The 72,089-nt window shown below is 47.3% G+C and overlaps 1 long non-coding RNA gene across 1 annotated transcript; it reads left to right on the top strand.

The window, feature by feature from the left end:
- The first annotated feature begins 9,034 nt into the window (after window positions 1-9,034).
- LOC138503426 (uncharacterized) lies at window positions 9,035-41,612 on the top strand. Its single transcript, XR_011279635.1, has 2 exons — window positions 9,035-9,542; window positions 34,594-41,612. It is a non-coding gene; the product is annotated as an uncharacterized lncRNA (long non-coding RNA).
- The last annotated feature ends 30,477 nt before the right edge of the window (window positions 41,613-72,089 follow it).

Below are 72,089 nucleotides of genomic sequence, written 5' to 3' on the forward strand. Positions count from 1 at the left end.
GTATCCTGGAGGGACCCAATCACCCGGCCATAATTGTCAGAGAGCAATTCTCTGAGGTCACGTGACACCTCAAACCCCAGGTACCAGACCCCGGAAGACACCCACTGGAGGCCAAACTCCTCAGTGAACTATCCGGTCCCGTCTGTGAGAGCAAAGATCAAGGATTTACTGTGGTTGATCCTTAGGCCAGACAATTCCCCAAATCTGATCGCCTCCGCCATCACCAGGCCGGGATTAAGTTCCGGGTCACTCAGGAATAGGGCCACTTCATCTGCATAGAGAGAGCTTTGCTATGCTGCCCAATTGCAATCCCCACTGGATGTGAAGCTTCTGCAGAATGGCAGCCAGTGGTTCCATTGCAATGGCAAAGAGGAGTGGGGACAGTGGGCAGCACTGCCTCATCCCCCGACCCATGACAATGCTATCGGATCGCTGCTGCCCCACCACTATCCTCACTGAAGGATCGGCATAAAGAGGGAAACCAACACTAGCTATCGGCCACCGAGACCGAGCTTTCGTCAAACCGCAAATACAAAGGGCCATTTTCGGTGTCCTGAAAAATTGCGGCTGCCCATGGCACTGGTTCCAGAGCCGCCAAAATGTTATTATGGACGTTAATTAGAGAAATTGGTCCAGAGGATGCACACGATAGGATGCGTCTTCCCCTTCTTGTGTATCACAATAATATCTGCCTCCCTCAGGGAGGGGGTGAGCATCCCCAAGAACATGGACTCGTTGTATACTCGGAGCAAGATGGGGGCTACGGTGGAGGCATACACCTTATAAAACTCCCCCACCCGGACATGGGGACCACGGGAGCTCCTTAATCACCACCAGGTTCTCCTCCAGGGAAAGTTCATGATTAAGTGCTTTGCAGAGCGGGGGTCCAACCTATACAGCTCCACTCTGTCCAGGTAGCACTGGAGGTCCTTCGCATTCTTGGAGTGCCTGGACCCATAGAGGCTCTGGTAAAAGGCACAGGATTCCACTACAATATCCACCTAAGCGCATGGCTGAGCCCTGTGGGGCCCTGACGCAGTCCAACTGCGGGGGTACCCTATCTGCTGAAAACAGCCGGGCCAGCAGGGCCCCAGCCTTCTGACCTTGCCCATATTGCAGAACCACATGACCTCGATTCAGAAGTTGTATCTTGTGGTCCGCCTCTTCCCGAAACACATCCAGCTCCCGCCACAGCTCAGTCCACCGAGGATTCATATTCGCGCTCCAAACGCTTTAGCCATGTCTCACTTGCCTCCAATTCCCTCCTAATCTGCCGGAGGATCCCATTTTCCTTGCCCATGCAGATCCCCTTATAACACTTGAAGGTCTCCCATAGCAATCCAGTCGTGAAGACTGAACACTCACTGTGTAGAAAAAATGCCCCAATTTCATCACACGCTTCCTGTGAGAACACTGCATCTTAAGACGCAGCCGGCTTAAAGTGCCAAGTATAAGCCACCCCACCTCCCCCACCCAGTAAGCATTCCAGGATCACTGGTGAGTGGTCAGACAGAGTCTGGGGGAGGAAATGACAGTCTCCCAGATCAAAACCCCCATCGAGGGACACCAGCAGATAGTCTAGTCTGGAGCTGGACCCATGAGGCGGGGGTTGAGATGAGTTTCTTGAACAAAGACCACCTCCACATTATGCCTGCAAAAATACTGCATCACCGTCCTAACCTTACATGGCTGATTCCCCCCCCTGATGTTCCATGTAGCTACCTTAAGGGTCACCCCAGCAAGACAAGACTAGCCATTGGACATGCCTCCTACGCCCAACCAGACTGCACCAGCCTCCTAATGTAGGCAGCAGACCATCTTGCAGGCCCCAGACCCCAAACAAATAAACAACAAAATCCCGTCTTCAACACCGCACCCATCCCAATAACGCCCCCCCACAACCTCCTCGGGCAACCCCTGACCTGCCCAAAAAATACCCCCCACATCCAACTGCCCCACCCCCAACCAAAGTGGGATGAACGCCTCTCCCCTTCGCCTATGACCCCCTTCACAATCCCTCACCCACTCTCTCCACCCCCAGCACACATATACCCCCTAAAACAAATCACAACCAGTAGCTGTGCTGTGCTCGGGGTGCTCGTGCCAGCCCAGGGTGGGCCAGTTCTGCTCCAAACAATCAATCAGCCACCTAAGTGGGGACACCTGGCTGACCATTCAAGAGGATCACTGTGTGTGTGCCTCAGCAAAATCTCAGGCCAGTTCTCCAGGCCGGGGCATCTTGATTCTCAGGGGTCCTCCTGAACCTCCCTGCCATGGTTCCTGGCACCATTATGGGGATGCTGATGGTTCATCCGATGTGCTCTGGCTATGCCATCAAGAAAGGATCTAGCGGACTGCGTCTTCCCTTTATGTTGAATCCTCAGCTTCGCCGGGTACAGCATGGAATACTGGTCCCGGACTCACACCCGTAAAGGATCTCCTGGATCCTTGTACCGCTGTTGAGAAGTCAGGGAACACATGGCATTTGTCCTTGTCGAGTTGCAGGTCTCCGTTCTGTCTCGCCAATTGCAGGATGGTATCCCAATATCTATAATTTAACCAACAGACAATAATTGGGCACAACGCGGCTCCCAGCATCGGACAAGAAAACGCTATGCGGTGCAGCCTCTCAACCACAAACAGCAGGTAGAGTTCTGCATCACCGAAGACTGCTCTATGCAGGGATTCAACAAACTTCTCCATCTTGGTCTGACCCTGGTGCTCTCGGATCACGTCCAATCAAATATTGGTTTTGCAGGTCCGCCCCTCCAAATCTTCGTTTTTAGCACTGATTGCCTTAATCTGCCCCGCCAAGTCCGAGACCCTGGACGTGAGAGACTCTGCTCCATCTTAAACTCAAGACACCCTTTTCTACACCTCATCAAGAAGGTCCCCATGCTTGTCTAATCTGTGTTGAAGCATGACCACCTTGGAAGAGAGTGTATCCAGCTTGACGTCCAGCCCACCAATCACCGCCTTGAGGTCCAAGAGAATAACTTTGATGTTCACCTCCGGCTCTCTGACCACCACCTGTGGGGCGGTCCCCTCCAGCTCCAGTGCCCCAGGTTGAGCCATTGCTGCATGGGGCGTTCTGGATGCAGAGCTACCTTCAAAGTTGAGCTTTTTCTGGAGTTTGTACCCTTTGCCCATCATGGTTTGTGCTATGCCCACAACAGAGAACCAGGTGTTGGTCAGTGGGTACCCCCAACAACTCCAGTTCACAATATAACCACTCGGGCCCCCTCGCGGGCTACTGCCTCAGCTCTCAATTGTCCTCCACTGCCAACTAGGCACTCCGGTGCTCCCCACGTCAGCCAGGCCCCCTAAGTCTTTAGAGAGGGGTTGCCCAGATTGTCTCTTCTTCTGGTCGCCCTCTCCAAATTAGGGGAACGGATGGACCACCCCTCACAACCTCAGCCCCGCCAGTGCCTCCCCTATCAAACCGGACAGCCCTCTATATTAGTCCTGGATAGTCCAGATCATCACCTCGAGTGGAGTTCAGGCTGGAAACAGCTGATAGATCCCCTACTGTCTGCAGCCCGATCAGGCTCTTGCACCACACATTTTCAGGGGGAAGGGGGCCACTCTCCACTGCACCCTTACCTCACAATAGGAGAAGTTGTGAGCATGCCCCAGCCACTCGCATCTTCCGGGTCCGCACAGCCACGTGGGTTGGGGAGGCCCTGAGCTCTACCAAGAGCCACAGCCAGGCTGGCACTGCGGTGAGCGGACCAGTTAATCTGCAAGTTCTGCTGCCCCCTCAAGCTCTGACCAAGATTTGTGCTGCAGCGGGCGCCCACTGCTCTCTGCTCCCCACCCGTCGGGTCTAGCCCAGCATAAGGGAGACTTGCACAATATAGTGTCAATGGGGGGCGGGCTCCCAACTGCCACCACCTCCCGTGGCCAGTGGCCGGCTCCTCCAGATGCCACCAACTCAGGATTTGGCCGATTCCAGGCCAGGAGACCCTTCCACTCTCTGTCTCCTCGGGGGCCGCTGGATCCTCCCCGAACCTCTCCTCTGGTCAACTTGCTGAGGCAATCACCTCCCTGATCTTACGACTGTCCGACTGCTCGTCCTCAGCCTGCCTCCACAATCTTCAGGTGCTGGTACAACTCAGCTCGGATCGGCCGCCCACACTGGTCCTCCGCTCCTCCGTCCCTCCTGGCCTCACCAGTTTGCTCTGTACAGCACCAGCACACTATAGGCACACGTTTAAAAGCTCACGGCAAGCCCAGATGCATGTAGTTTCAGGATTAATGAGAGTTGACGAGCGAAGCTCAAAGGGAGTCCGCCATTCCTGGTCAACTCATTAGCGCCCTCGATTGATGTAGATTTCTAACCTGGAGGGGGTGGGTGCCAATGAAGACAGTATAGTCATCTATGAAGCAGGATTCAGTGATCCCTAGGAAGTCAAAGTCATAATCCTCTGGAAAGTAATCGATATTTGATGAATGGTTATTTGCAGGGCAAGGGTGGATGGTTATCATGACTGGCAACAGACCGTCAAGGGGGTGGGGAGGTAGCAGAAATAACAGGAGTGGTGAGAATAATTGTGTGCGCTGAAATACTACCTCCAGTAGTCAGAGGATGGGATAAAGGGAAGGGAGGTAGGAATCAAAGTCAAGGAGACATTTGTGACTCCCCTTGATCATAATGGTTTCGTTTTCTGGAGATATTAATCCAAAACCATGAGGTGACAGCCTTCAGCAAAGGTCTTATACCCTCCAGCAGTGTAAAAGGCAAGCCCTTCTTCTCCCTTGTCTCTAGGTGATCGTTGGTCTCACGGGTGTAGTAAGTGGAATATATATGCCCCTTATCTGGGTTACAACTGTCACTTTCTTTATCCAGCGGGTCTTCTTTATTTATATGATGAACTTGCTGTGCTGTTCCACTGGGGTCTGGAATGTAGCTCCCAACTAGCTTTCTCCTTCTTTCACTATGTCTCTTATCATTTCTCCCAGTTTTTACGCTAGTGGCTGGCCAACAGTCTCTGAGTTCAAAGCCAAAGGTATGTTGATGTATTCTGCACTTTAACCCTAGCCTCCTGCCAGCTATGACCCCATTGGTCCAGTGTTTCCCCTTTTTGTAACTGACTCTAAAAGGGCATTTTTGGGAAAATCCACAATGCTTAACCTTCCTTCCTAGGCTACAGTAGCACTCCTTCTCCATTTGCCCTTCTCGGCACAATCGGCTTGAACTGAAGGAAGGCTGTCCAATCTCTCTGTTCAATTCCCACACTGTGAGGTTGGGCCCTTATTGCATGGTCAGTTTCTCTGCTAACGTCTTTGTGTGTGAGTGGTCCATCCTAGACAGCTCCATCTTCCCATCAATTCTCCATGTTTCCCTATGTGTTGCCTCTTTCCGCAATCAAGAACCATTGCCGAGGTGTCAGTAGGTCCCAAGATGGTCGCCGGTTGATCCTGCGCTGGCTCCCTAAGGTCTCTGTGTGCTATCTCAAACTTCAGGGGACTCTATATTAGCATTTCCCATCTCATGGAGGGAGACCCACTGGTATCTCCTTTCCTCTCTGTCTCTAAAAGTGGGTTCTTGGACGCCCACATTCTGAGGTCACCACACTCATAAATACTCCTCATGTGCAGAACCTGCTTTTCCGCAGACATTGTTTTTTAGACCTTGCCCGAAAGTCAGTACAGATGTTAACCTTGACTTTGACTTGACATCTTTTTTCAGAAGGTCCAAAAGGAGTAGTCTTCCCCCGGCTCTAGTGCCTACACTCTGTGTTCCCGGGCATTCACCCCAGTGGGTTTGCCACTCCCTTTCCTCCACAGATCTTGAGCAGCACTCAGGTGTGTTAACATCCATGGTCCTCCAGTAAAGGATTAGGGAGGTTCAGGGTTTTCCCCAGGTACCATCTCCAGGGATTGGTTGCATCACAGGGCAGGTGGCTTCCTCTGGCAGCCAGAGCTCCACCATCTTTTCTCATGGAGCTCAAACAAGTGATGTTGTCATAGAAGTCAAGCAGCCTGCTCTGTGCTACAACAGTGGGAGTTCTAGCGCTGAGAGGGCATTGGCGATTGTGCAATTTAGACACTGCAAAGAAGCCCTATCTTTTGAAAGGCTCCCGACTGGAAAAGTGCAAATTGACAAGTCTGGTTCATTTGAAACTCGTTGGGCCTGGGTAGAATTGATCCCATATCAGGTTCACTTGACTTAAGGCTAACACCGGCCAAACCTATTACCCTTCCAAAGGCACAGGCTTCACAACAAATCTTAACATGTATGATATGATATGATATGATATGATATGATATCCAGAGGTTTCTAAGTGTGGACCCGGGGATCGTAACTGTGTTGCTCCATGTCGTTTTGCTTCCAAGGCGAGCATGTTGCCCCTGAGCTATCCTCCCGAGAGAGCATGTATCCTGGTTTACCTATACCTGAGTGGGCAAACATCACAGCACTGCCTTCATCTTGGGCTTTGCTTCACATGCTCCATGAATTGGAACCCGTCCTAATTTATTTGTCTCTATAACATATTTCAATGATATATGACTATATTTTTCAACAAACTCTTTGCACACATCTGAAACCAACTTAACTTTAGGAACAGGTCGTGGAGTCTGACTGGGGACGACGGTGCGCGCTATGGGTTAATGAGGTTATTACGCAGGTCGGAGTGAGTGGGCTGTCTGCACGCTCAGAGAATGCCCCCTCCTCCCTGAGGAGTGCGGAAGGCCAGGCCGGAAGCCAAGCCTTGGCGAAACTGTGCTGTGGTCGGGCTCCATTATGACACTTCCTGTCAACAGCGGAGTGAGGAGAAGGGAAACCAGACCCTGCCAACCGTCCTCGCTCATCCTACCTCCCCTCTGACCCGGGTCCTCTGCAGAAAGCGTGGTAGACATTTGAGAAACAAAACCTTAAACATGGGGTATACACCGCATGCCAGGGGAGGCATGGATGTATACGGGAGGGCAGAACGTACATGGGATATCAGGAGACTGAAGATCTTGTTTAGCTATAGAGCCAATTATGTAGTTGTGTTCAAATGGATTTGCTGAATATACTGTACAGTAAGCTGTACAGCCATTACTAGGACTGTATCAGCACACCAATATTCGGGATGCAGCTTGAAGGATTCCCTCTCCGCCACTAGGTGCAGTGAGGTGGCCTTACCGTGGCATGAAGCGCTATATAGAAAACAACCATTGTGTATTTTACATCTACGGCCAGAGTTAACACATTTACTTCATTAATTCTGGCCATCCCACCCCCTTGCCTTTTGTAACCAACATCATTCTCCTCTCAAACAACCTACCCATGGATTAGGCTGCCTTCTGAGTGGGTCTGACAGCCCCAGAATTACTATTCGGGAATGTACCTGTGATGCCATGAATAGACACGGCAGCATTTAAAGCCTACATATCTGCCAGGATTGCCCGAGCACGCGCTCGAGCCCCTCAAGCTCCGAAGGTACTATGTGATTACATGAAAAACAATTCAACGAATACGATTTTGTCCAATTTTCTTTTTCTTAAATTCAATTTGGCTGCAAATATATGCGGGGGAGACTCCCCAAAGCCCCCCACCCCCGGTTCCCCCTATATTAATTATCATGATTAACCCCCCCACATATATTTCTGGCCAAATTCAATTCAATACATATTTTCGAAATCGTATTCGACGAATACTTCGACAATGTAACCTCCCTATAGCGCTCCGAACACTACTGGAGCTCTATCTCATAATATTCCAAAACGGCTATGCCATCCCTGTGCATATGTTAGCTATACACACACACGTTCTTCTATGTTGCCTCTCCCTAGAAGATCATCGTTATAAAATGGACAACCATGCATTGATACTAACGCAAGTATTGAACCCTGCCTAGTTCCTTTGCTCCGTCTACAAACTCCATTCCTCCTTCCCTCCCTCCTTCCCTCCCTCCTAGTTCATTCTTCTGCTATTATTCCCAGTAGACTATGGTCTGGTTACCCCAGGCAGAGGCACAACACACCTCAGACAAGGATTTGATACTTCGAAACGACTATGTTGGTGATCCTTCGCAGTACAAAAGCATAGTAACATAACCGACTTGAAGGGGAGGGAGAAGACGATGACGTCAGTTACCTTATACACCAACGATCAGTTTGAAGGATGTGGTGTTTATAGATTCTCAGTATGGGGACCGGCCTTAGCAGAGACGCAAAAGACCAGAATATTGAGCATGCCAGACACCCTTAGGGCAGTGAGGCGATGGTGAGTTTGTGATCAAAGCAGATCAGATATAGCAAAATGTGTTGTGTGTTGCATTCATCTCTACAATAACAATACAGCCCTACAGAAATCCTTGTTTTACTGTGTGCTACACTTGTGCACCCAGAAGCTTCCCATCCCGCCATGCGGAACAAAGGTGTGCGACGATCCTCCCAGCAATGAATGTAGACCCTTGACAGTGGTATATGTGACATCATTCCAGTAATCGATGCAGGTCTCTCCCAGTGGTGCATTGAGAGTCACCACTGATGGTTTAGATTGTAGGTCTATCCAGTGATGGGCATGGGGGGCCCCCAATGATGACTGTGTGATCACCAGTGATAGCTGTGGGACCCCTGGTAATGGATGTGGAAGCCCCCAGATGGTTGTGGCGCCCTTGTTGATGACGGTGGTACCCCGAGTGATGGCTTAGGACACTAATGAGACCCATGAGACCCCCAGTGATGCATGTGGAATCCTTGTGACGGCTGTGGGGTCCTACTGTGATGGCTGCAGGCTCCTTGGCTGATAGAGCGGGTCACCAGCGATGACTGTGGGATCCCGATGATGGCTGCGGGCCCCCTCCGCAGCGGTGGCTGCAGGTCTCTTAGTGCACAACGCGTGCTTCACTCCATGTACTTTTGTGAATAAGGCTTGAGTCAATGCCACTTAACCGAGGCCTGTTTTGGGAAGTGCAAAAGCCGTTATGGCGAAGCTCCTGACAAGGAGAACCCTTCGAAGCATCAACTCAGCGAAGTGAATAAAGGAAGTCTGCCCGACTTCCCTCTTTGATTTACAAGTATCTTGAGGTGCAGAATTATGCTCGTATTGCCTCTTTCTGCCTCCGGTAAGAGAAGGGCTGAGCTGCTGCCCTGGTCTCTGGTGCAAAGAGTGCTGGGCCTTGGAGGGAGCAGTGTGTCATGGCACGGGAGCTGCTACATCCTGGAGGGACCACTCGGCCATGGCATGATCACTCCTGGGTTCTGCCAAAAGGGGTGCTGTACGATGGTACGAAAACCACAGACGCCTAGTACCCAGACTGCTGGTCCCTGGCATGCTGACTTCTGGGCCATGACACAATTACTGATCAGAGGGGCTGATGGGCCCTGGTACAAGGATTGAGTGTCCCTGGGATGAAGACTGAGTGGCCCTGGTATGAGGACTGAGTGGCCCTGGTATGAGGACTTCTGGTATATCAGCTCCTGGGTAGGGGACTAAAACAGGAGGCATTGCAACCACTGCTGTGAACACTATTCTTGTATCAAAGATGCAGATTCCGAAGATGGGGGAGGCACATGACCCATGTTGGGGTGGACAGCTACAAAAGGTGAGTGACAACCATGGCTGGAGTGGGGACCACGGCACAGATAAAGGTACTGAGGCTGCTTGACTGCCATGGCAGACACACATGCAATGCAACATTTTGGGCCAATCACCCTGGAGAATTTGCAAAAGAAAGATTGAGAATGTTATTTTTCTAACCAGTGACTTGCAAGGCAATGAGGGATATTTCTGGTGGGAGAAAGGAAAACGTGTTGGAAAAAAGCAACATTGTAGGCCAAAAGCCTTTCCTAAATATAGTCATGTTGTCCGGTACTGCCGGGGGCGCGAAGTCCCGAGCAGTACCGTACCAAGGGAGTGGCACTGCAATGGCAAGCGTGTGTACTCCTGCGGCAGGTGATAGAAACTAAAGAAAGGGGACTGCAATTGTAGGCTCCTGGCCCATTGCTGGGGGAAGATGGATACCCAGAACAGGTGGCTGGCATGGCACCTGCGTGAACCACTGCTCGGGTGGGGGAGATAGACGGGAGAGAGGGATTCCAATGGTAGCCTCATGGACAGAATTGAAGCCTGAGGGATGGGCGTGGACCAGCTTTTTGTTTTCTGAGGGGGTTAGAGGGATCCATCTGTCGAGCTCCATACAGCTGGGATGGGGGGCGTATCCCTCTGCACGGTGCATGAGTCAAGACCAGAGAAGAATGCCCCGAGCGCCATGGTACCGGAAACATCATCATTGATAGGTGCCAAATGCTGTAATGGGCCACATCTTCTTATGGGCAGCACCCTAAGGACACATGGCGCACCCATCCTCACCAGTGTCCATCTTGATAAAACTCACTCCTGGGTGTGAGACCACCTGCAGATTTGGGAATTCTTCATGTCAGTTACGCCTTTGTTCATGTCAGTTACTCCTTTGTCTGGCTTTTTACAACAGTACACCTCTCAGTTCATTCACCTGGGAGCTGGGCGATGTTTCCCCATTGGCGCCAACATTCCCCAGTCTTCTAATGTTCGGCAACATTGTCCTGCTGCCAAAATGAGTTCTAGTTACGGATATCCCATCCGATTAGATTGAAATTTCAGGTTGATTCCATTTTTTGGCAGGCAAGGAGCATGGATTGATCACTCTCCCTGCTTATGCTGTAATCCTGGGAAGCTCATGGAAGCGGCTTAAGGAAACATCTAGATGCCACCTTTGTCTGTGAACCTGACTTTACACTGGCAGAGTATGTTTGAATGGATGGCTAAAAGGTCTCGCCCCGAGTGGGCGTGATGCATGCAATCATGCCCTCATCATGAGAGTAAGCAGTGTACCTTTGAATGGATTGTCACAGCTCTCTATCCAGGTAGGAGTCATGTGTGTTTAAACGGAAGGATGAACTGCCCTCACCATGTCTGGGAGTGGTGCATGTTTATATGATTATCCTCACAATGGCTGGAGGGGATGTATGTTTTAAACAGATGGTTCATTAACCTCACTATGGGTGGAGGCAGTGTATGTATTAATAGATGGTGTATTATCCTCACTACAGGTGGAGAAGTTGTATGTTTGAATAGATGAGTGATTACCCTCCCTACACATGGAGACATTGTATGTTTGAATATATGAGTAATTACCCTCCCTGTGGATTGAGGCAGTGTATGTTTCAATAGATGAGTGATTACCCTCCCTATGGATGGAGGCAGTATATGTTTGAATAGGTGGTGTATTATCCTCACAACAGGTGGAGGCATTGTATGTTTGAATGGATGAGCGATTAACCTCCCTATGGATGGAGGCGGTGTATGTTTGAATAGATGAGTGATGACCCTCTCTGTGGATGGAGGCAGTGTATGTTTCAATAGTTGAGTGATTTACCTCCCTGTGGATGGAGGCAGTGTGTGTTTGAATAGATGAGTGATTACCCTCCCTATGGATGGAGACAGGGTATGTTTGAATATATGAGTAATTACCCTCCCTATGGGTGGAGACAGTGTGTGTTTGAATAGAGGAGTGGTTACCCTCACTATGGAAGGAGGCAGTGTATGTTTGAATAGATGAGTGATTACCCTCCCTATGGGTGGAGGCAGTGTATGTTTGAATAGATGAGTGATTACCCTGCCTGTGGATGGAGATAGTGTATTTTTCAATAGATGAGAGAATTACCCTCCCTGTGGAAAGAGGCAGTGTAGGCTTCAATAGATGAGTTATTACCCTCCCCATGGATTGAGGCAGTGTATGTTTCAATAGATGAGTGATTACCCTCCCTACGGATGGAGGTAGTGTATGTCTCAATAGATGAGTGATTGCCCTCCCTATGGATGGAGGTAGCATATGTTTCAATAGATGAGTGATTACCCTACCTAGGGATGGAGGCAGTGTATGTCTCAATAGATGAGTGATTACCCCACCTAGGGATGGAGGCAGTGTATGTTTCAATAGATGAGTGATTATCCTCTCTATGGGGGGAGGCAGTGCATGTTTCCATAGATGGTTTATTATCCTCACTACGGGTGGAGGCATTGTATGTTTGAATAGATGAGTGTTGGCCCTCTCTATGGATGGAGGCATTGTATGTTTGAATAGATGAGTGTTGACCCTCTCTATGTATGGAGGCATTGTATGTTTGAATAGATGAGTGATTGCCCTCCCTATGGATGAAGGCAGTACATGGTTGAATAGATGGAAGATTTCCCTCACTATGAGTGCAGGTATTGTATGTTTGTAATGTTGGGTGATTACCCTCACTATGGGTGGAGGCAGGGTATGTTTGAATAGAGGAATGATTATCCTCACTATGATTAGAGACATTGGGCCTCATTATGACCCTGCCGGTCCAGAAAGAACGGTGGCGGTAAAACCACCACCACCGTTGTTTCCAGACCGGCTGATTCAGAGTCCTGCAGGCGGGAGGTGTCACTTCTGTCAGGTCTGACCTGGCGGTATTAACACCACCCGCCTGCAGGCGGACAGGGAAACACCGGCTCTGTCATGGACAGAACCGGTGTTTCCATGGTCCCCATCACCATGGAGTCCTATGGGACTCAATGGGAATGAGGATTTACAGAATTCCACCTCTGGAATTACCAGGTCACCGGGGTTGTAATGCCCCGGTGATTCCGGCAATCACAGAGGTGGAATGGTATTACAGGTCCGGCGGCAGCTTGCCGGTTTTTCCGGCACGGCTACCGCCGGACTTGTAATGAGGCCCATTGTGTGTTTGAACAGATGGATGATTACCCACACTATGTGTGGAGGTGACATATGTTTGAATAGATTGGTGAGTGAGAGTGTGTATGATATGATTTAAGCCGGTCAAGTGGCACAGCGAGTAGAGCGCCCGCTTTGACACCCGTGCAGAGCCTGTTAACGCAGGTTCGAATCCCGGCGGGGCCAAACTCAGCCTTTCATCCTTCCGAAGTCGATAAATGAGCACCACACACCGTGGGTAATAATAAGCAGCGCTCAGATACCTGCGGGTTTGTAGCGCTATATAAAAGCCTAATTATTATTATTATTATTATTATTTAAGGAATGGGTGAAATGCTATCACCATGGCTTTTTGTATATGGAGGATTGCCCTCACTATGAGTGGAGGCAGGGTATGTTTGATTAGATGGATGACTTACCCTCACTATGGGTGGGGGCAGTGCATGGTTGACTAGACGGATGATTACCCTTACGCCTGGTGGAGGCAGGTTGTGTTTAATAGACAGATGACTTACCGCCATTGGAGGCGTGTCTGCTTGAATAGATGGATACTATACCCATACCGTAGGTAGGAGTGATGTATGTCTGAAAGGCTGAGTCATAAACCTCGGTTCGGGATGCAATGGAATATGTTATAGTACGTGGATGATCCCCCTGAACATGGGTGAGGGCGGTGTGTGTTTGAATGGAGGAGTCATAGCCCTCATTTCAGGTAGATGACAGACCTTGCTCCAGGTGGGAGTGGTGTATGTTTGTTTCAATGGGTGGATGACAGACCTTGCTCCAGGTGGGAGTGGTGTATGTTTGTTTCAATGGGTGGAGGACAGACCTTGCTCCAGGTGGGAATGGTGTGTTTTTGTTTAAATGTGTAGATGACAGACCTTGCTTCAGGCGGGAATGGTGTGTGTTTGGTTGAATGTGTAGATGACAGACCTTGCTTCAGGCGGGAATGGTGTATGTTTGTTTGAATGGGTGGATGACAGACCTTGCTCCAGGCGGGAATGGTGTATGCTTGTTTGAATGGGTGGATGACAGACCTTGCTCCAGGCGGGAATGGTGTATGTTTGTTTGAATGGGTGGATGACAGACCTTGCTCCAGGCGGGAATGGTGTATGATTGTTTGAATGGGTGGATGACAGACCTTGCTCCAGGTGGGAATGGTGTATGATTGAATGGATGGAGGACTGCAGGTAGCTGTAGTATGTATGTTTAAACAGGTGGATAACAGACCTTGCTCCAGGCGGGAATGGTGTATGTTTGTTTGAATGGGTGGATGACAGACCTTGCTCCAGGCGGGAATGGTGTATGTTTGTTTGAATGGGTGGATGACAGACCTTGCTCCAGGCGGGAATGGTGTATGCTTGTTTAAACAAGTGGATAACAGACCTTGATCCAGGCGGGAATGGTGTATGTTTGTTGAATGTGTAGATGACAGACCTTGCTCCAGGCAGGAATGGTGTGTGTTTGTTTAAACAAGTGGATAACAGACCTTCATCCAGGTGGGATTGGTGTATGTGATTACCCTCGCTCTGGGTGACAGTCGTCTATGTTTGAATGTGTGCATGACAGACCTTGCTCGAGGTAGCTGCAGTGTGTATGTCTGCATGGTTGGAGATTATTTCCCTCGCTCTAGCCTAGCGTGGTGTATGTTTGAATGAGTGGTTGACAGACCTTGCTCCAGGCGGGAATGGCGTATGTTTGTTTGAATGTGTAGATGACAGATCTTGCTCCAGGCGGGAATGGTGTATGTTTGTTTGAATGGGTGGATGACAGACCTTGCTCCAGGCGGGAATGGTGTATGTTTGTTAAATTGGGTAGATGACAGACCTTGCTCCAGGCGGGAATGGTGTATGTTTATTTGAATGTGTAGATGACAGATCTTGCTCCAGGCGGGAATGGTGTATGTTTGTTTAAACAGGTGGATAACAGACCTTGCTCCAGGTGGGAATGGCGTATGGTTGTTTGAATGGGTGGATGACAGACCTTGCTCCAGGCGGGAATGGTGTATGTTTGTTTGAATGGGTGGAGGACTGCAGGTAGCTGTGGTGTGCATGTTTAAACAAGTGGATAACAGACCTTGCTCCAGGCGGGAATGGTGTATGTTTGTTTGAATGTGTAGATGACAGACCTTGCTCCAGGCAGGAATGGTGTGTGTTTGTTTAAACAAGTGGATAACAGACCTTGATCCAGGTAGGATTGGTGTATGTGATTACCCTCCCTCTGGGTGACAGTCGTCTATGTTTGAATGTGTGCATGACAGACCTTGCTCAAAGTAGCTGCAGTGTGTATGTCTGCATGGTTGGAGATTATTTCCCTCGCTCTAGCCTAGCGTGGTGTATGTTTGAATGAGTGGTTGACAGACCTTGCTCGAGGTAGCTGCGGTGTGTATGTCTGCATGGTTGGAGATTATTTCCCTCGCTCTAGCCTAGCGTGGTGTATGTTTGAATGAGTGCTTGACAGACCGTGCTCCGGGTGAGAGTGGCACATTTTTGGCTGGAGCGATGATTATCTTTGCTCTGGGTGGAAGTGGTGTATGTGGCAGAACTTATCCAGGGCCAGAGCAGAATGCCTTGATCATTGATTCCAAAAGGAAAATGATATGCTCTGGTTTCCCCGCGTCTCAATTACAGGCCTAACATATGATCCCCATTGCAGGCGGCCCAGCTCCCCATGTGTGATCGAATTCTCCATCTTGCTGCACAATTTAATTCCAGGAGAAATGGCTCTCTCTAAATATAACAGCAGACTCCATGAAGACCTCCTGCGCCACTAGCACAGAGTTCTGAACCATGTGCCCGTGGTTCCCCCTCAGCATTGGTGCAAATAGTGTAGAAAACTGCCTGCATATAAGACGTGTTATCCTCGGCACATCAGGGTAATCATGAATACCACTGAATCAACTATTGATCTGCCAATAGTCCTAATTCTAAAATCTGCATCTGATTGCTGTATCACTCAGAGCTCATGTTGTGAGAGACTGGCTCAAAATTAGTTCTAGACTGTCCACCTGATGGCTTTATCGCCCAGAGCTTATTATGTGAAAAAAGGGATTAGATATGGTTCTAGACTATGCGCCCGATGGCTGTATAATTCCCAGCTTGGGATGTGAACGAAGGGCTTAGTATTAGTTCTTCTAGAATGTGCATCTGATGGATGTATCACTGGTGTGAGAGAGGTATGGTGTTAGAGAAGGGCTTATAATTGGTTCCAGACTGTGCACCTGCTGGCTGTGTCACTCAGAGTTCAGGGTATGAGAGAAGGGCTTAGAATTGGTTCTACACAGTGCACCTAGTGGCTGTGTCACTCAGAGTTCATGGTATGAGAGAAGGGCTAAGAATTGGTTCTAGACTGCACATCCAGTGGTTGTGTCGCTCAGAGTTTATGGTATGTGAGAACGGCTTAGAATTGGTTCTAGACTCGGCACCTGATGGCTGTGTCACTGAGAGTTCATGGTATGTGAGAACAGCTTAGAATTGGTTCTAGACTGTGCATCTGATGGCTGTGTCACTCAGAGTTCATGGTATGTGAGAAGGGCTTAGAATTGGTTCTAGACTGTGCACCTGATGGCTGTGTCACTCAGAGTTCATGGTATGAGAGAAGGGCTGAGAATTGGTTCTAAACTGTGCACCTGATGGCTGTATAATTCACAGCTCATGATGTGAACGAAGGGCTTAGCATTAGTTCTTCTAGACTGTGCATCTGATGGATGTATCACTGGTGTGAGAGAGGTGTGGTGTTAGAGAAGGGCTTAGAATTGGTTCAAGACTGTGCACCTGCTGGCTGTGTCACTCAGAGTTCATGGTCTGAGAGAAGGGCTTAGAATTGTTTCTAGACTGCGCATCTAGTGGCTGTGTCACTCAGAGTGTATGGTATGAGAGAAGGGCTCAGAATTGGTTCTAAACTGTGCAGCTGGTAGCTGTGTCACTCAGAGTTCATGGTATGTGAGAACGGCTTAGAATTGGTTCTAGACTTTGCACCTGACGGCTGTGTCCCTCAGAGTTCACGGCGTGACAGAAGGGCTTAGAATTGGTTCTGGACAGTGCACCTGTAGGCTGTGTCACTCAGAGTTCATGGTATGTGAAAAGGGTTTAGAATTGGTTCTAGACTGTGCACCTGATGGCTGTGTCCCTCAGAGTTCACAGTGTGAGAGAAGGACTTAGAATTGGTCTGGACTGCACACCAAATGGCTGTGTCATTCAGAGTTCATGGTATGTGAGAAGGGCTTAGAATTGGTTCTAGACTGTGCACCTGATGGCTGTGTCCCTCAGAGTTCACAGTTTGAGAGAACGGCTTAGAATTGGTTCTAGACTCTGCACCTGATGGCTGTGTCAGTCAGAGTTCACGGTATGTGAGAATGGCTTAGAATTGGTTCTAGACTGTGCACCTGACAGCTGTGTCCCTCAGAGTTCACGGTGTGACAGAAGAGCTTAGAATTGGTTCTGGACAGTGCACCTGATGGCTGTGTCACTCAGAGTTCATGGTATGTGAGAAGGGCTTAGAATTGGTTCTAGACTGTGCACCTGATGGCTGTGTCCCTCAGAGTTCACAGTGTGAGCGAAGGGCTTAGAAATGGTTCTGGACTGCACACCTAATGGCTGTGTCATTCAGAGTTCATGGTATGTTATAAGGGCTTAGATTTAGTTCTGGACTGTGCATCTAATGGCTGTGTCACTCAGAGTTTGTGGTATGAACGAAGGGCTTAGTATTAGTTCATCTAGACTGTGCATCTGACGGATGTATCACTCTTGTGAGAGAGGCGTGGTGTTAGAGAAGGGCTTAGAATTGGTTCCAGACTGTGCACCTGCTGGCTGTGTCAGGGTTCATGGTATGTGAGAAGGGCTTAGAATTGGTTCTAGACTGTGCACCTGATGGGTGTATCAATCAGAGCTCATGGTGTGAGGGAAGTGCTTATAATTCGTTCTAGACTGTCCCCCTGATGGCCGTATCAGTCACAGCTGTGGTGTGAGAGAATGGCTTAAAATGTGTTCCGGACTGTCCAATCAGGTGGACAGCTTTATCACTCAGAGCTCATGGTGTATGGGAATGGCCTAGAATTGGTTCTGGTTTGTGCGCCTGATGCCCGTATCACCCAGTGCTCATGATGTGAGAAAGGGGATTAGAGTTGGTTCTGGACTATGCGCCTGATGGCTGTTATCATTCCACGCTCACTGTGTGAAAGAGGGGTTTAGTATTGGTTCTAATCTGTGCATTCTGGTGGATGTATCACCTAGCCCTCCTGCTGTGAAAGAAGTGTGGTGTGAGAGAAGTGCTTCGAATTGGTTCCAGATTTTTCACTTGATGTCTGGATCTCTCAGAGATCATGGTGCAAGAGAAGGGCTTAGAATTAGTTCCAGACTATGAAACTGATGCTCTGTCCCTCAGAGCTCACAGTGTGAGAGAAGGGGCTAGAACTGGGTCCAGGTTTGCACCTGACGGCTGGATCTCTCAGAGGTCACGATGTGAGAGAAGGGCTTAGAATTCGTTCTATACCGTGTATCTGATGGAGGTATAAGTCTGAGCTCATGCTGTAAGAGTCTCATGGGCTCATGGGTGCATCACTCAGAGCTCATGGTGTGAGAGAAAGGCTTAGCATTAGTTCTATACCATGCATCTGATGGATGTATCAGTCTTAGCTCATGGTGGGAGGGAAGTGCTTAAATTCGGGTCCAGGTTTTGCACCTGACAGCTGGATCTCTCAGAGCTCATGGTGTAAGAGAAGGGCTTAGTATTAGATCTATACCATGCATCTGATGGATGTATCAGTCTGAGCTCTTGGTGGGAGGGAAGAGCTTAGAATTGGGTCCAGGGCCTGCACCTGACAGCTGGATCACTCAGAGCTCATGGCGTGAGAGAAAGGCTTAGCATTAGTTCTATACCATGCATCTGATGGATGTATCAGTCTGAACGCATGGTGTGAGTGGAAAGCTTAGAATTCGTTCGGGAGGAAGTGGGTGCAAGTGGTCTATGGTGGCTGAGGAGAGACACTGCTTGATATTTGTGGGTGTTCCAATTTGTTCTAACTCTGTTTCTCTAGCGCTCCCCTTTGAATGCTGGATTAGTGGGTACACCTTTAAGGGCACTGAGAGCTGGCACGGACATGCTGGGAGAGGCAGTGCTTTTCTTCAAAAGCCCTTTCCAGTGCGGTCTGTGGTGGTCCGAAGGGGTCCGTGGTGGTCCCAGGGGGTAAGATGGCCCGGAATCCATCTATAAGTAAGTGCTACTTAGTGTTGACATTAATATCTGATAGGCTTGTTATTCTTTTAGCGCAAGACCCTCCTCCCACCTTCTCATTTGAGCATGTCCCTCCCACAGTCCTCTTATAGTCTCAGGAGTATTAGCAATGTGACTCCGAGTATGACTATACATCTGAGCCAAACCTCTCCTGTGTGTGGCTCACTGCCCCCAATTCCTTTGGCTGTTATTGCATTGGAAACGCCCTCAGAGACAATGTAACAGCCAGAAATTCTGATTAAGGCCCTTGATAATCAAACTACACAGAGTGATTCTTTGATGAACACAGTTGGGTTCACAGCATCTCAGGCTACTCTTGTGCAATTTACAGAAATCCTGGATCAGACTCCGGCTGAGGATCTGGCAGACTCTATTATTCTGGACGAATCTTTTTGAGACTATGTGGTAATCTGAGTCAAGTACCCCATGGCCAGGACTTGAATGAACCAGTTATTCTAGCTCCCATACAACATATTCCTCACTCGGCCACCAAGCCACTGCATTTTCCTGATGATTACCTTACTTACTGAAAAGTGCAACTCTGCAGGGAATCCAACATTCTTCAAAACTTGGATCTACTAGATCCTGCTTCTATTTCAGCGTTGTACTTGGTGCTTGCATCTATTTTACAACTCTATGATGATATGAAGGACATTGTCCAAGACAATGCAATAAAACTAGTGATGATACAAGGGAAAATGAGGCGTTTTAGGAATCTCCACCCACAACTGGTTAAAAATAATATTAGCAGAGATTGTCTCACCCTTGGAAAAATTCAACTATGATGAGGTGGTATAGACTGATAGTCCCACACTGCTCTTGAACTTCAACGAAATACTTAGACGCTCTCCTGACCTTTTTGGATCAGTCATTCCTCTGTCTCCAACTGATATAAACAACATTGAGGTCTCTTACATCATGCAAAAGGACAATATGTTGGGTGAGAGGGACAAGGGGCTCCCCCTCACCGAAGCCCCTTTAGTCAACAAGGATGTGGTGTGGATCGTGGAGAAGACGTAGAGAGTAAGGAAGCCAAAGAAGAAGAAGCAGTAATGTGTTCCAATGAACACAAAGCCTAGAAACCAGAAAAATTTTAACAACAACGAGAACAGATCTACAGGAAATACATGTGCACTCACTGGCCACGCACAATGAGATTATTGATCTAAACACCCAGCCAACTGGCCATACAATGACTGGTAATCTACGGAATGAAGGGTGCCACGGAAGCTATTCCTTCTCTAAAACCACTGGCTGGTCCCTAATGGAAGAGGGGCAAGCAAGCGGACATGAAGCAAAACACAATCACTTCTTTCCTGGTTCTAAAGAACAGCAAACTAACACTCTGGAGGAAGATGAACAGGAGGCAGACAAAGATCTGTCCCTACTCCTTCAACAACCTTCCATTGAAGAATGCGAACCAGAAAGTCCTAATAACTCTCATTCTCACCCTCGATCTAAGCCCTATCCACTAAAACCGGATAAATCAAGCCATCCTGAGGGTCATGATAACAATGACAGCATAAATCTGCACACAAGTTATGATGAAAGGCCTATTGGTCTTGACAATATTGTTCAGGTTAACAGCTCACTAAGCTTAAATAGATCCAAGTTTCTTCACATTTTTTGTAGGATCCTGGATCTAAGAATTATCCACTCTGGGGACATAGACCGGGTGGAGATACCTGACAATGGCTTGGATAAAATGATAGTCCATTTTCATTTGAACATTGTAGCAAGGATTGGTTGGCAACAGAGGGATATTTTCCATTGTGTTTGACCAAATTGCTTTCCCTGGACCAAGACATATTACTTCTTTCTTTTACCATACCCCCAATGCAGAATTTAAGTCCCCACTGTTAATTATCAATAGAGATATTGGGTTCTCCAAAAGAACAGTGGTTAATACCTGGGCTCAGGATTCTTTTTCATGTTCTACTTCCGACTACTCCTGGCTTGCAGTCATTTTGAACACTATGGAAAAACCCTTATTTTCCCATCTTCATCTTCGGGGGTCTCAAACGTTAATTCTGGAATTCCTTTGAGTTGAAGAATATTGTTAAGGCAACAGCAACGAAACCTATTTTCCTTGAAAAGAACATATTGCTATTCTGGGAAACAATGTCTATTGATCCCTTGCACGTAGAGGGATTCAAAGCTTTTTTCGAAAGCTACTACTAGAGGACAAGTGTGCCGCCCTTGTGTGGACCTTGCAGTTGCAATTGATTTGACTAAGTAGTGCATTAAGCAATGCATTGATATAAATAGCATTCTATTATGAAGTTCTATCCAGTATACTAAGCTACTCATGCAGAAACATAGGCAGTGTGTGCAGCATACATGATGAAGGTGCCATATTCATAATCTTGCCATGTTGAATACTGAAATGATAACTGCTTTCTTATTAGAGTTTTGCGTACTGTGAAACATGTAATAAGTAGATAATAAAACCCATAATTATTACAGACAAAACACAAAGAGACAACAACACATACAAATATGAGTATATGCAGGGACAGTGAAGTAAACAAAAAAGCAGAAATAGTAGCAGAAAGAGTTCATAACCTAACTGATTGTCTTTATGCAGAGAAACTATTGCTCTGTTTCAAAGCTGTTACTTACCATATGTATGTGTATCACATGATGTGACTGCACACAAAGGAAAGGAGAGTGAGTATAATGTATACAAATATGAGCATATACAGGGAAGGTAGAGTAATAAAAATAAAACTATGAGAAAGTGCTGATAACCCTAATGATTATCTTCATGCACAGAAGGGATTGCTCTCTTTTAAGCCTGTGTCTTCCGCTATGTATATGTTTCATATGATGTGACTTGGCCCTAAGTCTACATATATAGTACCTTTTCAATTTTTACTTCCTGACTGTTACTGAAGAAAAGTATATGGCTTCGATATGTCAGTAAAGGATAAAAAAGGGAGAGCCAGCCATGTGATGTCATCAGTGATGTCATCAATGACATTTGTGATGTCATCTTTGATGTCCTGGGTGTTAGTGTTAGCAGTGCATTGTGGCGCGAGTTATGGTTGCTTATGTTACCATAACTGCCGAATTTCAGGGGGTTTTCGGTTTTACTTTGAACCATAACGTCCCTTTAACAAAGTTTTTTCACTGAATTTCATAGGTTTTTAGTAGCGCAACTTAACCATAATGTCCCTTTAACAAAGTTTTTTTACTGAATTTCATAGGTTTTTAGTAGCGCAACTTAACCATAACGTCCCTTTAACAAAGTTTTTTCACTGCATTTGATAGGTTTTTAGTAGCACAACTTAACCATAATATCCCTGACTTCATATACATGTAACATAGAACATACTAACCCACGCGTAGTGATTTATTTTCATGTCCGCGGACTACCGCCATGTCCGCGGACATATCGAAAATCTGAGCGTGGTGAATGTAAATTTAAATAGTGTGCCCCATTTCTCTTTGAAGTTGGCTCTGAAAAGAGCTGTTTTTTTTGGGGTTTTTTACAGATGCTTGACAGACACCTGTTATTTTGTATTTTTTTCTTGTTTTTTTTTCTTACTTTACTCCTAAAATCTTCACATAACCTTCTCCAAGGCAACCCTTACATTCCAAAATAGAAAGGCATTTCCCGCAAAAAATAAAGAAATACCATCTGCTTTAAAATTAACAGCATTACTGGCATCAATATTATTACAGAAGAACATACCAGCTCTAAGCATGAAGCCACACATGCCTCGGTTGATGACACACCTAGCAATGTTTTGCTGAGGACAAAAAACTGAACTATTGTCCCATATTGCCGTAGGTAGTAATCCAGAAAAAATTACTTTCGCATTTGGAAGGATCTTCATTACGGCTTGAAGCATTCCAAATCAGCCCACAAAGTAGGGGCACTGACGTTGCCCAAATGGAAAGCACCATAGTGCAAAACTACCACATGCGGACTGTTCATCGTGGCCATATCCTCACAAACCTGTACAATTCCCTGTACATTGCAATTAGGCACAGTGCTCCACACCACCTCCACTCCTTTCACATCAAAGTTCTTTGCAACATGCCTGCATTCAGCATACTGCTGTAAACGATGCACAAACATATCTCTGAGCACCAACACCCCAACTTTCTACACTTCATCCATCTTCACTACACACAGTCTCTTTCAACACAAATCCACAACCTCAACATCTGATTGGCTGATCCGTACAGTCTTCTTTCCATGTTGGATTTCCTGGAAAAACCCGGATGTGGCACGCCCTGTCCACGAACAGCCGCGTTGTCCGCGGACGGCGTCCACTTTACTCTCTGTGCCATTCCCTCATTGCATACAGCTAAGCAATCACACAATACGAATAACGTCCTCAGAACACCCCCATTTTGTGAATTTTCGAACATTTCAGGACAATTATCATTTAATTATTCAACATATTAACATTACAAATAATATACTTTCATCTTGTACTCTGCACACAATGCTATGTTTCTCCATTAGTAGCTCAGTATACTAGATAGAATCCCATAATACAATGCTATTTATATCAATGCTTCGTTCAAAGCACTAATAATGGTATGATATTTATTGCAATATCCTTGACACTTTTTTCGCAACATTATTATAAAAATCCCTAGTACACAAATTCCATGAAAAGTACATACACATGTGATGTCATCAGTGATTTCATCAATGAAATTTGCGATGTCATCTTTGATGTCCTGGGTGTTAGTCTTAGCAGTGCACGGTGGTGGCGCGAGTTATTTTTCATAGCTCACCATAACTTGCGATTTTCAGGCGTCTTTCGGCTGTACTTAGAACCATAACGTCCCTTAAACAAACTTTTTTTTAATATCACGCAAACAATATACAAACATGGCGTGCAAAAACCAACTTCTCACAGATGGCTTTACACAGAATGTTGCAAAGTAAGAATTTATGCTCGTTCACAGTGAAGGTCAGCTGCTTCCATTTTTTTCTCGGGCCTCAGAGAGGCTCACGAAGCGGACTATAAGGTTGTATTGTGTTTTGACCTTGACAGACAGAGATTGTGATGAAAGACTTCTCTTGAAGGAGTGTTGCTAAAACGTAAGAGAAGATAAGGATGAAATTTCTGAAACGAAACCACTTTTATATATTATATCACTATGCGAAAGATCGTTCGCACACGCGGAGTCGTATTTTGGGACTGCACTACTCGTAGACAATGGAAATTGCAATTGTATTGTAAGTAACCCTTTAGATTATTTTATACCAAATATAATTACAATAGCGTAGCATTAAAGACCGCTCAAGTTGAACTTGTTTGTTGAAAGTGGCATAATGTTTTCTACCGCGCACTATCACCGCCAAATCGATCCCCTGTCGTTTAGAGGGCTCTGAAAAAGGCAGACGACACAGGGTGGGTTAATAGAAATAATGTAACCAGTCTATAGGAGGTCAAGCGCTCTACTCGCTGTGCCACTTCACTGTAGCCTGTCAAGTGGCACAGCGAGTACAACGCTCGCTTTGACATCCGTGCACACCTTGCTAACGCAAGTTCGAATCCCGGCAAGGCCAAACTCAGCCTTTCATCCTTCCGTGGTCGATAAATGAGCACCACACCGTGGTTAATAATAAGCACCGCTTAGATACCTCACGGTTCTTAGCACTATATGAATGGGAAAATATTATTATTTTATTATTAACATACTTTGTTTCACTATCTTCGATAGCAAATAGTTTCACGCCCTAATAAATAAAATGATGATTTTTAATGAAGATCGGCTGGTGAGACTAATTTATGTTTTTTAAAACAGGCATGTGGCCCCATTTTGCCTATGTCACGATTTACAGACTCCAGCGGATGGGGTCTTCAACTGCCAGGTGCAGCTCCAAATATGCAACTTCATGGCCCTCACCATTTTATGGGACAATCACCAAGGACCAATATGCCCTTACGCAGTACTAGCGGCTACAAACAACATACCAACCAATAGGGTGGTCTAATGGCTCGTTGTTGGAGCAACCTTCTGATTATCAGAGCGACCATTTACTGCTTTTATCATAAACCAACAGCCTATCTACCGCAAAGGAACAACGCGTGGCTCAAAATAAACTTTTGCTGATCGACAGCAGAGACAATAGCAAATCGCTGAATATTCACTAAACATTTCATGTGAAATAAATGTACTTTACCAAATGTACAATCCTGCTGTTTACTTTTAAACCACAGTTTCATATTCCGATTTGTGGCGCACTGAGTTGTAAACTGATCTAACACCCTCTGTACCGCAAAGGAACATCGTGTGCCGCAACATTAACTTTTGCGGATCGACAACAAAGACAAATGCAAATTGCTGAATATTCTCTAAACATTTGATGTCAAATAAATGTACTTTACAAAATTTATAATCTTGCTGTTTGCTTTTAAATCACAGTTTCATATTCTGAATTGTGGCGCGCTGTGTTGTGACATAATGTGTGTTGTCTTCCGGATTCTGTGTAAAGTCGCGTAGGACTGGAGATGACTGGGCGCGTTTGATGACGCACCCTGTAACGTCACGGAGAGAGGCAGGGAATATGAATGCTTTGATAATATCAGGCTTAGGGGCGGGAGATATGATTTAGTGTCGCAAAAGCAAGTCAGCCAGGTCAATATCGCCAGTCATAGGATTATCACATAATGTCGGCGCACACCAGCCGGATTTATCATTTCTTTAGTGGACAAAAAGTCGGTTGACGCCCATAGGGAATTGTACTATTAGCGGACAAAAGGAGTGGTCTTAAAACACTTTCACCCTGACAACGAACAATACAAACAACGTTCTCAGAACACCCCCATTTTGTGTAATTGAAACCATTTCGGGACACCGCGAGTGTTCTTAGAACACATTCCACTAGACAGATTACAATATGGACAGCGTCCTGAGGACACCCCCAGTTTGTGTATTTACTAACAATTAAGTACACCGCGAGTGTTCATAGCTCATTTGTACCTTCCTTGCGAACAAAAATGACACATACTCCGTCCTCTAACCACCCCACCATTTAGTTTATTTACAAAATGTCAGAACAGCCGTGTTCTCCGCGGACAAATTGAACGCAACAAAAACGTCTAGCACATAAAAAAACAAAACATTGACCCTATCTCATACTCCCCCACCCTCCCTAAACACTCTTACACACCAACACACGGCACTAAATACAATTTTTTATCCACGTTTCACCGCGCTGTACGCGGTCGACGGCGAATACAAGATGGCGGGCGCCACAGAAAATCTGACATGCTCTACGCACCTCGCCGTCCAATCAGCGAACACGTCGCATGTCCGCGGACATGACGCAAGGCCATGGGCCAATCGGGGTGCTGTCCGCGGAGCGAACAGGGAAGTCTGTCTGCGAAGCGAACACAGATATCACTAATTTTTTTGTCTTACGTTTTGGTCATTTTATTAAAAACTACTGGACGGATTTACACCAAATTTGCAAAAGCACGCTTTTGGGACCAAGCCCTCGCTCCTGCCGCAAATTTGGTGTAAATCCGTCCAGCGGTTTGGCCTGTGGCCGTGCGCAAAGTTTTTTCCCATTCAGTCTATGGGAAAAAAAAGTTTTGGGACCCCCCTATAACTTTGCCCCCCCTGGACGCCTGGTCAAAGTGTGAATGGTGCAATTGCTAGGGGGATGATATGAGATACTTACATGAATACGTGTGACCTCCAACTGATAGTACCTAGGGAATGGATACATACTTCAACATTTTCCTCGTTGGAATTGTGATCGGAATTATACCTGGACAGATCATGTTTACATTTCTTCTAATCTAGTCCCAATATGTTCCACCCTCTCAACTGAATGATTACAATATAGTGATCATTCTACTATTAATGTTAATATTGACATATCATTACAAAAACGTGAAATTCAGCTATTGTTGCTAGCAGCTAGAACTCTATATAGAGGAGGTCTAATTCTGAGGTGGAACTGTGTCCTTTGTATTATGCTCACAAGGGCCACAGGGGATGGCATGTTTCACTCTAATCAATGAGACACCAAAAGAACCTCCAAACAAATCATACCCCCATGTTTCTCCCACTTCCTTCCCCCTTGCCTCAAGGCTTAAACACCAGATGTTCAGGATAGACATTTTACAGGCACTCGCATTGCGCATTGCTCCTATCCAAGGTGGCCGGCCGCATAGAGGTAATCTCTGCAGTGATCTTGAGGCTCCGCCCAAAACTATGTAGACAAAGGGGCCAGCGCATGTTGAACACGCACAGCGTTTTGCGTGCTCTGCGCCTGCCGACATACCTGACGGTGGCGTCGGATCCGTATGGAGGAGATGTTTTTGCCTGCCACGGGTAGGACTATGCATCTTCTGATGCTTTAGACGCCTTGGCCTTGCAGCACTTGACCTCATGTGAATTTCTAACTGCTGCCAGCCGGATACTTATACTTGCACATGGTTTGCCCTCACCTCCTGTAGGCAACACAGGAAAACCCTTGGGCGAGGACATGACTTTTCCAGTCTTTATGATTCTCCTCCTTCATAGCACCATGGAACCTAGGTAATGCACAAGCAAATGATACCAGCTTTGTATAGAGAATGACAGCAATGTAGGTGTGGCGCATGCCAGTAAACACACGGTGAATGGGAGGAGTTTATAAGAAGGGCCCATCACATACCTGGTGGGAGCCGTTTCTTTCTTTGAAGTGTCTGCAATTATGGCATATGCCTTGTTGCAAAGGCTGACATCAGATTAACTGTTTGGTCGTCTCTAAAACCCTATGCCCTTTGAAGATGTAGCTTATTTGGCTTTATCTGTGTTCCTCTTCTCCCTAGGATACTGACGATGGCCTAATCCTAAAATATGGGTTTAAGGAAATAATGCCCATGATTTATTGACCTGGTCCTGAAGATGAAATCATTTGCCATAGTCATCGAAACTGGTCGACCTTTTTCTTGATGTTTACGATATCCACTAAAAGCTCATAGGATACGTACTTGGTAAAGAACCGATACCCGTTTTTGTAGACAGGGATTTTGAGCTCTATGGACCTTGCCCTCGCCCTGCAATGTGGCAGGATATTATAGACATCCATGGGCACCCAGCACATATGCCCTGATAACGTATTGCAATGTTGGCTATTAAAATAATAGGAAATTCCCCTTAGCAATGTTCATCTCATGAGCATATCGAGACAGGAACCCTATTTCTCCTGTCATAGGTTATCATTCCTGTGGGTTTTTATAAAATGAACTTTGACGCCTAAGTGATTGCGTACTGTAGGGACAGATTTCTCACCCTTTTCTTTTAGATAGGCGACACATCACCATCTCCCTGGGGACAGTACCCCCGATAGGATCAGGGCGTGCTTTTGTTTAGGGACAGCCTTAGCGGCTTTATGGGTAACTCTGGCTCAAACTGTTGTGTACTAGAGAGCGCTCCGTAGTCCGTTTTTGTGTGTTATAAAACGATGGGATATAACGGACGAATGAATTTGGTGCCCTACTAAAGATTTCCAATCTAGTCTCTGACTGTTGTTTTCACTCTAACCAGGAACCTCCGTATGAGGCATTCGCTGTTGGGTCTATCAATGAGAGGATTTTGAGGTGTATGAAAAATATCTGTAAGAAAGGCGGGGTAATAGTTCCCAAAAGGCACTTGCACACCTATGATGATAGGGCGGCGATGCAAAACGTAATAAAAGGAAAGAGCTTAGGGACCTGCGAGGCAGAAGCAAACTGGGCCCGGCTGCTCTTAGACCCTCCCATTAAAAAATTCTGCAGACATGTAGAAACTTCACAAAGGCTCTGAGACTTCATGCAAACTTACGAGATACTCAAATAGCACTGAGGGTACTATGCAAAACGCACATATCGAAATCTTGTGAACCTACTAACAAGACCACAGGGAATATTGCTCCCGCGGATTCTTGCATTATTGACGAAAAAAGATGAGTGATCTACTATGAGGAATTATATGCAAAAAAGGGGGACTACCAGCCTCCAATCTTTGGTAAAGTTAAATATACTGCATTACCTGATTTTCAATGGTCCCGGGAGGATGTTTATATGGCAATTCTCAAGGCAAAAACCTCTAGGGCTGTTGGACCAGACAGCCTTGCTCCAGTCACCAATAAAAGTGACCTGGCACTATGGTCAGGAATTTTGCACTCACTGCTCATGGAAGTGATGAATACATTGGTCTTCCCCCTCTTGGTGCACGTCCTGTATCATTCTGATTTTCAAGAAGGGGGATCCAGCGTGCCAATCAAATTATAGGTCGGTAGCCTTATTGGATGCTTCTACTAAACTCTTTGCCTCGTTGATACTGAGGGGCTTAAATAAATGGGCAGAGAAATGAGATCTCCTCTCACTTTTTCAAATAGGTTTTAGGGCATTTGTGGGACCTCCCTCATTGGTGTTATCATGAATAATTTTTTGGCGGAGGTAAAACAAAGCGTGCTTAGGCACAGGATAAATTGCTTCTATGGATATGAGAAATGCATTTGATCATGTAATAAGATACAAATTATGGGATATATTACTGAACTGGAAAATCCCCAATCCCCTAGTAAACCTATTGGCATGTTTGTACTCTCACGCTACATTAAGGATACGTTTGACGAGAGAGAGAGTGCGTTGTCACAACGATTGCCACTTCCATCGCTCTCAGACAAAGCTGCGTACTACCACCCACCCTCTTTCATCTCTGTATTGCTGACTTGGAGGAATTATGGAGGGCAAAACCACACATCCTGTTAAATTGGGAACTGCCAAAATAAATTGGTTAGCCTTTGTAGACAGCCTTTTATTCTCTGATCTTACCCCTCCAGAGAAAGTAGAATCTTTTCATCGGGTATGCCATCTCTAAAAAATGAAATGATCAATGGGTCAAAATCTAAAATTGTTATTCACACCAATAACCGGAAGCTCAAGACGATGTAGGTTGGGGAGGGTTTCGTCTTTGGACTATTTGGGCTTCAATCTAATAAATACGGTTACTATAATAGACTATATGCAAACGTTGCGAGCCAAGGTTCTACCCCTGATGGCGCAAATGAAAAGGACCTATCGTAGGTTGTGTGGCTTTTTGTTGCTCCCGCTTTTGCTGTTTTACTTGGTCATGGCAAGCGCACCGGACATCGGTCACTGAGCAACACGATACATCCGGTTTGCTCACCACAAACAAATCAGCCAGTAACACAGAAGTGGCGAAAGATGGACGCGGAAAGTAAGGGGTGGTGGGACTGGGGTTTGTTGTGTGTGTTGTTGTATGTGCTGTGTCTGCATGTATGTGTGAGCGTGATTGGGGAAGAGGGTTGGGAGGAGGGAGGACGGGAGTGGGCCTGGGTGTCCCTCGTTGAACACTGGGTAAGTAGTGGGGGGCTGAGGGGCGGAGGCTATGGGGGTTGCAGGGCTGTCCACTGCATAGTAGGATGATGGAGAGGGGGCACGCACGGGAAATGATCTTTCCCCACAGTGCCGACATTGGACTCGGTGAAGCGGGGTTCGATGAAATCGGCCTGCGGGTAAACATCATAGAAACGCAGTAAGCTGTAATGTGCAACCTTTCTGTATACCAAACATAGCAAAACTATTACTCATAAAGTTGCATATATAATCCATTTAAAACGGGGAAAAGAAACAAAATAGTGGGAGGTGGGAAAGATCACTGACGGCAGAATGGTTGTGGAACAGAAGGGGAGGGAAGAGTAGTGTGGGCGGGGCAAGGGGGTGGTTCGTCTAAAACCATAACATTTAGACAGTATCATATTAATTGTTTCAACCACTATATAAGTCCATAACGTTCATCTAGATGTATTTGTGCCGGTCTTGGGTCTCTTCCTGTAGAGGTGACCTCCTCTTCGGGATGTCCAGCCTGTCCCTGTCGGCCAACCATGTTTCCACACCTTGCCTAATCTTTGTTTACCATAGTCAAAGACACACTCTCTTAGACAGTGCACCAAATGGCTACATCACTCAGACCCCACAGTCTGAGAGAATGGCTTATAGTTGGTACTAGACGGTGCACCTGATGGCTGTATCACTCTGAGGCTTATTATTAGTTCAAGACTGGGCACGTGGTGGATGCATCACTCAGAGCCTATGGTGTGAGAGAAGGGTTTTCAATAGGCTCAAGACTTTGCACCTGATTGCTGTATCACTCAGAGCTCACAGTGTGGAGGGTGACCTTTTAGACTGTGCATCTAATAGCAGAATAATGTAGAGATCAGGATTAGGAAAGATTGCCTGATCCTTCTTTCATACTGTTCTTCTGATAGTTGTAGTACTCAGAGTTTATGATGTTTGGGGTTGTGACCCACACCTCGGTCTAAGCTCAGTTTCCATCATATGTATCATTCAGGATGCTGGAAGGGTGTCTAGACCTTATTGTAGGCTCTGGATCTGATGTTGGAGGCAAACTCATACCTGATTCCAGAATGTGTACCTGATAGCTGTGTCATTCAGCATTCATTTTGTTGCAAGATGGTTACACACCTCTGTGTCAGCTGTGTGCTCCATGGCTTTGTCACTCAGAGTTCCGGGTTGGGGTCCCAGTCCTGGTTCTAGAATATGCAACTGATGGCTCAACCATTCAGTGTTCTGGAGCTCCGGGGATGGCTTTCACCTCATTGTCGGCTGTGTGCCCAATGGCTTCATCCCTCAGAGCTCAGGGTCTAGGGCGAAGGTTCAGACGTGGTTCCAGAATGTTTGCCGATGGCTAAACTATTCAGCAGCTCATTTTATTGGAACTTGTTATTTGGCGGCGTGGAGCCATTATGTGAACACTTCAATGTAAACAGCTTCCTGCCGCAAAACTGTCGTTATTTGCACAGCGGAGTGAAAGCATGCCACCTCTTGCCTTCCCTTTTTGCACTCCTCGCTGCAAATGGAGCAAACGCTGCCTGCCTTGTGGGCATTGCAGGAGGCGTTTACAATGGATCCCTATGGGATCCGTCTGCTTTTTGCTGCTGCATAAAGCAGGTGGACCCCATAGGAATCCCCAGTATTTGTGCCTGCAGGAAAATGCATATGGGCGCAAATGCTGGAGAATTTGTATGGCGGAGAGGAAGGGAGCAGCGGGAACGCAAGTAGAATTCCACCCCTTCTCTCCACCATACAAATTACCCAAAATGGGAGGCACCGTTATTTGAAAGTGTAGGACGTTTACGCTTTCAATTAATAGTGCGCTGGGCCTAAAATGAGACCCTCAGTGTTCAGGAAATGTATAGATGGTTGGCACCTCTTTGTCAGCTCTGAGTTATCACTCAGAGATCATTGTGTGGTAGGAAGTCTAACTCCTAGTTCTGGAATGTGTGTCTGATGAGTGGATCCCTCAGTGTTCAATAGAATCGAGAATGGCTAGATGAATGGATCCCTCAGTGTTTAATAGACTCGAGGATGGCTAGATGAGTGGATCCCTCAGTGTTCAATAGAACCGAGGATGGCTAGATGAGTGGATCCATCAGTGTTCAATAGACTCGAGGATGGCTAGATGAGTGGATCCCTCAGTGTTCAATAGAATCGAGGATGGCTAGATGAGTGGGTCCATCAGTGTTCAATAGAATCGAGGATGGCTAGATGAGTGGATCCCTCAGTGTTCAATACAATCGAGGATGGCTAGATGAGTGGATCCATCAGTGTTTAATAGAATCGAGGATGGCTAGATGAATGGATCCCTCAGTGTTCAATAGACTCGAGGATGGCTAGATGAGTGGATCCCTCAGTGTTTAATAGAATCAAGGATGGCTAGATGAGTGGATCCCTCAATGTTCAATGGAATCGAGGATGGCTAGATGAGTGTATCCCTCAGTGTTCAATAGAATCGAGGATGGCTAGATGAATGGACCCATCAGTGTTCAATAGAATCTAGGATGGCTAGGTTTAGTATGCAACCCATAACTAAATCTAGCCATCCTCGATTCTATTGAACGCTGAGGCTACGTACTGATAGCTGCTTCGCTCAGGGCTCAGCATAATGGAGGACAATGCAGATCCAGTTCTAGGCTATGTATTTGGATGTTGGAGGAGGAATTAGCAGTAGTTCTACACAATTCAAATCAGCGCTGGATAGCTTGGGCGTAACCATACATGCCAACATTATTCATTTCATTTGGGAAGTGTTAGGCAAGTCCTGGTTTTAACTTTGCATTCTGGGACTTGTGTTCCAGGATTTCCTCATTATAAAACCAGGACTAGAAGTCCCAGAATGTAAAGTTAAAACCAGGACTGGACTAGCGGCTGCCGAATGGAAGGCCTTGTATTTGCTAGCTGTACCGCTCAGTGATCAGGATGTTGGAGTAGGATGTGAACACAGTCCTGCGCTATCTAATTACTGGCTGTATGATTCAAAGGTGAGGATGTTGGAGGAAGGCTTCGACTTGTTTCTAGACTGTGACTCTGATGGCTGATCACTCAGTGCTCAGAATGATGAAGGAAGGCATGGACCTGTTTCAGGACTGTGTATCCAACATCCATATTGCCCAGAGTGTTGGAGGAAGAGTTAGAGCTGCTTCAGTACTGTGCACCGGATGACTTTAATGCTCAGTGCTCATGATGTTCGAGAATAGGTTGGGATTTGTTCTAAACTCCGTATTCGACGGCTGTATCGTCCTGTGCTCTGGCTTTTGACGAAGGGAGTATACCCAATTCTAGGCTTCATATCGGAAATCTGTATTCCTCAGCATTTTGTTTTAGGAATGTTTAAACATACTTCTAGGCTATGTATTTCCTATCAGTACCGATCAGAATGTTGGAGGAGGCTTAAACCTGAACTGAGTCCAAACTGTGCATCTGATGACTGTTTTGCTCAGTGCTTGGGATGTTGAAGGATGGCCTGGGCCCATTTCTAGGCTCAGCATCCAATACCTGTATTACTCAAGGCTCAGGATTCTGGAAGAAGTCTTGGTACTTGTAGACTATGCAGCGGATCATTGTACCTCTTACTGCTCTGGACATTAGACAATAGCTTTTGATGTATTCTAGGCTCTGAATCTGATGGTTGTATCAGTCTTTGCTTGGGGTGTTGGAGGGTGGCTAGAATTTAGTTCTAGGCTATGTTATTTATGGCTGTATTGCTCATAGCTAAGGTTGTGGTCGGAAGGCTTAGACCTGATTCTAGACTGTGCACCTGTTGGATATTCCCCTAAGAGTTTAGAAGAAGGAATGGAAACTTTCTACTGTGCATCTGATATCTGTCTAACTCAGACTGCAGGGTGGACAATGATGGTCTGGACCTACTTTTAACATGCCTGTCTGTTGGCTGCATCACTCAGTTCTAAGGACGTTGGAGGATGGTTAGAACCTCAACAACAGCCTGGGGTGGGGCGCTAGCCAATCAGGGAGCTTGGAATGTGGGCTGTTTTCACTGATATAAGTCTGCGTTCAGAGCTTCCCTAGTGCTGGGCGCCCCTCACCCTGTGCATCACTTGTTTCCCACTCCCCCCACGGCGCACCTACCACCGGAAAAAAAAGCGCACACGGGTGCTAAAGGCTAAAATAAATTATGAAAGTGAAGCATGGTGCAGAAAACTTCACAGTGGTGCAGAACGGTGACGATAACTTTTGAGTCTTGGTGGATGACCTACGAAAAGAGAGAGCTTGCTAAAGCTATTGAAAATAGTATCTTCTTATGGGGTTTGTCTGTGCTGTGCAAACATTGTTTTGTTAAATCTATTGAAGCTAACACTGTATTCTGTCCTGTCTTGCAGGGGAAGGTTTTTGAAACAGCGAGAATGCATAACTTCCTGCGGTGACTCTGCTTCCTCTTTTCTCGAGGCAGCTTGAGGATGGGCTGCCTTCCTGCTGATTTTGAAATATCCGAAAGTGTCCCACATTGAGCCACGGACAGCCCACTTCTCAGTCCCATGACCACCCCGTGAGACCTCTGCATTAATCATCTTCCGGCTCTGCTCAGCTCATGGGCTCCCATAGAAACGATCCTACCAAATCGATGCTCAGAAAAACACATCAAATCCCCTAAACGTTACGTTTTGGGACCTGGACTGTTGCACTAATGGGTTGCCGATAGAAGCTATTCGTAACTTGGATCATAAGGGACCAAAGCCTCTATCACATTGGTGTGTCTGCTCAGATAATACAATATCATCAGTGATATTACACCTGCAACGCCCATTCCTTAGCTATATGGATAACATCAGAGCAGTTAAAAGACCAAGAAAACTGGGCACTATTTGTGACAGTGACTGCACCTTCACCCGCCAACCGGAATCCGAGTCATATGTGTCATTTCCAAATCCAATGGCCTAAATCCATTCTCCTAAGGATACCATGAACACATTAAAAACCTTAGAAGGAGCTATCATCAACTGAGGAGTTGAGTATTACTCCACTGCTCACTCCAACCTTCTCCAAAGTCCACCACCGTTTGCCTCCAGAGAATCCAAAGCACATTGTCCAAGCCGGTCTCTAAATGGGACTGCTTAGGCCCAAACAAAGAGGGGAGGGGTTCGGTTACAAGTCATATTCAACAGTAGGTTCCTCCACCACAAATGTATTGCTGCTCACACACACCCCAGAGTCTAGAAGAGGAAATAACACAGCAGCCACCCCATGACCTCTCCTCTTCCGCACACACTCTCTCAGGCACCTGAAACGCATGTTACCCGACAGCGGATATACAGTTTCAGAGCATAGGGTGCTAATGTGTCCGAAAGGCTTGCACTTTGAAAAAATGCTCAATACTTACTCAGTTCTCTAGTATCCCTGTGCCATTGTCTATTTGAATAGTTTAAAATGGTAGGAGACAAAGGGGTTTAGTGGAAGAGATGTGGCCTAGTAAAAGGCAAGTGGTCTAGTGGTATATATGTGGTTTACATGAGGAGATGGGTTTTTATAGTGGTTCAGTGGTGAAGATGTGGTTCAAGGGAAGAGATGTAGCTAGTGGTGTTGATGTAGTCTAATGTCATGTGGTTTAGTGGTGGAGCTGGGGTCTATATATGAAGATGTAGTCTGATGTTGGGGATGTGGTCTATTGATGTATGTGTTCTAATGGGGCAGACACTGGTGGTAAATGTGTGGTCTTGTGAAGAGATTTGCCTGAGCAGTGGAGAAGTGGCCTAGAGGTGAAGATGTGGTCTGGTGGTGGGGATGTAATTGGGCTAAATCAAATAGGTCCACTAAGGAGGGGGCATTTCTCATTCTGAAATGTAATCCAAAGGTTCCATGAAACTCAGAACTGTCATTCTGGGACCCTCTGCGACTGCACTAGAATGAGATGCTGTCGCTAGGGGCAAGAAGTGTTCATCAAACTACCTCCTCTGAGATACCTACTCTGAGTTGTGAACTCTCTGATTGGGAGAAGATGCTAAGGAAAAGCTTGCAAGTGCAAAATAGGACTTCCAGATTGAGAGCTGTTGGCCTAGAGGTAAAGAAACTGGGCAGGAGGGGTGGCCAGGCTGGGATCAATGGGCTTATAAGAGATGGCGTGCTGGAATGGGGTCCAGCAAAGGAAAGTGTTCTGGGACAAATCACACCAGGGCCCTTCATAATGTGGGCAGAGGAAGATTGGCTTAGTGAGAGGTTTTTATAGCTGCACTGTCATCAAATATTTCTGTGGGCCCTTCATCCGCAGGACCTAGTTGATTCTGAAATATGGGTGCTTGCCATGCTAAGATCCTTGTCTGCACCACTGCTGATATACATGCCCATGAGGTGGTTGATACAAGAGGGTCAAGTCCAAAAGGTGCAAAAGAGGTGTGCAGTCATTTGTATGCACATTTGGATATAGTGATGGACTTGAGCCAAGAAATTGAAGTACTCTATCACAACAGAAGTGCCAATAGTTGCCACAGGGTAGTGAGTGCTATATCAATGCAATAAATACATGAGTCAATGAATCAGAAGCAAATGCATTGCATGCACCCCCTTATTCCATTTTCTAGTGCACTTCTAGCTTGTCATAGAAGATGCAGATACATATTGAAGCAGATAAGGGGCACTAGTCCCTTGTAATCTTCCACTTCTTCGGCCATCGGCTAAGGGATATACACTCGACCTAGGTCCTCAGAGAGACTAATGTAATTATTCCTACAGAACCCATGAAAGAGGATTACCCAGACAGCATTCTGTGATGTAGTAAAACTGAGCCATTCTGAGATAACTGCTCACATAGCATTACAAAAAAGTGTCGAACAAGAACACGCTTCTGCGGAAACTAGGCTTGACAATACGGGCAGACCTTACATTTACACACAGAATTACCACAGACGCAATGTTCCCAGTCCGTTGAGAACAGACGTAGGAGTCCTCCAGAACCACCAACAGAAATGCCTGGACAGAATCCGCCAAAAGGGCTGGTGCAATGATATCAGCGAAGAGAAGCCAGAGCAGTGGGACGTTTGCATAAAGGCTGATTTGTAGATGATGACCTACAGGTGTTCGGTAATGAGAGCTCCAAGGAGAAGACAAGTCTCTTTGGAGGAACTGCAGCTAAAATCACCCAGAGCAAAAAGCAAGGGATCCCATAGAGGATCCAGAGCAGAGGGGACTGGGTTGCCATGGTGGCACACAAATAATGCTCCAAATGGCAAGAGGCTCACTCTTCTTTCATTAGTCATGGACCTCTCGGAGGATAAACCACCTACAGTCCTGGACATGGGAAGAGTGGAGGATTTTGATGATAGTGGAACAGGAATTAGGACCCAAATCAGTGAAGGTAAGCATGCATACAGGAACCACAGCAGAAGTGAGAAGTGCACGCTTCCACATGCAACATGCATGGTTAGGATGGCCATAGGGCTGCACGTCCATGGGACACTACCTTTGATTTCCTGCCCTTGCATTATACACACCCTTCTGGCACCTGATACCAGTGAGTTTACATTTATAAGGAGGAACTGCACACAATTGGTGTCACAGCGACATGCAGTTATGTGGTCACAGCATGTGTATGGCATGTGAGAAACCCTTTGCCTTGACATGCAAAACACCCTGGAAAAGAGCATGTCCACATCTCTAATTCAGGCACATCTGAGGATGAGGTGCTGGCAATCCACACCACAAGTGTGCCCACCACAAGGCCACTGCCATACCAACTCGTTCACTCTTTCACTCAGTATGCCACAGGCCAGACACAGGCACAGTGGTGGAGAATACGGCAACGCTGACATTCCATATATGAAACGACACTGCGGCTTCAGCTGGTGTTGACAGTTCCAAGCCTCATGAAGAACCCGTGGATAGGCCTGAGCACTAGACAAGTGCTGCAATACAAGCTAATGATGCCACCAGGCTGGTAGCCATTGACGCGTGACCGCACGCCCTTAACCAGAAGAAGGTGCGTGCACTGGAGATGTTGCTTCCACTTTGAGGGAGCTGGCAAATGTTGTGAGGGACATGAACCATGATGTCCACCAGTTGCCAAGACAGTGTGAGGTACAAGGAAATAAAAGGACTAGCCACAAGCCAGTGTCACGCAGCCTGCTATGAAGAGGCTGACAGCTTCACAGTGACTAGCTGATGCATTTAGCCGCAGTCAATGTATTATGTATGCTTCTATATATTTATGTAGCAGATTTATACAGCACAATCCTAGGCAGCAAGCAACCGAGCGTTGCACAAAGAGGGTGAGAATATATAGAGAGGAGCACAGGGAGTGCATGGTGAAGGGGCAAGAAGGTTAAGAGATCAACGGGCAACAAGGAGTTCTTTCAACCGCAGGGTCCTCCGTTACTTCCTGAAGTATGAGAGGGATGGGGGATCAGTCTGATGTGCCCTGATATGTTATTCTCCGTCAACAACAGGAATGCCATCGCGTTCCAGACCCTCATGCAAGTCATGAAATATTGCCCTGGACTGTGAAGAGAGCACCACATACACACTACAATCCCCTGCTCGTCCAACTCCTCCCAGCGTTGCCCGGATACTGGCACTTCAATGCAAGGCCAGCTGGCCAAACACACTAGCCAAGGCCCATCACTTCAAACATTGGCCAAGATGATTTCTACGCAAAGGGAGGGGTAATACTTGCCAGAATCACAGTGTGTGTGAGAGAGGCGGCTTGGGAGTCAAAACGTGCTGTTAGATGCTGTCACAGGTCCTTAACATCAGCACTTTATTAAATCAGTGTCTGTACAGTGCCGTAATACCATCATCTTTCCCACTTTATCTGTCGGTTCTATGATGTATGCTCGAGAACATTTTCTGGAGGTCCATTTGTTCTCAATTTATTTTTTAACACATTTCCTCACAAGACTATGTGGGGGAAGACCCCTGCAATTCCCCTCACCATCATTAAATACCTAGAACCACCCACCTATCTATATTTGCAAGGAAATGTGTTAAAAAAAGGAGAACAAATGGGCCTTGAGAAAAACAGCATGCCAGCAAATAGGCTAGAACGGACATGTTTGCCCAAGTCGTTGCATGTGTGGTTCAATTCACCATCACACTTTTTACCTCTTGTGCTTTTGGAACACTTTGCAGCACTGCCCTGTTGTGCAACATAGGACACCTTCTCAAAAGCGTACTGCAAGGGACCACCAGAATGATGTGGACACCTAAATCTAACTTTGAGAACTCCTGCTCACCACAGGGTTGTGTGCCCTGATGTGTACACACTTGTCTGGCAGCAGTGAATAACCAAAACAGGAAGCGATACCCTGAGTCACTGCTATTGGGATAGCAGAATTAGCCTGTTCTGACACAAATACAAAGGTGCGCTCTGTGACAAACCAAAGGGTGTCTCACTATCTAGACCCCGGGGATCTCTTGCTCAGGTGGCCAGGGCACAGTCATCGCCTTTGGATCCAGACCATGGGGGTGGCCAAGTGCGGGAGGATCACCTGAGTGAGGGGTCCTCTGGGAGACATCCAGTGGCAAGACGCAGTACCCCCCTCTTCAAAACACACCCCTACCCAACACTTCCTCCCCCTTTATAGGTTGCTGTAAGTCTTGCCCCGTTGCCCCTGCCCAATTCAAACAGGTAACCACATCAAAGGGAGGCATGGGAGAACAAACACAACACCCTATATCTCACAACAACAAAATCGTTCCCCTTCTTTAGATGATATTTTTACCTCCTCGTGAAAAAACTACAACTCCCACAATTCCTACCTACCACCACTCTACAAATACCATTTACCAAACCACTGGGACGAAGAAGAGGAGTAAAGGGAGCTATGAAGAATTCCCATAGAAACCAATCCAACAATGATTCCTATGGGCAGTCACCATTTTGTCCCAGTAATCATACCTCCCTTTTCAATCATTCCCACCTGAAACCTGTTAAGCCTCCCAGTCAGTATGAAAGGTGGAGCACACAGATTAACTTTGAGTGAGTGTGGGATGCTGCATGCTGGCTGAGAGGAGAGAATTTGAGCTGGAGAGACCCTGGAAGGCCTGGAGGAGGAAAGACTGCCTTAATGCTGGGCCTGTGAGTACAGGGGAGGTTGCAGTGTGGCAAGGGAGTTCTAACTCCAGGGTGCCAAACCAGGGGCAGCGGGGGAGTTACCTGGCTGTGCCCACACCGAAACTCCTTCCCTGGGCAAAACAGGAACTCCCAGGCCTTTGAGGGGCAGGTGGTGAGTGCCTGACCTCAACAAGTTATCCACTTTACCTCCTGCAGCCCCCAAAACCCTGGAATGCTGTATAGGGGAGCTGATGAAGTGGGAGCAAAAAAAGAAAAGTGCATTCCCTGGACATGAAGTCCAAAGACTTTAAAACTTTGCAAATCAAGAGGGGTTCGCGCCCGGCTGAGGGAGACCCCCTGAGAGGACAGAGTGAAAGAGAACAGCACCTCCAGCATTGCATTCAAAAGATACCAGCAGCCCTCCCGGGTGAATGGCCGCATCTCTGGTATCGTCCTTGGCTCCGAAATCATGAATACGAACAAAGAAACCAACAAAGCTGGTGAGTCGAAGCAAGCAAGAGATGTATAATAGCGATACAGTATAACAGAGTGGTGCTGCATAGCGACAGTGTCCAGTCGAAAGTCTCTGTTGAGTGAGTACTGATGTGAGCCTAAAGGATGTGTAATTGTCAAGATTAACCCCGGCAAAAGAGGAAGTGAAAAGGTGAATGCTTGAAGAGAAAGATTTCACAGAAGAGCAGAAGAGACCGATGTGAAGTGCTATGATTGCGAGGCCTGAGCTTGGCTGAGCGAGATTTGTGTTGAATCAGGTATTTGTTGATTGAGAGGTTCGAGCCCGGTTGAGGGAGACCTATGTGAACTGTTAAAGCTTTGAGAGGTCCGAGCCCGACAGAGGGAGACCTACGTGAACGTTTTGTTGAACTATGATTTATTGAGAGGTCCGAGTCAACAGAGGGAGACCTATCTGAACTTTTTATTGAACTGTGAAAGAACTTTGGTGAACTGGAAAACCAGTGACTTTAACGTGGAAGGCCAAGCGGGCTTCTAGCCACGTTTTGCACTGCCTTTGTTTTGAGAACCTGAGCCAGAGTGTGTCATCCTGTCTACGGGGGAGGCCTTACTCTCTGCTGTCTAATGTGGGGGGGAGAGCTAACTCAGCCACTTTGATCCTGTTATAACACTGATTTTCCTTTGCATGCATATTCCCCTTTATACACTTTTTGTATAAGAGATAGGGCAGGCATTAGGTTTTGTTAGTATAGGCCATTTTATTTTGACAGACATGACTAGGACTGTTTATTTATTATTTGATGGTAGAGTGTGCTCCCATCTTTAGATTTCGGGCCAGATAGGAGTTTTTTCCAACCCTTGTTGTTCAATAAACACCCTTGAACCTTGCATCTCTTGTGTCTGTCTTCACTTGTGATACCATGCCTCCCTTACAGCTCTCAATCACAAATTTTCCCGTTGAATGTGGCCAAATGTCATCGTGTGAGAGGAGCTTGTACCATGTTCCACCTCAGGAAGGAATTGCCCATGCAGAACTGGGAAGTTGTTTGCATTTCCTTTATTTGTAGTGGTAATATTTCCACTGTGAGCGAGGGACTACAAGTCGCAGAATGCAAGGCGAGCCTGGACTGGACAAATACTCTTACCTGGCATGGGAACACGTTGAGACCTCTGTATGTGTGCACTAAATTACATATTCCACAACTGGTGGATGTCAGCACAGTGACCCAGTATGGCAAAGGGGGATGTGCAGTTTACATGTATGCTATGTATCTCATTTCACCTTCTGATATGTTGCGGTGTGACAGGGTTACAGGTTGTGCATGCATTCACACCTACCATGCAAGAAGGAGTGTGGCACGGCTTGTAGGTCAGGAGTGGGAATCGTTATCGGGGATGGAGGACGGTGGGTTAATATATAGTAGTCATCCATAGCTTACATCCACACATGTTCACCATACTATATCTCTGTGAAGGCGGGCAAGCATCAGCTTCGTAGTTTCTAGAGTCATGCATGGACCCAGGAACAGGTGCACAAGAATGACCAAGTTGGTTTAACACGTTACTTCGTTTATTTCGTCTGCTTTGTCCCATTTCAGAAGACCAGTTTCCATGCCTGTGGAAGTACCAATAGATGTGTGTGCAGTCTAGGAAACCCAATAGGCTGTTGAATTCAGTAATGACATAGTAATCTGCCTTTATCCCACTGATGCTTTTCGGTTCAGTGGAGAATGTGAAGTCCTGGATGTGTGCTGCAACATGGCATTCATCAGATGTATCTGTGCGTGTGGAAAGGTGGTTCCGGTTCCATCCACAATGTGCACTGGAATGTGCCTAAGGCGCAAGGTAAGCAGAGAGATCAGCTTCAAGTCGGAAGGTACTGATGCCTGTATTCTGATAAGACTGGCTTTGTCATTTTGTCATTCTTTCTTTCTTTTTCCCCAAACCTTTTAGCTAAATTCAACACATAAAACACCAACTTAAGATCAAGAATTTAAAATCAAAGTCCCGGCCAATTCATAAACACAATGACCTCCTATCAAAACATTATAAACAGTTGATTAATCTTAAAATATCATATTCAAAAAAGTTTATGGTCGCTAAACGCAAGTCCATGTTTTCCCCACCTATCCGAATCCCTCAACATTCTTCAATTGACAAGGTTCCATTGCACGTGAACAAATTCCCCATATAAATAGGTCTCTGATGGGTTAAACCTTTGAAAAACAGCAGCAGGTGTTTTAGTGTTTCTCTCTGCTTCTCTCCTTGTTTCCTTGGTCGAGTATGAACTGCCAGTAGCTCTCTTGTCAGATACAAGTTCAAGCTTACCCTATGGAATTCTTTCCTGAAATACGATAAGGGAATTTGAGCGAGTATGGCGGCACCATTCCATATGCTCTCGTTTCATGTACGCAGTGATAAAACAGTTTGAATTTCTTTCCTTCATTCTGCGCACTAGTCCAGTCTGACCTCCAGACCTTGGCCGTCACTTGTCTGGGCTACTCATAAGGTTATCTGCAGTTGCATCTACCTCCGCTAATAGATGTTGCCCACTCTATCAATACGGGATCCCTGCCTGAATTCAAGGCGTTTTTTAGCATTTGGAATAATGGACCTTGATTTTCTTCGATACACTTACGATAGAGTGACAGGCTTTTCCAACGAACCATACCATAGAGGGAGATTAGGCCTAGTTTGTGTCGGACCACTTGAATGGGGATAGATTTTGGTTGCCCCAGTACCCATTTCCAAAAGAAACCCTCTATTATCAGCCAGATATTGCTAGGCCAAAATAAAGCCACCTCTGATTCATTCATCAGTGCTGCCATCACCTCCAATTTATAGAACTGAATGACGGGCACTAATGGAAAATAACCATATTTGTTGTGCATTTGTTTCCCTTGAGCTGCTAGGTTTTTTATCTTTAATTTTAATGACTTTTCAGTCGGGGCGTCAGCCCTGCTAGGGTTGATGCATACATCTAGGTATCCAAACACCTCCACTTGTTCCAAAGATACACCCTCCAGATACCAGGTGTGGGTTCTATCCGTCCTCTGCTGTGCAGGTTGTAGTATAAGGACATTTGACTTTGGGACATTGATCTCCAGGCTTTTGTCATGCACATAGTCCATTAGTTTACATAGTTGCCGTTTGAGACCAATTAGTTGCGTATAGTGGCCTGCTAAGCAGTTCCCCACCTATTATCGGAGGGAAACCTCTTTCCTTTATTAAAGTGTTCCCTAGGTCTGATATGAATACATTGAACAGTGCAGGTGCCAATGGGCACCCCCGCTTTAAGCCATTGGAAGTTGGAAGTCCTGCACCATTCAATCTAATTCTCAGGGATGTTTTGGATTATAAGGCTTTTATGGCCTCCAAGATATCACTAGGGCATCGCCAACTCACTAATTTGAACGCCCTATTTTCAAAGGTTCTTTTAAGTGTTAACACGTCTTCTCTTTTCTCTTGAGTGTACTTTTTGTCTGACATTTTTAGGATTGTTGCGGCAGATCTTTGCTTTTCGTATCCTCTTAATCTTTTCTGAGCCAGTGTCTGAAACTCAGGGGATTTGGATGGCAGAGTCTCGTGAATTTCAGTAGGATCCTCCTGGGTGTCCAAGGTGTAAACGGTTATGTTAAGTAGATCTTCCATGACGGAGTGTTCCATTTTACTCCTGCTAGGGCTCTGAATTGTTGGTGACTCACTACTTGCTTCCCACGCTGGTTGGAGTGCCTTACTTAATTTAGACTTCTTTGTGGCTGTTCTTAATGGGTTTGTGGGCGAGCAAGGAGCTGTTAAGTTTCTCCAAAATGTTCTGGACTCATTAGATCATATCTTGATTTGTTGGATTTGGTTTTTAGAATTGTTTTGGTTTTTCTGTTTCCTTGCCACCAATGTCCTCCTCTGCCTTTTCCATTTATCATGCTGAAAGTTTGAAAAGGACTCCTGAGGTCTAGATACGTCACCAATCAGTTTTCTCCCTGCCTCTTTGGAATTCACTTCCATTTTAGCTAGGAGGTCTTCTGCTATTACCTGGGACACCACAGATAATTTTTCAATTGATTCCACGTTTTCCATTGTGAGACCACCAATGCCTTTGGATCTGAATGTATCATATTTAAGTCGGAATTGAGAGCTAGGATTAGGGAGTCATCCAAACATTGAGTTATCCCGTGTCCATTTGTGTTCTCTTCCATTTGGCTTTATATGCATCAATTTTCAATCCCACGCCCCCTAATACTACAGGGTTTTGGATCGGAAGGGCTGCCTGTTTTATCGTCGGTTCATTGTTTATTGCCTCTATCGAAATTGGTGATGTTTCTGGCTTATTTCTGACTTTAGTGACCGTAGGATAGCCCTCTAAGAATAGCATTTTCGAGTGCAGCATGGCTATTAATGTAGCTGGATTTTTCATGGTGTCATTGATTGTTTCATACAGTTTTAAAAAAGGGGTGAGAGATATAGTTAGCGCGGACATGATATTAAAGTTATTCGAGATTAGAGGGATTGAGATACTCTTACTGCGATGACTGCTTTTCTCCGGGGATACTCTTAGGAAGTTGAGGAGTTTGTTGTCGATGAGTGGTGAGTCACCATAATTACTTCTGGCCAGGGAGCCAATGTTCTTTTCCACCTCCTCCAGTTCAAGGGATCTATCATCCAATAATGTTTTCTGGAGATCTCCCAACAGGTCTTCAGATTTCTCAGACCCCAATATTACCTCCATGTTTGCAACTCTTTGTAAGTCTGGAAGCATGCGCCCTGTGTTTACTCCTTGTATTAGTTTCTTGACACCCTGAATGTCCATTGTAGGTCTTGATTCAAGTGAGATAGTTTGAGTAGAGGGTGCCACTCTTTTCACCAACGGTTCTGAGGTACTGGTATGTGGTGTCATTAAACCTGCTCTCAGTATAGCATTTATGGTTGATTTTGAAGGTTCCTTCGAATTGGCCACCACAGGGGTCACCACAGGGGTCAAGTCACTGTTAGGACCTAAGACCCCTAGGTTGGTTGCTCCCTCCACAAATTCGTCCAGTGTTCCCTCCAGTGTCTCTGCATCCGTAAGTTCCCCTAGATTTGATTGATAATTTTCATTTCACTTCAGTGGAGCTCTTTCAAAGTACGCCATATATTTTGAATTTGGTTCAAAGATTTTGTTTTGTTTAAGTTTGAGTCATTCGTAAGAATCTGCCGTGGGAAGGCTGTCAGTGGGAGTGGGGCCAGGTAACAAACAAGGCCCACTGCTTCTATGTCCCCCCCCTCTCCTAGAATACTGTTCTTTGATGAGGTAGCTTGAATCTTCATTGCATCACAGGAAACCCTTCGCAGTTGAACTGTGTCTACACCCTCAGCTGCTGGATGCCCCCTTTATCCAGATTTGTAAGTGGGGTGGCTAGGTTGGTCGATAGCTGGCTCTAATGTGATTTCCATTGTTCACCTTGCTGGTGTTGCATGTACTTGCACTTTTGTAATTATTTTGTCATTTCCGTTTATAATGTCTGATAAGTGCTGTCATGTCACATGGCAATCATGTAGCGCTTTTATACAGTTACTCTTAGTCAGTATTTCTCCGTCAGCCCCATCCTCAGGTAAACCTTCAAATACCACACTGTTCACACTAATGTCACTCACTGTTCTTACCCGACCGGCTACTCTGCTCGGAACATGTAGCAGAGGGTCTTCACTTACCATATCAGGTTGGTGGCTTTGTTTTATTTTCTTCCGGTTACTCCTTAAGCTGTATCCTTCCTCTAACAACTGGGTCAGCTCCATGTTATCAGTCCTTCTTTTCCTTCTTTACATGCCTGCTTTCCACCCTGGTCTAAAGGTAGTGAGGCAGTAAGGCACTCCTTAAAAACTCACAAACACGCGTCTAGGGTTACAGTTTATATTCAAAGCTGATGGCCTCAGCCAAGAGTATAGCATGTGGAGTGACTCGACGTAAAAGTGAGAGATGATGAGAGATTTTCTCAAGCACTCGCCAAAACAAGTGCTTCCAACATGGCACAACACAGCACAGCTAACGTGGTTCTTTCTTTCCTCTCCGGTGTCTTCTCTGCGCTATAGTATAGTAACAATGCAGCAACGCAGTGTCTCCGCTCACACTCTACCTTTCTGGTTAAGGTTCCCCATTTTAGACTGACCCGTACTGGCAGCCGTGCCTACTCGGTGGCTGCCACCAAGGCTTGGAATGCTATTCCCCTAGCGGATGACAGTTGACCACCTAACCTTTCGGCGTATGCTCAAAACATTTGTGTTCTAATTTGGTTGTTAGGCAGCTCCGTACTCACTTTAGTGCCAGGTTGCCTCCCGGTGTTTGTGCGCTCTATAAATGTTTTTAACGTAATTTAACATAACAGGGCGTCCACTGTCCTTACGCCTTTCTTAATGAGCTGTGAGGTGTTAAGTCAGCTGATTGTCAATCGATGTCAGTTTCACTCGGCTCATTGTGACGCCATCTGTTATCAAAACTGGCCTGCGAGCCAGAATTCGCAGAGAGGTGCCCGGGATCGCTGCTGTGCATGTGATCACTGGGGATTGTTGGCTGTAATAAACTTCAGTATACCTTGCTACTTGTCTGGAGCTTACATTCTTTTGGGCTGGGAAGGAGTTTGGCCTTCCATGAGTTCGGCACCCGCGAACTCCTAGCAAGAGGCTCTGTCTGCCTGGGAGTTCACCCTAATATGTTGGAGGCACTGCTGAGATCGTTTGTGACGTCAGCCCAGCCAGAAGCTGCCTCTTTAGCCGTCAGACCTGGAAGGCTGCAGGACCCTCGCAGGAATTGCAAAATAACCGGCCAGTGCAACCGGATAGCTGCCTTCAAAAACAATCCCGCCCGCAGTCAGCGAGGTGTCCAAGCAGACCAGAAGTGCAAGACGAGCGATTGACAGAGAGTCAGCGGCCGAGCAGCATTAATGAACGTAGAATGTAAGTACTGGTCCACACAAATAGCAACAAGGTGTGAGGGTGGGTGTAACGTCGGTGGGAGGAGGGAGGTGTTAACTATGACATATAGTAGTGAATAGTTGTTTTGCAATAGTGGTGGCACGTGTATGATAAGTAGAGACCAGAGCTGAGGTAGGAGTCCCTTTTCTATGTCTACGGAATGTTCAGTATTAGAGGCAAAGGGTTCTGGTGAACAACCAGGACTATCGACTTGATAGGATTGGACTATCGAAGTATGTACATTAGGTGTTCCTATGAATTGAGCATTTTAGCTTAAAGCGGCGATGCCGGTATGCCCGTAAGGGTTAGCTGGAGCTATTCTAGATTGTGGAAGGTGCACTATCTGGTTAAGTCTCCTGGAAATAGGCATTTCACACTTTTGGCAATGCAACGGGTGAAGTTAGTCATGAGAGATAAAAGTATACTCTGCCATGGAGAGGTGGGAAGACAGCTGTAAGGTTTTTGGGGAATATTGTGGGGTTGCACGGGTTTGAAGAAATGGGTTGTTGTTCTATGTGTACACAAATAATTTTCCTACCTTTACAAACCTTTAGCTTGGTGATGTCACCCATAGGCCGGTGCATAGGACGGTGTGTTGTGATGTTGAGGAGCCAGCATTGAGGAATTGGGTTTGGCAGAGAGGTGAAACAATGGCGTTGCATGGAAGGTGCATGCACAGGATTGAGGTGGTGTGCCGGAGGATGGCAGCGCGGGTGAAGGAGGGGCTGTACGCAGAGTACGCCATATAAGATGCAGAGCAACTGAGGCTCGTAATGAGCAAAGGTGATCATTGCTGAATTGTAACACTTTTTCCCTGACAGCGGATTATCGAAACCCTTGACTAGAGGTCAGGTAAAAGTCAAATTGTCATAATGTATCCCATGTACAACGGGGCGGTGGGAGTAACCCCCATACAACACATGTGTAAGACCCTGCCCCCCTACAAGGACAAAATAGTAAAATACAGTATCCAGTGGTGCAAAGGTACGGAAGGCAAAATAACAAGACAATGGCCGCCTAACGGCAGTTTCTCCGAAGATATGCTGCAATCACTAAAAACGCACTTACAGAACACCAATAAGGGAAAGAAATTAGCAAACTGCATGTCCATATTTGAACTTAATCATATGTTCCAAGAGGACAGGGCATGGAAGATGAGCCAGCAGGAGGTAAAGAAGGAGGGAGCTGACCCTTCCGCCTACATCCAGCACCACCCAGCGTAATATCCGATGATGCACATGATGCAGATGAGGAGCAGGGCATATACCCATTAAGAGAACTAAAAGCAGCAGAGGGGTATTCAAACCCTACATATATACTACCACCATACGCCAAAGATGAACAACAGCGAGGAACAGGGCAGGCGGCCAGCAGCTCTGAATTCGATGAGGAGGGTCTGCAGCGTGCGAAAACAGAGCTCGAGGGAATAGAGGTGGAGGAATGGATAGCTGCCCAGATACTTCTAAAATTGAAGGGAACGACAACAGGGGCAACAAAGGCAATAGAGAGCTTGGAGTTGGGACAAGGGTGTCGTGGAAGGGCAGCGCAGGTGGAGGAGGAGGACCAACAATGAAGGGACGAAGATGTAAGGCTCAAACGTGAGGACAGGGAGCAGAGGAAGGAAATAGAAAAGGAGGTGGAACTGTGGGAGCAGGGACAGAGGGAGCACTTGGCAATGTTAGAGAGGGAGCAAAGGGACATAGTGGAACAGGACATGAAGGAGATCAGACAAAAGGAAGAGTGGGAGAAGAAGAGGGAAGAATGGGAAAAGAAGGGAGAAGAGGAGAAGGAGGCAGAGATGACATTATGGAGGATGAAAATATTACTGCAGGAAGCATGTAAGTATGAAGTGAAAAGCTAAAACAATTAAGGTTGGAAAGAATGGTGAGGGAGCGTGACAGAGAGGATGAGGATGCACAAGTGCAATGGCAGGTAAGCAAACAAATTACACTAGAATTGGAAAGAAAAAGACGAGATGAGGCAAAACAAAGAGATCGGGACAGCACGGATGTACCCAAGGGAGAGTCAGCAGGACATGGCGCTGCACACCTAGGGGTACGAGAGGGGGAGAACACATGCAAATTAACAGACATCAATATGAATACACAGCATAGCTCCAACCAAATAACACAGAATTTAAACTTTTCAAATGGATTCTGTAGCCACATGGAGGAAGAGTCTGACCATGACAACAACCACAGTGATGAGGAGAGAGGGGGGCGAGCAATCTATATCTCACAAGGACAGCTGAAGGGACATAATGGGAGTACAGATCACAGGAACAGAGGGGAGGAGGGCGCGACACAGATGAACCAACCCAAGACATAGCCGAAGGAGTGGCCCCACAGATAACAGACATGGGGATCTCCCAGGCCGCATGAAGGACGGGGCGATGATTGCACAATCTAGGGGACACTCCTGTTCCAGGGGACGACTGCCTAGGGCACACGACCAATTACAACAGACACCTGCAGTAGAACTGATAAACGTATGTACAAACATTGAGGATGAAAGAGGGCCCATTCGGGTCAGGCAGTACAGATGGACACCGAAGGAAAGAGCAGCATACTGACAGATGCCTTTAATAGAGCAGGGTGGGGCAGGACCACAATATGTGCCCTGGAACCACACAGACAAGGACAATGTCAAGTACTGATTACCCTCACTAAGTGCCAGGGCGGGTAAGTGGATCTATGAAATGGAGAAACTGACTGCAGGGCACAGACTGGCAGTGGGTGATGGTAAGGGCTTGCTGGTTTCAATATTGGGTGACACAGCTGATGACATCAGGAAGAGGGCAGGGTTCCCAGGGGTGACAAACCAGAACACAGTACACAATGGATTGCCCTTTGCAAATTACAGGGCTGTGGTGTGGCAGGCATTGCGGACACAATTTCCCAACATGTCAGACATAGGAGCTATTACATCCCGCAAGATGCGTGACACCGAGGATCCTGTTAATTATATTCAAGTGATTCAATAGCGTTGGCACATTGAAACTCGAGAGCTGTGGGACAAAATGATAGCAATATTTTATCACATCTTGATACAAGGATTACCATTACAGAAAAGTTGGAAAAAAATAAGTGGGGATGGAGGCAAAGGGTTGGCTGGAAATACAACTCACCATAGTGCATCATTGCAGGCTATGGCAAGAGAAAGCAAAACAAAAGGCAGAAGAGAGAAAAGCAGATTAAGCAAAGTTAGTCCAAAAGAAACTGTCAAAATATGCACTGGAAGGAGCGTTAATAACTAGCCCTAACCCACAGACACAAGCACCGACAATTCAGCCTCAGTACCAACAACAAATGCCATGCAACACCATGCAACAATATGCACTGCCAATGGGAGAAGGGTACATGGGAAGGGGTGGATACTCACAGAGTTACCGAGGGAGGGGAGGTTACCAAAGTAGGCGTGTACTACAATCACACCAACCCACGGGGGGGTTTAGGGGATATACACAACAAATGTCACAAGGACTGGGAGAAGGAGGGGGAGGTTTCCCATGGCAAGCGAGAGAACCACCCCAGTGCTGGACCTGTGGGCAGCTAGGACACATTTTCTGTGCTTGCAGAAGCAGGGGGCTGCCACAGGGGTGGGGAGAGCAGGGGCAGCAGGGCTACCAAGGAGGACAAGATGGCTACTACCCCCAAGACATACAGCAACAAGGACGGATACAGAACATCCAACAACAGGTCACACACCCAGTACAGACACAGCCTCAGGCTGCACCAACAACACCACTCATGACAGCACCCCAAACAACCACACCACAAATGACAGCATCACTGCCCTAATACTCGCAAGCAGCACAACAGCTAACACAAATACAGGACCGTCACTCCCCCGAAACCATAGACTCGATAGCAATGGTACCAGGAAGCAGGATGGGAGGAGTCACCATAGTGGGTAACAACCCTTACACGGGGAACGGATTATCATTCTACCCACAATAGGACAGCCCACAGACAAACTTGCTGTGTCCCATCCTGTCGGTCACACCCAATCCTGTGGAGGAACCTTGCATAAGGGTGGCGATAGGTGACAACACTTTTTCCTTTCTTGTAGACACCAAGTGACTAGGTCATGGATTCGGGAAGGGACATTTGCATTGTCAGGTGATGCCATGAACACTCAAGGATTCTCTGGGGCTCGAGAAGTGGTTCCCTTTACTCATAACATCTCCTTATCTATAGGAGATCACGACTTATATTTACACTTACTTTACTCCAAAGAAGCACCTGTAAACATAATTGGGATGCGACATAATGAGCAGACTGAATATGACCATCTCATTCACAGACATGGGCATAGTATGCTCTACACCAGGAATACACATGCTGACAGTCAGACAGATTGTTCAAGCATATTGTGGGAATACAGTGCAGAGGGGGGAACCATCAGACCCTGAGATGTTCCAGTACAGGACACACATGGCCCTCGCATGGATGCCAGGAATAGCAAGAAAGGTATGGAGGAGATACACCACTAGATGAGAAAGAGGGAACCATTGTATCTATAGACATTGAGGGAGTTGTGGCAAGAGACTATTGGATTGCAGTACATGCAATTGATGACCAGGGGAAGGCATGGAGGGCAATAATTGAAGTGGCAGAGGGATGCAGGCTGGCACATGTGACAGATGAGGAGATGTTTTCAGACAACAGAGATGACGATGGAAATGAGCGTGCGCTTCTGTTTAAATATTACATAAAGATAGGTTGCACAGAAAATGGCAATGGCACTAGAGGCACCACCACCGTTCTGGAAGGAGGATCTGGCCAAGGTACCCGACACATTATGGACCACAAGTCTCTATGATGTGGGGTGCATAAAAAGCATAGGAGGAGTGAAGATCAAGTTCAAACCTGAAGCAAGTCTGCAACGGGAGAAGCAATACCCCCTCACCAAAGAAGCAGATGAGGACATTTACAAGACTATCAATGCCCTCATTGAGAGAGGAATTTTAGTACCATCAGAATCTCCATGCAACACTGCAGTGTACCCCGTGTGCAAGGCCAACGGGGAGTCATGGCATTTTATTCAGGATTTACGCCCTCTTAACCACATTGTAGAGGCAGAGTACCATGTAGCAGCAAACCCTGCAATGATCTTATGTGGCATCCCAGCAGAAGCCACCTGTTTCACTGTTATTGACCATAAAATTCCCTTGTGAATCTGGGTATAATGGTACTCCATTACACCCAGATTCACAAGATTTTACCAGCTTTATGTACCACAACCAAACATGGAAGCACACTAGATTGCCACAAGGGTACGGCGAATCACCATCCATCTTTAACAGAGTAATACAGATGGATTTAGGGAACATCCAGACAGAGAGAACAGTCTTGCAGTATGTAGATGATATCCTCATCTGTAGCCAAACAGAGCAAGAATGAAGTACAGACTCAGTACACATGCTCACAGTACTAGCAGAAAAGGGGTTCAAGGTAGACAAGGCAAAACTCCAGTACTGTCAAAAGGAAGTGCTGTACATTGGACAATTGATTTTCAAAGACGGTAGACACATTGCCCCAAAGATGGCTCAGACAATCCAAAAAAAAACACAACCCAAAGCAGTGAGAAAACTGCAGCAGTTCTTTGGCTTATGCAACTATTGCAGATCATGGGTCTTTGACTACCGTACCTACACATGTCCACTTTTAACCGCCCTCAAAGAGGCACACAGAGAGGCAAAGCCACTGAGTTGGACAAGAGAAATTACTGAAGCATTGAATGGGCCTCATTATAAGTTTGCCGGTCCGGTAACAACGGTACTGGTAAGCTTGCCGGTACCATTGTTACCAGACCAGCAAACTATGAGTTCTGCTCGTGGGTGCCTTCCCACCCGCCAGGTCTGAACTGGCGGGCGGCGTACCAGCACCCGCGAGCAGAGCATGTTGGATGCACCGGCACCATTCTAAATGGTGCCGGTGCATCTGACCTCCTCATTCCCATTGAGCCCTATGGGCTCAAATGGAAATGGGGAGAACGACCCAGTAATTGCCCATTCGCGGGTGCCGGAAAAAATCGCAAGTTTGGCGCCAGCCTGCCGGTTTTACCGGCAAGGCTACCGCCAAACTTGTAATGAGGCCCAATGAGCTGAAAGAAGCAATATGTACAGCTCCAGTGTTAGGGACCACAGACTACAAAAAGGAATTCTTCCTGTTTTCTCACGCCGATGGTGTAGTTATGAAAGCAGTACTGATCCAAAAGACAAGCATGGCCCATAAGCCATTTGCTTACAACAGTGGGCAACTCGACCCAATAATGAGAGGACATTATCCGTGTGAACAATCATTGGCTGCCGCAGCATTTTCAGTGGAACGGGCCTCAATAATAACAATGGGGTGCACAACCACCCTTTACGTGGAGCACACCCTCTTTGCGATACTGCACAAGCCAAAAAGCACACTGACAACACAAAGAGCACCAGGGTATGAGATAATACTATCAAGAGCAGAATTGAAGATCGTAAGATGCAAAAATATAAACCCAGCGCTATTCATGGAGATGTCTACCAACCAGGAGAATGGGCCCATGACTGCACCAAAAACATAGAGCTATACACTGAGACACGCAAGGTGGAGGAAGATGCTCTTGAGGGGTAGAGGTACTGTACAATGATGGCTCTTCAACTATTGATCAAAGTGATGGGATCAGGAGAACAGGAGTTGCTGTAGTGAGATTGAAGGAAGATTGGCAAGTTACCTCCTCATTACCTCCTCATTATTCAGCACAAGTAGCAGAATTGGTGGCACTAATATTGGCTTTGCAAAACAGTGTAGGAAAAGAGTGTGACAATCTACTCAGACAGCACCTATGTCACCTCAACAGTACATTCAGGATTAGCTAGATGGCTCAGGAGAGGATTCAGGAGAGCAGAGGGAACACCAGTACAGCATGCCCTATTGTTGGGAAAACTAATCGATGTAATAACATACCCACAGGTGCTAGCATTAGTGAAGTGCCAAGCACACACTAAAAGGGAGGACGCAATTTCAAGAGGAAATGAAGCAGCAGACTACGAGGCAAAGTGTGCATCATACTTTGGAGAAATGTGGGATTTGAAGGGGAAGCAAAAAGAAAGAGGGGGTGAGACAGATGCTGTTGAAGGAGGGATACAATTACCTTCCAGAAACTCAGATAATGGGACTGCAAGGAGCTGCACCCAGGGATGAAAAGGAACTCTGGGTAAAGAGAGGATGTTCAATGTCTCCTACAGACGTCCCATGGAGACAAAACAACAAAAAGACAGTGGTCATGCCATTTGAGTTACTGAAAACAGCACCAACGCAGTTGCATCATCCTACACACACAGGAAAAGAAGTCATTGCAGCACGCATTGGAGAATCATAGTTCTGTCCCAATCTAAATGAGCAAGTGGCAAACTTTATCAGTAATTGTTTGACGTGCCAGCAGTTCACCGCTGGGCACACCCTGAGAGTTGTAAGAGGAGCCATACCCAGACCCGATGGCCCATTCCTGCACCTCCATGTTGACTACAAGAACATGATCCAAGTATGTCAAGGATACCGCTATATGATAGTGGTTGTCTGTCCCTTCTCAAGATGGATAGAGGCTGGACCCTGTTTCCATGCCGCCTCTCTCTACCTGCAAAATTTCTGGTCCGGGAAGTATTCCCAACGTGGGTCATTTGCAAGGTCCTACGGTCTGACAACGGCCCTCACTTCGCCAATGAAATGTTCCACACATCACTACCCTGCTAGGAATAAAACACAAATGTGCATGCGCGTACCACCCGCAAGCAAATGGAGTGTGTGAACACCTCACTGGTCTTCTGAAAGAGCAAATTGCCAAAACTCAGCAAAGCACCAAAAAGAACTGGCTCCACTGCTTGCCATTAGCATTATTCGAGATACGCAACAAGCCAGGTTCCGACCACCATTTAATGCCCCACGAGGTGGTAACAGGATGTCGCATTCACCTCCCATTTGCTCCTCCCACTAGGGCACTGAAAGACTGCGAAAGTGTGGCTGACGTGCTAGGTCAAGAAATGTATGAATACGTAACTTCACTGGTTTCTAGCGCTTCTTTTATCTCTCGCCAGATATAGCGAACACAGGGCAGGCATGAAGATAACGCACAAGAAGATACCAATGACCAGGAACAAAAAACACACAAGGAACAACCTTTGCAAATCAGAGATCTCGTCCTTCTAAAGAATTTTGTTCGATGCTGGAATGCACCCGGCTTTACTGGTCCACACGTCGTCAGTGAGGTTGTACGGAAGTCGATCTGGGACCACATCCAGGACATCAGGCCCTAAAAAGGATGGGCCTCGCCACAACGCGCAACTGCAGAGATCAACAGGGCCAATGCTGCAACTATTGAGGATCCACAAGAAAGCACAAATGTCCCAAACACCCCTGAACTAGAGACTAACTAGACTACTACTGGCCACCCAATAGTCAGGCGCTCTCAAACTGCTGACATTCCCACAGCAACATCAGTGCAAATTGACCAATGAAAATCATTGCCCTTTGTCCTAAGTCATTTGACCCCTGAAATATTCCCTCTTCCGAACACACTCTCTTTAGAATAAACAACTCAGACATAAATGCACATTGACAGCAGTAACACGATTTAACATTCTCCTTTTTCGCACACACAGGTCGTACACTGACTACAGCAGTAACACTGTCTTAACATTTCTCTTTCCCCGCACATGCAGGGTTCTGCAACTGTGATATAATTGTTACAGAGTGCTGTCTGATGTTACCTCCTACTGATCGCCCCCAAGCATTCTCTAAGCTATTCGTCCATGCTATAAGAAGACCCTGATATTTTAGAGCACGTTCCCCAAAGATTTACTTCCTAGTATTCATAGAGTTTTTGGCACAGGCATATCCACAATCGAACGCAGTGCATACCCCATCCTACCCATGTTCTGAAACACATCTATAACGAAAATCTGGGAGAAGATCTGTGTATGGGCACTCAGTGATTATCTAGTGCACAGAGCTTAAATATTACTTACACATATTAATACAATAATGCCTTTTTTTCATGATTTTCAGGCAGGCAACTTTATATTCTCATCAGCTGCTCAAAAGCAGCGTAAGTAATTATGATACAAACAATAAAGATTGTCATGATTGTTATGTGGTTCCTATTATCCACTGGGCTCCTAGGTACTGCATTCTGGCAGATGTACTTTGCTTTGCATGTCACTTCCCCAACCCAAGCAGCAAGGACTACCATGTCAGGTGGAAGTGAAGACACTGCTGACAAGGTAAGAAGAGGTAAGCGCAGTGTTGGCACAGATATGAAGGGAGTTGACACGTATCTCACAGACAGAGCACACGTAACAAACAGCATGTGGTACATGCACATGTCCAAAATTGGTAGGGATGCCACCGGGAGAGCTGCTATGTCTGCTCGTTAATCCCCTGTGCCATGAGTGCGTCCAGAACCTTCGTAGCAACAGAAAAACCTGCAGCAGCAGCTCAATGTCTGATGTATCTAGCAATGTTTCAAACACAAGGAAGATTCCAAGGGAGAACAGCCACATTAAGATAGATGTCCAAAGCGACCTTTCCTTATGAAGACAATTATATTAAGATGTTACCTATGATGAACAATTACTGGCAACTCAGTGAGAGGCTGAAGTACATAACAGAAAGACCTGAGAAAGGAGAAACACAGACAATCACACTGCAAACCTGCTATGCAGGTGGAGTGCGATTGAAGTAGGAGGAGAGTCGGGGTGCTGGGAAAGACCACAAATGCTGATCTGGACAAGTATACACAGATGATGGCTGGGAAGAAAGAGCTGTGGGAAGTAAGGCACTAACCTTAGCAAAGGCAGCAGTGAACAAAGTGCAAAAAGAAAATGACCAGTGCCTCAAGGATGGGACAGAAGTGCAAAATTAGTGAGATGTATGGACAACGAAGCTGGACCCATGCCAATAATTCCCCTTACTACACCAACACTGTGTTATCAACACAATGGCGATGAAGAAGTAGGAAAAACCGTTGGATGCAAGAGAATAGAAACAATACCAGAAATGGGAGCAGGAACAGCAGTACTGATGGACCACTATTGGGCTTGCGGAGCCAAGGCATATGACAAGTTGCCACCAAACTTGGGAGCAGTATGCTCCTTAGCGCACGTCAACATGCCCTCTTTAGTGGTACCGAGGAAGGACGTCAAGCTCGATGAGTTCCCGAAAATGCAACCCAACAAGAGGAAGAAAAGGTCGCTGGACACTACAGCAGCTGTCCAACCGAACAACGCTGACTAATGCAAAACACTAAGCAGGGTGAAGAGAGAGGGAAATTACCTATGGGGAAAGATTGGAAGCAGCATTGGATGAAGTAGTGGCATCTCACAGATTATTCAGCAGAACACAAATGTTCTTTGCATCACTATTACCCAGGATACAGACATATGCAAATGCCAAATGGTTGCAGATCACCCGCTGGGAGTTGATGGTAACCATAAGCTCAACGGTGAATGGGTTGAACGCAAACAAGGAAGAGCTCTGAGCGATAAGGTTGGTGGCGCTCCAGAATAGATATGTTCTGGACCTCGTCACAGCTATGGAAGGAGGAGTTTGTGCAAAAATAGGGAGTACCTAACCCTCTCGCACCAAGTCAACAACATCTCAAAGTCCTGCCACTACCACCTTACAACTCTGAGGCGCATTTTTCTATACCTCTCCTTTCCCAACACACTCTCCGCGGTCCAATCAATTGTTTTGTCAAGACTAGACTATGCTAACACCCTCTACCTTGGAATCCACACGTACCAACTGACTAAACTACAAATAGCACAAAACGCTGCAGCCAAACTGCTACTAGCGCTTGGCCCAAGAGATCACATCTCCGCAGCCCTCAAAACTCTGCACTGGCTTCCGGTTGCCCTAAGGATGACCTTCAAAACCTTATGCATCTCTCACCGAGCAATGCATAAAACCGGACCTCAGTATCTTCAAGACAAACTAAAACCCTATCATCCTGCACATACTCTAAGATCAATCTCTGCCGGCCTCCTAGTCATACCAAAAACAAACTCAGTCAGGTTAGGTGGATCATCTTTCTCAGCCCTGGCCCCCACTCTGTGGAACGCACTCCCACCCCACATCTGACTCATGTCTTCCCCTAAAATCGATTCTTAACTCAAATTGGATGACAGCAATTCAATGACCTTATCCCAAAACTGCTATATCATAAATAACAATCCAGCATCATGATCCGAACAAGAAATCAAAAACTAATAACCGAGGGGCGCTGTGGAGCAGCCAGCAAGATGGCCGCTTAGCTTATAAGCTCCGTGGCCCGTGTGATACATATCCGCTACGATCAGCAGTGCTTTGTGCTTGCGGGAGCCGAGACCACAGGCATTCTACTGCCCACCGCCTCTGCTGCATCCTGCCCGGTTTTCAGGTGAAAACGGACCTTGGAGGTCACTCTGCCACCGTTGGAGGCCTACGGGCCGCGCTACATCATCTGAGGCCCATCCCCCCCATCGGCCGCGAGGGTTGCTTGCCGGTGGCTTGGGTGCGCCTGCCTGGGGCTCTGACATCACCCCCCTTCTCCGCCCTCCCTCCCGGGACTACACTGCCAGCGGCTCCTGTGCAGCGCTTTCAGCTTTCAGCCGCAGCCCGCTCCCCCCTCGGGGAGCGTCGGATCTCTAGATCTCCCGGTGCAGCTACTTTCGCCGTCCGCTCCTGCCCGGGGTGAGGACGCGCTGGGACGTGGCGGGGGCTGCCGGAGCGGCCCCTGCACTACCTCCTCCTGTGGACTCCGTCTTGCGGCCTCTCCGACCGTTCTTCCTGGTCCCCCGGTGCGGCTCGGGCCGGGGCTGCACTGGGCCCTCCCTGTGTCGGCGGCGCTGGGCTGTCGCAGATCTCTCGCCGCCCACCCCCCTGCCCTTGGGTGGGTGCTACGGTGCAGGCCCCGTGCGGGCATAGAGAACTCGGGACACTGCGGGGGCCGTTGGAGCGCCCCCCACACTGATACTATCAGAGCACGCCGCCCGCTACACAGCTCACCTGCGGCGGCTGGGATGGGTGGCTGTGCCGAGGCCTCCCCGTCGCTGGCTCCGGCTGGGGTCCTGGATATTACCTTTGCAGATCGGAAGCCTGCTTTGGACTGGATGTGCACCCACTCTGCGGTCTGTTGGGCCCCGAGGTGAGGAGTGGGTATTAACTGGCTACAGTGCACTGCGCCCATCTGCTCTGCCTTATCCCTGGCCTTCGCCTGTTCTTTTCATGAAAATGTAATCGTCCCCCAGGCTAACCAGGCTCCCCTGCGACTGCTCTCCTTTTGTTGGTGCCGCCCTGCACTACCTTCATCTCCTCAATCTACGTGCCTACTACCCACGCACCACGCTGCTCTTCAATACATGCCCCCCTCTGCCTGACCCCCCTGGCTCAGGGTCGGGCGCTACAGAGTGCTGTCCCCCCCGGACCATACTCCCACCCTGATTCTTGGCTCGCCCCCTTGAAGTGGGCTCATACCCCCAGAGCACATCAGTTTGGGGTGGACCTTTGCTTCTTCCTCCCAGGCAGATACCCACCCATCACTGACTACGGGCACTGATCCTTTCTAAACCCCTTGGCCCCCATTGCTGCCTTCCAACGAAGCGCTTGCTGTTCTTATCAAGGCGCCCCCTAAGATGTCCGGCAAAGCACGTAGGGCAAACAAGGCTGGAGCAATGGACAAGTTTGCCAAAGCCCTAGCCAAGCAGGACCAAGCTGGGGCTGTCCTTCTGCAGGACGAATCGGATGCATCTGCATGTCCTCCTCAGCCCGACCTCACATCAATCGTGGAGTCTATGGCCAAGAACTTTGCGTCATTTCACGAAAAATTAGATGATATAAATGCCAATGTAGCCTCCCTGCGCACCAAACTGGACCAGCATGGCACTAGGCTGGTTGAGGCCGAGACCAGGATTGGGGCCACCGAGGATGAGGTGCATGTGCTCCAGAATACGGTCTCTGACTTGGTGCGAGATATGAAGCAGGTCAAGGCGAAGTGCGATGATTTGGAGTCCAGATCCCGCAGGAATAATATTCGCATCGTAGGGGTTCCCGAGACAGCCCTTAAGGGCAAAATGGAGCCTGCAGTCGAGACCCTTCTGAGGGATCTTCTGGGGGATCCGCAACTCTCCCCGTTCTTTACCATCGAGCGCGCCCATCGCTCACTGGCCCCTCGCCCCAAGCCAGGCGACTTCCCTAGACCGATTATAGCTAAGGTTCTTAGCTTTAGAGATGGAGACCACATCCTACGGCTGGCCCGTGAAAGAGGAGAACTGAGACTTGAGTCCCAGGTTATCCGCATCTTCCCTGACTTCTCTGTTAATGTTCAATTGGAGCGCAGGCAATTCAACGGTGTGAAAAAAATGCTCAGAGAGAGGAGGGTGGAATATACCATGTTATTCCCTGCTAGGCTGAAGCTCACCCACCGTAACAAACTGTACTTTTTCACTGTCCCTGAAGAGGCGGTGAAATTTATTGAGTCACATATTCCTGTTCCAGGCCCCGAGGGTGATCCAGTTGAGGAGGGCTGAGCCGGCCTGTCATGCACCTGTTACTTGTGGCATTGCGGTACTACTACCGCACCTGTTATTTGCAATTTCCTTGTAATCTCATTTAGCCTTTTCCTCGTGTAATCTCCTACAGTCGTAACTCATGGTGAAATTTCATGAAGTGCATCAGGGGACATTGCTGTATGGTTTACTGAATATGGTACCTGTAATTGGATCCTTTTCCTACAGCCCCTGCTCACTATTTCCTACTGTGTAGTCTCCTCTAAGAACTCAACTTAGGCACCGCTGTACGCTATTTGGTGTACTCCACCGTTCAACTAGCTTAACCGGGCTCACGGCAGCAGCTACCCCCGCTGTAGTTGCAATGCCTTGTTTGGCTTCTTTAGTTCAGTGGCTGTTCCCCTGTTTGGTTTGGGGACTGGTCCAGCCCCGTTGGGCTGGGCGCAAAAGCCATGTGACTCTGGGTGGGTCCTTGGGCACTGCTATGTTTGGGGTGGCAGTGAGGGAGGGGGGAGGGGTTGTTGTGGGATGTTATAAAAACAAAAATGGCAGGATAGCGGCAGCCTTTGGTATTACACATTTGGTTGCTGTACAAGTGACCCACGCTCACTTGACAAGGTATGACACGCATTACTCGGATCCCCCCCAAATAGTTACTGAATGGCTATTAGGCTAATGTCCTGGAATATCAGAGGGCTCAGCAACTACACGAAGGCACGTAAGGTCATGGCTTATGTCCAGAGGCACGGGGTCAAAGTACTTTTATTACAAGAAACCCACGCCTTCGCTCCATTATCGTCCTCTCTTGCCCCGTCATTGGGCCCCAACAGATATTGCACTTTGTTCTCCTCACAATCCAGAGGTGTCCTCACCCTGATTCACAAGTCCTTGGAGTTCTCCCTCCGCACCAGCCACATAGATGTCCAGGGTAGATATGTGATCCTACACTGTTTCCTTGCCAATGTGGAGTGCCTTCTGGTCAACACATACGCCCCATGCATTGATACACCCGATTTTTTCGACCACATCCTCGACATTCTCCTTGCCTATTTTGGGGTTCCCATCATTTGGGGTGGGGACATGAATCTCATCCTTGACGCCGACCTTGACAGATCCGGTGCGGCACCCAGAACATTGTCCAGGGCCGCTCGCCGCCTCCATGCACATATGCTCTCTGCCGGTCTCGTGGATGCCTGGAGGGTACTTCATCCAATGTCGAAGGAGTTTACATTCTACTCCTCTGTCCACGATAGCCACTCCAGGATTTATCTCTTCCTTCTCTCTGCGGGGCTCATGGGAAAAAAAACTCTCACCACTCAGATTCTCCCTCGCACATTCTCTAATCACTCCCCGATCACCTTGGACATTGCCTTGCACCCGGCCCTCCCTCAGCACTCTAACTGGAGGTTTAAGTCTGACGCACTACACGATATAGTCTTTAAGGCTGACATCCTTGCAGATATTACCTCGTTTTTTGATTGCAACAAACGCCATGATACAACGGACGGGGTGAGATGGGAGGCCTTTAAGGTTTTTATTAGGGGCATGTGTATCTCTAGGGAGGCTGGGGTCCTGAAAGATATCAGAAACTCTCTGCGCCGTTCGGAGTCCAGACTTGGGGAGCTGGAGCGCGAGTATGCGGCCACCCCCTCCCCACCCAAACTGGCACAGATTAGAGCTGAACTAGACAACTTCGGGTCCCTCGCCCAAAGCGAGATAAGATACCTTGCTCGCCCTATTGCTGCCCATAAGTATGGTGAGGGGGAGAGACCAGGCCGCACCCTTGCCCGCCTTGTTCGGACTGAGGGAGGTAGAGCCCGAATTGCCCAGAAACCAGAGCACAGCCCGCAGGAACTGGATGACCTCCTTGACCGCATTCCAATGTCCCTTGTGTCCCCAGCCACCAAAGAACAACTAGACGCTCCTTTTACCCTTGATGAGATCACCACTGTCATTTCAGCCCTCCCTAAGGGGAAAGCCCCTGGTCCGGACGGCCTGACCGCCGAGTTCTATCAGGAACATGTTGCTCTACTGGCTCTGCGCCTCCATGAGGTTTGGGAGGAGTCGATGCGCCTTACCACCCTCCCCCGGTCCCTGCGTGAGGCTGTCATTACCGTGCTTCCTAAACCGGGTAAGCCTCTGGATGAATGCGGCTCATATAGACCTTTATCCCTTATCAATACCGATGCTAAGATCTACGCCAAAATCATAGCAAACAGATTCCTCCCTATCATGAAATTCCTGATTCACCCGGACCAGAGTGGATTTTTTCCTGCTTGGTCCACCGCCTTAAACATTCGGCGGCTATTTAATGTCATGTCTAGAATTGACCCACAAGCCAACGCAGTGGCCGTGACATTAGACGCCCAAAAAGCGTTCGACATGGTCTCGTGGCTGTGGGCGGTGCTGGAGAAGATGGGGATTGGCCCATACATGATGTCCTGTATTAAACTTCTATACACTGACCCGGTGGCCAGAGTCCTGGTTAACTCTCACCTTTCGGCTCCTTTCTCCCTCCACAGAGGGACACGACAGGGGTGCCCTTTCTCTCCCCTTCTATTCGCGATGGCCATCGAGCCCATGGCTGATAGTGTACGAAATAACCATGTGCGCAAAGGGATTCGCCTGCGGGATACTCCCGAAATTATATCACTTTATGCTGACGATGTGCTTTTGTATATCAGGGACCCCTCAGTTCACCTCGACCTGATCATGCGTGAAATTATTAAAATTGGTACATTCTCGGGCTTCACCATAAATTACTCTAAATCATAAATCTTTCCCCTTACTCCTGATACCCCCCAACCTGCATGCAAATTCCCTCTCAAATGGGCTCCCGAGGGCATCAAATACTTAGGGGTCCAGGTGTCCCTCTCAAAATCCTCCCTATTGACTGATAATTATGGGGCTGCCGCAAAATACGCTCATGCCAGGTTTGAAAAATGGCGTAACCTTCCCCTCTCGCTCTCAGGGAGAATGTCGCTAATAAAAATGATTATCGTTCCTAAACTACTATACGTGTTTGCTAATGTTCCACTCTGGCCCGGGAAACAATACTTTGCTGATCTGCACTCTGAGTGCGCCCGCTTTCTTTGGCATTCTGGTGCTGTGCGCAGAAAGTGGCAGCATATGACCCTACCTTACGAGAGGGGTGGCTTCAATGCACCTGACATTGCTCAGTATTGGATAGCCGCCCAGGCCCAACATGCTACATACTGGTACCACCACCAGGAACCCCCCCGCATGTTAAACTTGAAATCCTTGCGACTGAGGAGGTGAATGTCATGTCCTTGATCCTGTTTCACGCATATCGCACGCAGGCCCCTGCTGACCCAGTGGCCTCCACTGTTAGGGCGTGGCGGCAGATACTGACGCCTGGTTCTTGCTCCCCCCCCATACTACAAATGGCGTCCCCTCTGGTCTTTCCCCGGTCTCACCCCCACTCAGGATCAGCTGCTCATACGCCACTGGTCGGACCTGGGATACCGATCATTCTCCGACCTCTTCCCTGATGGAAAATTCATCACCCCAGATACGTGGAGGCCAGGGCACTCCGGATCCCCTCTTGAGCTACTGCAATATTTCCGTATTAGGGCGGCAGTCCAGGACATGTGGCCTTCGTACCCGAACGAACCCCCCCGAGTCCCCTGAGGTCCACTATATAGCCAATTCCGCTGGTGGTAGGGGTATTGTATCCTCCTTGTATAAAATGCTGATGGCCCGGGCCGCTGAACCCCCCCGCACTGTTCGTGATGCCTGGAGTCAGGATCTAGGATTAGACATCACAGATGATATCTGGTCCAGTATGTGTACGCACACTCGCAAAGTCTCATTTAATTCTAGAATTAGATGTATCCAATACAAGCTGCTCAATCGCCTGTACTACACCCCTTATGTGATTGGGAAATGTGCCCAGGATCTTCTCCACACCTGTCAGAGATGTAGATCTGAAGAAGCGGACCACGCACACATGTTCTGGTCCTGTGAAGCATTGGCCGTGTTCTGGAAACCGGTGCTTGAGACCCTCTCTGAAATCGTAGGGTTCTGCGTAGACCCTGAACCCCTGTCTCTCTTGTTTGGGCTCTGGGAGGGGGCTGAGGCGAAACGGGTGGCTACATTTTTTAATGTGGCGGCGAGCATGGTCAAGAAATGCATTCTGCAATGCTGGAAGTGCAGATCCCCCCCTTCCCTGGAAATGTGGCTGAAGGCCCTCACCTGGACGCAATCCTGCGAAGAAGACTATATTAACTTGCTCCCTGCCAATGCTCACCCTAAATACATATGGACAGAGTTCTGTAGCTACTTGAACAGTAAGGTGGACTTAGAGCTCTTATCATCCCCTCCTTCCCCCACCCTGGGAGCGGATAACTCTACATGATGCATGCCTTCACTGTAATCTATCTCTGGTGGGTCTCTATCGGACCTTCTGTAGAACATATGGTTCATCATTCACGATTGCACATGCAATGTGTGTCCTTGTTGTAATGTGTGTGGTACTGGCTGCTACTTCTTGCCAATAAAGAAAAGTAAAAAAAAAAAATAATAATAATAATTTTAAAAAAAACGAATAACCACTAATGTAAATTAAAACGGACAAACTGAATAGAACGGATAAAGTGGATGAAAGTAGTGAAGTGGATGAAAGGAACAAATTGTATTAAAGCAGTAAAGTGGTTGAAATTAACGAAATAGATGAAATAAATGAATTGGGCGAGAGGATTAAAGTCGACGAGAGGATGGAAAAAATGAATACATGTTACGGATGAGTGCACAAAGTGCACGGAATAGACAGAGTGTATGTAACGGAGAGATGGCATGGAATGTAAGAGTGCATGGAATAAACGGAACAAATGGAATAAACGAAGCAAGTGCATGAGATGGATGTAGTACATGGGACGGATGGAGTGAATGGGACGAATCGAGTGCGTGCGACGAATGACCTGGGTTGAACGGATAATGCGGGTTGAGCGGATGAAGTGAATGGAGCAGATGTAAATTGTGGAGCGGATGTAGAGTGTGGAGCGGATGTAGAGTGTGGAGCGGATGTAGAGTGTGGAGCGGAAGTATAGTGTGGAGCGGATGTAGAGTGTGGAGCGGATGTAGAGCGCGGAGCGGATGAAGTAAGCTTGGTTAAATGAGACAGGAGCTTAGTATAACACATCTTCTCAGTAAGCTCTCCCATCCTGAAGATCACAACTTTAACAATTGGAACCTTGATGTCCCATCATGTTCTAGGTGACATCACTGAAATCTACTGTCTGCACAGTGTGCACACAGTGCAGACCAATACTCCAGATACTATACATCGCCCTTTCTTCGGAATGGAATACATAAACAGGAACTGCAAAACAGGCACTCTGAAACAACCATAGGTTGGGATAAGTGAATGGCAAATGCAGATGAGGATGGAAGACCACATCAAAAAATATGTATGGAACTTTTCAGAGCCGAAGCACTGTCCAAAATGTTTGTTGTGTAGAGAGCCCACAGGATTCCAACCACTCGACCGATCCCGGGGGCAACCCCACAGCCCTGTCATAGCTAAATTGCTTAATCATAAGGACCTGGACACCATCTTGCGGCTGGCCAGAGACAAGGGGGAGCTTCAGTTTGATGGGGATTGTATCCAAATCTGCCCAGATTTCTCACCAGCCATCCAGGCACAAAGGAGGTCATTCTCAGGTGTCAAACGCCGCCTCCAAGACAACCAGATGACCTACTCAATGCTATTTTCCGCTAAACTACAGATCCAGCATGGCGGGAAGGTCCAATTATTCGGATCCCAGAGGAGGCGAGCCCCTTCCTCGACCGGGTTGGCTGCAATTCCCCCAATAACAACAACCCAAGGCCCAACAAAGAGACCAGGCGGGGAGGAGCCCACCATGAAACAGCACACAGACATGTACTCGGAAACAACAAAGTCCAACGACACCATCAGGGAATCACACTCCTGTATCAATAATGGAGACTCTCACCTTGGGAGGCTACTAGCGCCCCAGGCGCAGCACTGTTAATGGTTTCACTACCTGGGAGGGATACTTACCTCGGGCCAGTTGGGGGTTGCCTGTGCAGGGGAGGGAGCATGGGCGTAATTTTAGGGGGGGACAGGGGTATTTGTCCCCCCCAACTTTCATGGCACACCATTGTGTCCTCATTCATTCGGCTGGGACACGTTTTCTTCAGATGTCATGTCCCCCCCAACATTTTCAGCAAAGTTACTCCACTGGGAGGGAGTTCAGAAGATGTTGGGGAAATGCGCCTCTGAGGACCTTGCCTTTCGCTGTCACGCCCCCCAATCCTTCCCAATCTTGTCGCCTTGATGCACCATAGGAAAAACACCATGAGGTGCTGTCACTCCACCCTTGCACCACTGACGCTCTCCATGCCTGACACCGCCAAGTGCTTAATTTATAGCGACACACACATGCCAAATTCAAGGTAGTCACCTGGAACATTAGAGGAGGCAACCGCCCAGGGAAGACCCGGAAATTCCTTCAATACCTTAGGAGATACAAAGCTGATGTGGCCATGTTACAGGAGACACATGTTCTCCCTGAATCTGAGCACCGATGGGCTCGAGAGTGGGGCTGCCAAAGGTACTTTTCATCGTATTCATTGTACGCCATGGGGGTCGCCATTCTCATTGATAAGAAAGCCAACTTCTGCTTGATAAAATCAGAGAAAGACTAGGAGGGCAGAACGCTACTGGTGAGAGGGATCCTGGCAGGAAAGGAGGTGATTTTTGTGAACTCCTATGCTCCCAATGTGGATGGAGCCAACAACTTCAATTGGGTCTTATCCCAACTCGAGGGCTTCGGCTCTGCAACAATCATCTGGGGAGGTGACATGAATACACTGATTGACCCTCTGAGGGACAAATCACACAATACTTCCGCCCGTCCATCCAAAGCAAACCTTCAGATCCAGGAAATTTGCTGTGCATATGACCTAGTTGACGTGTGGAGACACACTAACTGGGAGGCCAGAGAATTCACCTTCCACTCGGCTGTTCATGGCACCAGCTCGAGGATTGACTACCTCCTGGTGTCATCTCGGAGTCCGTTCCAGTGGGGAAAGTTCCACATTCTTCCTAAGACTTTCTCTGATCATTCCATGATAACTCTAGAATGCGGGCTCTCCACCACTAGACCAGGAACACCCCACTGGAGGTTTAAACCAGAATTACGGGAGGAAATCGAGGCCTTTCTAGCAGTCAATCAAGACTCTGTCTCATCGGCAGAAACGCTCTGGAAAACACTTAAATGCTACATAAGGGGTGTATGTATGCAAAGGAGAACGGGATCCTGAAACTGATCAGACATGAACTAGCCGCGAGTGAGAACCAACTAAAGGACCTGGAAGTCAAAAGCTCCAGCTCCGATAACCCAAGCATTCAAGCCGAACTTAAAGAGGATCTTCTCAAGTTCGGACATCTAGCGGAGTGAGAGCTGAAATTTGTAGGCCGCAGACACCAAATCCGTCACTATGGCGAAGGCCAGAACCATGGAGCCCTGTTGGCGCGGCTGATAGCTGCGATTAGGAAACCCACTTGGGTTGAAAGAGTGCGTAATGCTCAAGGCATACTGGTTCACACAGAGGAAGAAATCATCAACACATTCCACTCTTTCTACCAGGAACATAACAGCTCCAAACACACCAGTGCCCCTGAAACCATACAAGGCTACCTGAACAACACCAAACTCTACTGGGTGGAGGGAGAACTCTGTGAATCACTTAATCAACCCATCTCCTTAGAGGAAATTCTGCAGGCCATTAAATGTATACCCAACACTAAAGCCCCAGGCCCAGACGGCCTGGCCGGCGAATTTTATAAAACATTTGCAGCCATAGTAGCCCCGCTCCTCCTGCGCGTATATGAAGAGGCATTGGAACGCGGGATCCTACCACCAATCCTCCGTGAAGCCAAAGTTATTTTGCTACACTAAACAGGTAAACCACCTGATGATTGTGCTTCATATAGGCCAATTTCATTAATCAATTTGGATAATAAGATACTGGCAAAAATCCTAACGACCAGACTACTCCCTCTCATGCCGGGACTGGTACTAGGTGACCAGGCTGGCTTTGTCCCTGGGCGAAATACGACATTTGGCATTAGAAGATTGTTTGGCATTATAGAAGCACTCAACCCCTCACACCAAGCAATTGTAGTCCTTCTCGACGCGGAGAAAGCATTCAACTCCGTCGAATGGCCCTATCTCTTCACGGTCCTTAAACAGATGGGCCTGGGGAGATACTTTATCACATTGATCTCTCGCTCTTAAACAATTGCCGCCGATCATCAATCATTCTGGGTAATTCAAAATCCATGCCCATTGACCTGCAGCGGGGGACCAGACAGGGCTGTCCGCTCTCAGCTTTAATATTCGCCTTAATTATGGAGCCCCTAGAGTCTGGACTTCGTTCCCGCCAACTTCAGAGAGGCCTCACTCTCGGACCACATAAATTGATAATCTCTCTCTATGCGGACGATGTAGTCCTTTTCGTCCGAGACCCAAGCATAAATCTGAATTCCATTACCCGACAAGTTATCAGATTTGACAACGTGTCTGGCCTGAAGATTAATCAAACTCAATCAGTAATATTCCACCTGACACCAGACACCTCAAAGTTCACAGACGACTATGGGTTCACGTGGGAAGATGCCCACGTTCGATATCTAGGGATCCCAATGTCCCTCAAACACCATGACGTCTTCAAAGATAACTACGAGAAGGTAATGGGGTCCCTCCAAGCGCAAATATACAGATAGAAAGCGCTCCCACTAACACTGTGGGGCAGGGCTTCGCTGGTTAAAATGGTGGTACTCCTGAAATTTCTATACTTGTTTGCTAACATACCCCGGTTACTACCACAGTCCTTTCTGAGGAGAGTTAGGAGCCTAATCCTCAAGCTGCTGAGGGCGGGTAAACCAGCGAGGGTGGCCTATACAACGCTCATTCTGCCGACATCCCACGGTAGCCTGGCGCTCCCAGATCTAGAGAGATACTATTGGGCAGCCCAGGCACAGTTCCTTAGCTATTGGTACACCACTCACTTTATTAGACCTCACGTGCAAGTAGAGCTAGCCCTGGCATCTCCCAATTTACTCAGAGCGGTCATTTTAGGCCATCTCCCAGTGTCCAAGCCACGATGAACGCGGTTCTTACCACATATGCGAACTGGAAAAAGTTGGCACAGAAATATGGCATCCACACCAGATTCTCCCCCCTGTTGCCAATTAAATTCATACCCGGAATTCCTATGATAGCGGAGAAGGTCTTCCACCAGTGGGCAGACAAATTAGAACTGTGGACCATGGGCAACCTATTCATAGAGGGATCATTCATAAAGCCTTGGGCAGCCAAGGAGAAGGGAAGCAGTACATCCCTCGACACATTTGTGTATTTTAGACTCCGGCACACCCTGCAATCATTCTTCCCAACCTTCCCACAACAGCCTCCCACCTGGCAACTTTTATACAATGCAATCCAAGCTCAGGGCGAAGGGAGACTTGTATCAATGATATACGGATCCCTACTAGCGGGTACAGTGCCCAAAACACTTGCACAAAGACAAGGTGGGAAAAATCGTTACAAACTATGCTATCGGACGAAGACTGGTCATATATTCTCTGACAAACTCAAAAGGTGGCACTAAATACACTCTTTAAACAGATACACTTCACTTATCTCCATCAAACGTACTATACGCCAGCCAAAACATTTTTCCAACGTCCCGTTCAGAAGCCTCCTGCGAGCGATGCGGCATCCTGACCACAAACTTTCTTCACCTAGCCTGGGACTGCCCCGCTGTGTCCCACTTCTGGACACAAGTTTTGCAGACAACAGCTGCAATCATTGGAGAGGACCCAATGCCTATCCCTACCGTGTCCCTCCTTGGACTAACGAGAAACCTCTCCCCCGCAGCGAGGAAACTTGAAGATACTCTGCTGATACTGGCACTCAGAAGAGTGGCCTTGTCATGGGGTAGGGAGCCAGCCCCCACCCTGGTGAATTGGTTGAAGGACATAATTTACTGCCAAGACATAGAAACAGAGTTCATCAGAACACTATCTTTGCATGCACGCCCACTCCGGACATTTGGGGACCATAAATCATTTACCTACTTTCCTTGTCCGACAGCGACACCTCCCCAATCCAATCTCAAGAATCCCCCTAAATGGTCTTGCCAGTCACCTTGTTGGCAGATGAACCCGATTGGGAATGACTACACGAGGACACCATATCCTTCTATTGGAACTGCTGTGCTGCGGGAGGGGTGCAACGGAGGGGGGACTCTGGGGCGCAAATGGTTGTTGCATCCACTTGGATGCTGTATTGTTGTTACCTGTTGAAAATCTAAAAACAATTGGAATCTTGATGTCCCATCATGTTCTAGGTGACATCACTGCAATCTACTGTCTGCACAGTGTGCACCCAGTGCAGACCAATACTCCAGATACTACACATAGGTAGTATGTATGCAAATACTAATGGAACTGGAGAGCAGAAAAGCAATGGATGGCATTGTAAAGGAAAGAGAGAGACTAAGACAGAAGATAGCGGAATCTGACATCTTCCCACCTGGAATGAAGGTAGAAAACCCACGCAACCCAAAGAAGTAGGTAGGGAAGTGGGCATATTGCAAACCCGAAGGTGGATGGGTCTCCATTTACTGGTCATTTGAAGATCACATAAACTATTATGGACACCTGGCAGGGATGACGAAAGTATGCGTTTGATAGACGATAGAAGAGATCATGGTGGTGTGGTCGACAAGTCGACCAGAAGGGGGACTGAAGAGGGGAGGTCAGAATACGTTTCCCATCCTGGAAGACCCTCCAACTGGAAGAGGCACCAAAGACAATATGACCATCAATCGTACGAGCTCAC

The sequence above is a fragment of the Ambystoma mexicanum genome, chromosome 11 (assembly GCF_040938575.1).
Source record: "Ambystoma mexicanum isolate Mex_15411 chromosome 11, UKY_AmexF1_1, whole genome shotgun sequence".
NCBI lineage: Eukaryota > Metazoa > Chordata > Amphibia > Caudata > Ambystomatidae > Ambystoma > Ambystoma mexicanum.